The 72,089-nt window shown below is 36.8% G+C and overlaps 2 protein-coding genes and 1 long non-coding RNA gene across 4 annotated transcripts; 2 read left to right on the forward strand and 1 right to left on the reverse strand.

The window, feature by feature from the left end:
* Window positions 1–24,566: 24,566 nt before the first annotated feature.
* On the reverse strand, window positions 24,567–30,876 carry LOC145073889 (uncharacterized). 2 transcript variants are annotated; one of them, XM_079020363.1, is made up of 7 exons: window positions 30,703–30,876; window positions 29,448–29,722; window positions 29,154–29,375; window positions 26,002–29,070; window positions 25,727–25,911; window positions 25,500–25,639; window positions 24,567–24,762 (listed from the first exon to the last, which is right to left on the reverse strand). In XM_079020363.1, the coding sequence occupies exons 2-6, from the start codon at window positions 29,652–29,654 to the stop codon at window positions 25,564–25,566; spliced, it is 3,759 nt and encodes a 1,252-aa protein (XP_078876489.1). In that variant the 5' UTR covers window positions 29,655–29,722; window positions 30,703–30,876; the 3' UTR covers window positions 24,567–24,762; window positions 25,500–25,563. The 2 variants fall into 2 exon arrangements, with proteins under 2 accessions (XP_078876489.1, XP_078876488.1); XM_079020362.1 differs by having other exon boundaries at window positions 24,567–24,759; window positions 30,703–30,875.
* Window positions 30,877–50,856: 19,980 nt separating this feature from the next.
* LOC145074724 (mitochondrial uncoupling protein 2-like) lies at window positions 50,857–53,355 on the forward strand. The gene is made up of 9 exons (XM_079021058.1): window positions 50,857–51,250; window positions 51,573–51,797; window positions 51,931–52,009; window positions 52,107–52,240; window positions 52,316–52,414; window positions 52,503–52,607; window positions 52,699–52,773; window positions 52,889–52,975; window positions 53,057–53,355. Exons 1-9 carry the CDS (start codon window positions 51,170–51,172, stop codon window positions 53,084–53,086), a joined length of 915 nt encoding a protein of 304 aa, XP_078877184.1. The 5' UTR covers window positions 50,857–51,169; the 3' UTR covers window positions 53,087–53,355.
* A 4,317-nt stretch (window positions 53,356–57,672) lies between these two features.
* Window positions 57,673–59,926, forward strand: LOC145076926 (uncharacterized). The gene is made up of 2 exons (XR_013692868.1): window positions 57,673–59,236; window positions 59,775–59,926. It is a non-coding gene; the product is annotated as an uncharacterized LOC145076926 (long non-coding RNA).
* The last annotated feature ends 12,163 nt before the right edge of the window (window positions 59,927–72,089 follow it).

Consider the following 72,089-nt stretch of genomic DNA (forward strand, 5'->3'; position numbering starts at 1 on the left):
GCTTGGCAGGTTAGTATTCCTATCTATTATTTTCTATTATTCTCTTGACACTTGATGAACATCTCTGATCTCTGGCTGTGTGAAATTGGGTATTCCATTCAAGTATCATCATCATCATCATCGAGAAATTGTAGAAATATTGCATATTAATCTTCATACCTGGTCTTTTAGTAACCTTTGGTGTTTCTATTGTGAATACCCATCATCATAATAAATTGTTGAGTAACCTTTGGTGTTTCTATTGCATATTAATCTTCATACCTGGTCTTTTAGTAACCTTTGGGGTTGATTGATGATTCCAGTAATAGAGATCATTCATGGGTAGGGAAGGGTGATGACAGAGAGACAAAGATGATAGGGGAAAGCCATGAAGAAGATGAAAAAGAGAATGAGGTTGAGGAGGATCGGTGCACATGTGGAGAGAGAGAGAGAGAAGTGTGGGACCCCTTGTATATTAAATTTATTTATTTATTTAAACAAAAAGGTAATTAAAAACCTCATAAATGGTCCTTGTGTAGTGAAATGACAAAAATGCCCCTGATTTAACGGCTAAATGGTAGCGGAGTTAGCCGGAAGGACCAAATGTTAACAGTTTTGAAACCACAGGGACGATCCGTGAGGTTTTTTGAACTTAGGGACTAAACTTGATATTTTCGAAAACCACAGGGACCATTTTTGAAGTTAACATATATTTTTGTACAAATAAAAATTATAGTTTTTACTTTCTCACTATCAACTTTCAAATTTTAACTTTTGGGCAACCAATTATTTTGTTTAAGCATAGGGTTATTTACAAATTTTATACGGCTATTGACTATCAGCTATCAGCTATTTTGTTAAGCATATGGTATGTTTACAAATTTTACATTCATATACTCAAATATAACTAATTGAATATATGTTTGGTGTTATTGGTACGCGGACAATGACATCGGACTGGAACTAGTTATATAAACCAGCAGGAGAGTCCCCAGCGAGGCTAGCAAGGGAGTCCCCGGTAGGACTTGGCAAGGGAACGCCAGACAGGGCTGGCAGAAGTGCGTCAGGCCAGACTGGCGCGCTAAAGCAGTCTAGGCCATGCTAATTGACCATATATCATCAATTTTAAAAGTGAATAGTAAATCTAGTACATAAAATCAAAAATATGTCATCTAGCAATCTTCATTCTTATGAAAGTGATAAAACTCCTACCAAATTCATATTTATTAGTTATTAAAGGGAAACTCAATATGTAAACCCCCTCCCCCCCCCCCTCTCCTTTTTCTAAATTGCTTACGAGTTGTTTAATAGTTGTTGATTGAGTAATATTTGATTGAGTCACACTATGTCTGAAGTCTGACTGAAACCATGTTGTTTGATTATACATCTGATTCGTTGTCTTAACCGTTGAAAATGACCATTTTACCCTTCTGTTTTATTTTTTTGTCAAATAAACCAGGATTTCATAGATTCTAATAAACCAAGATTTCATAAATTTTAATTTTGTTGCAAGAAATTTTGATTTCATACAAAGATCATAGAAGCAAAAATTTCAAGCATAGATCACACAAACAAGAATTGTGATTTCAGTTTTCATACATCAAACAACATACATACAGATTTTATGATTTCATCAAAGAATCTAATATAAAACAAAGAAGAGTGGCATGTTATTATGTGGTTCCTCCTTTGAGCTTGGAAAAGAGTCCATGCAAGCATTCAGTGTGACCAATGCTTCATTGGTAGCCATTGAAAGACTTATATCAATGTTCATAGATTCATCAGGAATTAAACTTATATCATGACAAGAACCTTGTTGTAGCTTCTGCAGTGTCTTATCTACATCAAAAAATAACAGTGATCACAAAAACAGAGTGATAACAATACAAACACCTCGTTTAACTACACTTCAATTGCCGATGTGATTAAATAACCAAAAACCAAAAAAATGTCAACTCTTCCATAGATTTAGCTCCGTTCTTAATTTTCAAATCAAAACTACTTACATTCATGTCAACTCGCACAAAACAGAAATCACGAACGAAATCATAAAGGAGCATAAAACAAAATCCAAAACACACTCGATTAACGTCACAAATTCGCTACATGTCAATTGCAAAGAAGAAAAATATACCATAGATGAAGAGAGAATCGTCTTTGAGAAGCTCAGAAGGAGTTCTCTCCATTTCTAACACTTCCAGAGAGCTCAAAGAACACACCTATACCCTCCCCCGACATCCTCTCTCAATCTCGGCGTGTAAGAGCTTCACGGCGAAAAAGTAGAAAAAAGAGACAAAGAGAGAATGACGGTAAACATTTTTCCATGATCGGATTAGAAATTTGGAAGTGGGAAGTTCCACACCTGGAATTGATTTTTTAATCGACCTTACCTGAGGAAGACGATGGTTAAGTGAAAGCATCAATTTTCAATCAACCTTACCTGAGGAAGATTTTTCAATCGATTTTGCAATGTTGGAGGAAGCCGACAACTGCAATAAACCAGTGGCAAAAGTGAGTAGGACGGCGGCAACGCTTGATCGAGGCAACGATGGACAGAGGTAAAAGGGGGCAGAGATGGGACGAGTCGGCGTTGACGTCTAGAGAAGGAGAGAAATGGGCTACGACTTGAAAGTGAGAGAAAGGGGATTGAGGGTATTTTTCTCGGTCAGGTAATCTTTTTCAATGACTGGGTCGGAGGTTTTTTGAGGACCGAATCAGAGATATGGACTGGGTAAGAGGTTCAAATGTTGTTATCAAACACACTGACTGGACCGGGCCAGCCAAAAAGTCTAACCAGACCCAGTCAGTACTAAATCAGGGTCTTAGTGTACCCTCCATAGTGAATATAGTAGTGTTTGTATACCTCATTATTTTATAATTTACGTGAGTTATGGAAGTTGCATATAGTATTACATTGTATTATATCATATGAAGTTTTAGTAAACCTTAGTATTGAGGATGACTTTAAGATACGCTTAAAAAAATTATATCAAGTTTTCGTATTCAAAGATATTCAATTTTTGGAAATAAAAAAGAATTATAAAAACATGAATCGGCAGATGTAGGGTTTAGGTTGTTTGACAGAATTTAAACTATTAAGAGACTCTGAAATTTTAAGATCTAAATTTTTAAGAGATTAAAGATGGTAGTGAAAAGTAACGGAGAGATGGTCGTGTGAAATAGAAATAGAATAATGAAAATGTTTTGTTAAAAAAGATTATGGTACATTCGGAACATGCTCTTTTTATATTTATATACAACTCTCTTAAAAATTAAACGGACGCTGAAAAGTTAAGAGGAAAAATTAAAAGGCTATTAAAAAACATTGGTTATTCAAAGACTATCAAACAACCCCTTAGAATCTTGTAAACTAACTTTGGTTATTCAAAAACACTAGCAATCAACAAGTCTCATGTTTATATTGGTTATGTATCTTAGATGGTGTTTGGGATTTCATTTAAAAACAACTTATTGGTTTATTAGCTTTTTGTAACACCCCTCGCATGGTCCTATTTGAATTAGCCTTTAATAAAAATTCCAAAATGATTTCAGAGTATAGTTTGCTAAAAAAACGATTTCCAAAGATGGATTCAAATATTTACAGAGTTCAAACGCATATAACGATCTCAAATAAAAATTTTAAAAACATTTACTGGTTTAATACAACAAATCATGCGAGAGTGCTACAACAGATACAAAAACAAAGGTTTAAGAGAATATTACAAACCAAATGTCTTCTAAATATCTAAAGCTTATAAGTCTCCTAAGCTTTTGACAATATCAGTCAAAGTACATTGTCATTTATGACAAATATCAAATAACTTCACAAGTGAATAAACAATACAAGGTAAATATACCTCAAATAAACGTTTCTCAGTAATCAAGTAACACCCATAAAATCAAGCCAATTTTAAACTTTTTAAATCATTCAAAAAACAATAATTATTACAAATATGTTGTCAAATGGTTTAGTGTCAGAGTATCCTATAATCAAATCATAAAAATATAAGGACATGCACGATCACACCTTCGCCTTCTTGCGATCATCAGAAGTACCTGAAACAAAATCAACAACTGTAAGTCTGAAGCTTAGTGAGTTCCCCCAAAATACCAACGTCATACAAACCATATCAATATCATATAAACAAACGTCATGTATAATGAGTCATCAGCCTAACTGGACCGCCTTGCAGGGCCATCAGTCTATCTGGACCGCTCTTCGAGCCATCGGCACGTCTGGACCACCTCTCAGGGCCTTCAGCCTTTCGGGAATGCTCGTCGGGCCTTTGGCCTGACTACTACGCCCTAACGGGGTCTACTGTCTATCCGGTCCGCCCTGGGTATGTTGGCCTTTAGCACAAAGTAGGCCCGCCTCAACCCACCCCCCAAATCAAACAATCGTGTGCACATAAATATCATACGTTAGCATATATAACAGTCAAACCGATATAACATATCACTAATCATAGCATCATCCTATATACCTTGATACCGACCTAACCGGTCATTAACATAGCATTATCCTATATACCAGGATACCGACCTACCGGGTCACTAAACATAACACCATCCTAACTACTAGGATGCAAATTAATAAGCATATCATGCAATAAACCCGAATACAAATATGAAAAAGGTCGACATTGGTGCCTTAGACCCTGTTGATATAGTGAGAAGAACTCACCTCTCAAATAGCTCAGGATGATAAATGTCAACTCCCCAAATACAACTCCAAACTCAATCACCTACATCCACCAATGATCCACTTCCATAAATACCTAAATTACTAAAATACTCCCAGAAGTCAAATTGGTCAACCCTTGGTCAAAGTCAAAGTCAACAGTCCATGTTGACCCAACTCGTCGAGTGTAGCCCACTGACTCATCGAGTCCTTCCAGAACCCGAGAAATCATGAAAACCCCAGTTGATTCGCCGAGTTTCCAGTCAACTCGTCGAGTCCATGCGGGGGAAAACCCCTAACTAACTCATCGAGTCATCTCACTGACTCGTCGAGTCCATGCATAACCAATACATGCAATCTTCACCCGACTCGTTGAGTTGGCCATGCAACTCATCGAGTCCCTTCAGTCCATTTCTCATTCAGGCGTCTTTAAGCTACCCCAAAGCTTTAATTGCAGATCTAACCTCCTAGGGCATGGTTTCCATGTAAAGCTGCAAAATTTACGTACATGCAAGGTCCTAAATGCCAAAACCAAGCTAAGGGAGAGGTTTAAGCCAAAGAGAAGGGCCAAAATTTGATAAATTCAATAACTCTATAACTATAAGGACTTAGAGGAATCCATATCTGAAGTTACAACTTCAGATTATGCCCAATACCTTAAATGATCCACAAATATGCTAATAATGGCCTTAAACCCAAGAATAAGGAGATCTAACACTAGAATGATCAAGGTAACAACTTGTTACCTTCAAATGGAAGCCAAAACGATATAGATGTTGGATCTACATGCTCCTTCCCGTTCTAAGCTTTTCAACCATCACACTTCTTCAACAATGCACCAAAAACACTCTCTTAGCCTCACAAGCACAAAGGGGTGGTAAAGAACGGCTAAGGTTTCCTTATTTGGGTGATGAGGTGATAAGGGAGGCCAAAAGATGCGGTTTAAGTCGTTTAAATAAGGTGCAGACCCTAAAAATTAGTGTTTTCCCCATTCAACTCCTACTCATCGAGTAGACCTCAAAATCCATGCAAACTGACTAATCTCTACACAAAGAGTTGGGGCCTCCATCTCGTCGAGTAGGCTTCTTTAATTACATGAAATCCCTAAAATCTCATTCCTGAAAATCGGTATATTACAAATCAAAATCCAAACAAGATCATATAGATCCAATAATACTTGTGCGAATTACAAAATGCTCGGAAACGATAATTCAATCAATAAATAAGTATGCTTAACTGGATACTTTTGCACATATATCTTTAGGATTAAACAATCCAAATGGATAATGCAATGCGTGCAACTATCCCAACCCAAGTCGATCTCAAAAGTCCAACTCACAACAATCGTCGGATATGAAGTGCTCATAACAGACAACTAACTTTTGCACTCCCATTCGACAACAAGATAAAGATGTATGTATGTGAAGAATGCACGACGATCCAAATGGATAATGCAATGACACAGTAAGTAACTACCACCCAATGCATATGACCAATGACCCATATGTCATTTATGGGTCTTACTATGACACATTAACCAGCTAACACCCAATGCACATGACCAATGACCCATGTGTAATCCATGGGTCATACCATGACACTATAAGCAACTACCACATGAACAATGACCCATATGCCATCCATTGGTCTTACCATGATACAGTAAACAACTACCACCCAATGCACATTACTAATGACCCATATGTCATTTATGGGTCTTACCATGACACAGTAAGCAACTAAGACCCAATGCATATGTAACATCCCGATTCCCAAGTATGAGAATTTTATTAAAAAGACAAATTTTCCTTGGAACTCGTCAAGTTGATGGCCTCAACTCGACGTGTTGAAAATCTTTGGGCCACGAATCTTTTGGACCAACTCGAAGAGTTGGAGAGGAAAACTCGACGAGTTGGTGGCTGAATATGAAACCATAATTTTTAGGGTGTTTCACCCTATTTAAAGGCCCTATGGCCTTTGGATGACCTCCTTATCCGCCCCCTCTGTCCAGAAAACCCTAGTTCGTGCATCCTCTCCCATTTTTGTGTGTGCGTGAGCTTGTAGAGTGATTTATGGTGTTCTTTTGAAGCAACTTAGAGTTTGAAGAGGTTTGATTGAGAGAAAGGCTATAGATCCCGAATTTTCTCTATTGTTGCAGTCATTTTGAGGTATAAAGTCGATACCTTGATCATTTATTGCTTAGATCTTCTCCTTGGAAGTTTATTGTCATTTTTGGCTCGTTTTGGAGTCATTCTTGGGATTGGGCATTTCTTAAAGTTGTCACTTCAAATATGGATGTTTTGTGGCCTTTTTGGGCTAAAAGCTTCAAGATTTATCAATTTATAGGCCCCCCTTTATGCTTTAGGCCCTTGTTAAGCCTTATTCGAGCTTTGAAGCCTCATGGTGTCATGCATGGACGTAAAGTTAGGAACTTTATGTGGTTTTCCAGCTCTTAGGTAGTAGATCTATATTCTTAAGCATTGGGATGAGTGAAAAGGGATTGAATGAGTTAAGCTAGGAAAACTCGACGAGTTGTCTTGACAACTCGGCGAGTTGGCTAAGGTTTTCCCGCTTTTCTTGATACTATAGGAACTCGACGAGTTGTCCTGACAACTCGGCGAGTTGGCGTGGGTTTTCCACATTTCTCTAAGTACTGTAATAACTCGACGAGTTGGTATGTGCACTCGACAAGTTGGGTCAACATGGAATGTTGACTTTGACTTTGGCCATGGTGGACCAAGTTTGACTTTGAGGGTATTTTGGGTATTTTGGGGTTTTGATATGAATGGTCATATGGTGATTGTAGGCTTTTGAGTCCGGAGCTGAGTTTTGGAGTTGGATTTTACCGGTTCAACACTACTTGTGAGGTGAGTTTCCTTCACTGTACTTTTGGGTCAAAGGCACCAATGTCGACCCTTTTTGGATGGTTATCCTAGTAGATATGATGTTCTATGTTGTTATGATCTATTAGATCTGTATCTTGGTAGATAGGATGTTGATATGCTTATTGATCTGTATGATTTGTGCTTGCCTATTAACTGATTATGTAGTTATGAGTTATGTACATGTCGACATATGTGTGTATGTGTGTGTGTGGGGGGGGGGGGTTGAGGCGGTCATGCTTTATGTTGTAGGCCAATAGACCCAGGGCGGTCCGGATAGACTGAAGGTCTGCGAGGTGGTCCAGTCATGCCGAAGGCTCGGTAAGCGGTCCGGATAGGTTGTAGCTCCTGCAAGGGGTCCAGTCATGTCGAAGGCTCGGGAGAGGTCCAGATAGGCTGAAGGCCCTGCGAGGCGATCCAGTCATGCTGAAGGCTCATTTATGCTTGATGTTTTATGTTATTTTATGTGATGGTATTTTGGGGAAGACTCACTAAGCTCCGGGCTTACAGTTTTTGGTTATGTTTCGGGTATTTCAGATGATCGCGGAAAGGCGAAGGCTTGATCGTGCACCTCCTCATATTTTGTGTTATGATTTCTGGGAAAAACTCTGATGTGGAACCTATTTGAAAATATTATGTAATAAATGATGGTTTTTGGATTTATGTAAAAGTTTTAAAATTTTCAAAATTTCATGGTTGCTACAAGTTGGTATTAGAACCTTGGTTTGAGTGAATTGGAGGAACACTCGTGTGAATCTAGTCTCAAACTAAGGAAAAGATTTTCAAAATGATTTTCAAACGGTTTTCAAAATACTAAAGGAGGATGCGATGTGTACAATCAGTCGGAGCCAGTAAGTAGACCCCAAAATACCATGCTATTATTTGATATTGTGATATGTTAGAACAACATGCTAGTGATAGGATAGGGATCTTCAGGAATTGCATGATAGAATTCCATGATTATATGATGCCTGATAGCTTAGGGCCTTTTCTTTTATGAAATTGACATCATTATTGTAGTTGCTTAGTGTATGCATCATGGTTATATATAACTAAGATCTTATAGCCTGAGAATGTTTGGTTTAGCCTTATTTCTTATTCTTGTTTGATGAAGGGCTTAGGATAGGATCATATATTCGAATGTCTATATGGTCCAGTGTTATTTATGGCTAGCATACACGAGTGCTGCAGGGTTGGTGGAAGTTTCATGGATGAGTCGTGAGGGGTTAGTCGGCCAATAGTGAGATGTTTAGTTTTTCCTCTAGGGGTGAGGATTGTGCAATTATTTATGATTATGAGTATTGTTAGGGTGTTGTGATGATCCTTGAGACAAACACGGGTAGGTGTGGAAGATAGTATGGGCCCGTGCTACTGAAAGCACAAGACTCGTATGCGTAACAAGGAAGTCATAACCCCTAAGGCTTCGTTGGGAGTTAGTTCCCCTTTATTTATGTAGATTATGTGATATCTTCCTGGTGTATTTTCAGTATGGTGACTACGAGGCGGGTTGAGATTGGATGTGGGCCGAGATCAGGGACTGACATTCAGATGAGATCAGATAAGTTCGATGCCAGGATCAGAAGGATCCTCCACGAGGAGGTTGTGGCCATCATACAAGATCAGATTCCGGAGATGTTCGGGTCTATCAAGACCGCGATGATGGAGTTCTTCGATGATCGCTACTATAACATCCCAAAAATACCGGCAAAAAAATTTCATTTTTAAATTATGTTAATACGTAAAAACATCATTACAAAACCTTCATAATAATACTCCATGTTTGAAAACTGGTAATAACATAGTATATTTCAGAGTACATCTCAGAAAATCCATAGTGCGGAAAACAAGAGTGTGTGTGACATGCTGCTACCGCGCCGACTCCTTTCCCTTAGCTGAAGAGATACCTGAAACCAAAACTGAAAACCGTAAGCACGAAGCTTAGTGAGTTCCCCCACTGTACCACATACCATATAATCACATAACATACATAAATTGTCAGGCATATCTGGGTGCCCGACCTACCCCTTCGGTCCTCCCGACCGGACGCTGCCTAGCATATCTGGGTGCTGGCCTCCCCTTCGGTCCTCTCGACCGGATACTGCCTAGCATATCTGGATGCTGGCCTCCCCTTCGGTCCTCTCGACCGGATACTGCCTATCATATCTGGGTGCTGGCCTCCCCTTCGGTCCTCTCGACCGGATACTGGGGAACTATTTTTCCCCTCTACTACTACCACATAACATGTATCACAATATCAGATTCTATCTATCATGGCTGGGTATGACTACTCTTTCGGCCCTATCGACCGGATATCTTGGGGGTTATCTCCCCCTACTGTCACTAGCACATAAACACAACACATGTAGTAGAAATCCCTAGATGAATGTCACAGAGACAATCATCTGCATACAACTCCTACTGGTGGGCCGACATTGTGGCCGTAGATCCACCGCTACTGGAAGTTAACTCACCTCGATGTAGCTACTGATCTGTGTGGGAATTAACTGTCTGCTGCTGCTGCTACTGCTCCGAAAATCCTCCGGCTATAATTCCCACAAAACACTCAATCAATCACTGCTAACTGTCCCTTGGGGTAAAATGACCATTTTACCCCTACCCAAGTCATAAGCCAAGGTCAGAGTCAACTTTCAGCTGACCCGACTCGCCGAGTTGGCTCTCCAACTCGCCGAGTCTCTATCCAATCCATTGTCCTATATCCCGTCTCTACTCGTCGAGTTAGGCGTTGACTCGACGAGTTCTCCTTCTAAACTGATGTCCAAGTCCTTCATCCTACTCGTCGAGTTGTATGAACAACTCGCCGAGTTCATCTTCCTCCGATGAACACTTTATGTTGTGACTCACCGAGTTGTATGAACAACTCGTCGAGTCTGATCTTGATCTAAGAAGATTGTCTTGAACTCGCCGAGTCAGGGGGAAAACCCGGGGACTCGCGTCTCGACTCGCCGAGTCCGATGAACGACTCGCCGAGTCGTTACCATGCAATTACTATATGGTCGATTCTGCTTGAATCCAGCTCATGCCATACATAGATCCATGATCCTAGGGCTTGATTAACACGTAAAGTTTCCAACTTTACGTGTAAATAGGCAACCATGAGGGTTTTAGGGTCCAAAATGCACCAAAAGGGTAGATCTAGGGCTTTCATGCAATATGGTTCCAAAAAGACAGTAGATCTGAGCTCCTAGAGCTCAACCATGCCTAGATCTAAAGGTCAATCAGCTTATTACGAACCCTCAAACATACACAAGCTTGGAAATGTTTCAAGGAGGACTTTAATGGAGCTATAAGGGACAATAACCATGAAAACAAGGGGGAAACGAGTTATACCTTAGGAAACACACTGAGATAGCTCAGAGATGCCTGACCTCCTCTTCTTCTTCTTGATCTACTCTTCTTCCCACTCCAAAACTTCAAGAGGACACACCAAAAACTTCAAACTCACAAGGAAACAAAGCTTGAACGAGATATAGGGCTCTGAGGGTGAATGGGGGCGAGATTGGGGCAGAATGAGGGTTTAAATAGGGTGCAAATCCCTGAAATTTAGGGTTTCATCCAACAGCGGTGACTCGCCGAGTCCAGAATACGGACTCGCCGAGTCGCCAACTTAAAAGTGTCCCGGGTCCCGACTCTACTCGGCGAGTCGGGCCTACAACTCGCCGAGCACAAGGCTAAAAGTCAAACACTTATACAAATTTCCACATACCAGGAATCAGGTGCTACAGCTACGCATCCATTGCTGAGACGGCTGCTGCTGCGGCCTCCGCAACCATGGCGGTTGCAGGTGTTGGGACAGGACGAGCCTTTCAGTATCGGGACTTCGATAATACGAAGCCCCTGACTTTCGATGGATTCCAGGACTTGATTGTGGCCATGAGGTGGCTATATGATGTGGAGGGGTGTTTCTTCACGTGTTCATGCCCTGCTGACCAAAAGGTTAGGTGCGCTCTGAACCTTTTGAGGTCCGGAGCGAAGGATTGGTGGAGACTTGTTACGGGATCGTACTCTGATGAGAAGAGGGTTGTGGTATCTTGGGATCAGTTCAGAGAGATGTTTCGTACTCGCTACATTCCTTAGGTTGAGCGGGAGAGGTTGACTCAAGATTTTTTAGAACTGAGACGGGGATCGGAGTCGGTGACGGAGATCACCCGAATGTTCACTGAGAGGACGATGTTTTGCCCTGAGTTTAATTCAGAGCAGAATCAAATGTCCCGTTATCTAAGCATGCTCAAGACGGACATCAAACAGTTTGTTTCTACTCAGCGGTCTAATACCTTGCTGAAGTTATAGGAGGCCGCCAGGCGGCGTGAGCTTGAGATAGAGTTTTAGTTGAGAGAGAGGCAGGCCCCGATACAGTCGCAACCGTCGCCAAAGCGGTTCAAGGTTGCCGATTCTACGTCTGTAGGTCAGTGTGGCCGCACTTGTGGGAAGTGCAGGATTATTAATAAATCTGGCCACTTTTGTAAAAACCTGAGGCCACTCATTGCTTAGTTGTAAATGACGACCCCCCCCCCCCCCCCCAAAGGAAAAAAAACATTGGTTGTATCACCAAATATACAAAAGGCTATACAAACATCATATTCATGTAGCAATTAGATGGACTAACGTCACTCAAAATACACTTTCTAAGATTATCAATACATTTGGCCACTCTTTTTAACACATGAGGCCACTCATTGCTTAATTATAAGTGAAGAAATCCCCTAAAAAACCAATGGTTATGTCACCGAATATATAAAAGGTTGCACCAACATCATATTCATGCGACAGTTAGATGGACTAACGTCACTCAAAATACAATTTTCAAGATTATTAATACATTTGGCCGCTCTTTTTAACACCCGAGGCCACTCATTGCTGAATTGTAAGTGGTGAAATCCCCCAAAAACATCAATGGTTGTGTCACCAAATACAAAAGGTTACACAAATATCATATTCATGTGGCAATTATATAGAGTAACGTCACCCAAAATACATTTTTCAAGATTATTAATACATTTGGCCACTCTTTTTAACACCTTAGGTCACTCATTGCTTAATTGTAAGTGACGAAATCCCCCAAAAAATCAATGGTTGTGTCACCAAATATACATAAGGCTACACAAACATCATATTCATGTGGCAATTAGATGGACTAACGTCACTCAAAATACACTTTTTCATGACTTTTGAAACCATTTGGTTTCTCATTTTATGCCTTTTGCCACTCTTTTTAAATGGATACGGTCACTAACTCACTAATGTGACCGTATATACTTTATGTCACTCGACCTTCGGTTACACATGTAGTGAAAACGAATGTGTGGTTGTATGTATACAGTCACTCATCTGTCGTGTGATGGAAGTCTGTTTTTGTACTAGTGATAAATGAAATACATTGAAACACGAGTGTTACAAATCTCCCCCACTTTAATCAGACTTCATCCTCGAAGCCCGCTGCTACAAATAACTCTAGGTAATGGTCCCTCATCTCTTCTTCGGGCTCCCATGTCCACTATGAACCCTTGTGGTGATGTCATTGCATTTTCACCAAGCTCACAACCTTGCTATGCATGGTCTTCGTCTTCCTGTCGAGGATCGCGATCAGTCTCTCTCTATGTAAATCAGACGCTCATCCACGTGAATGTCCTCCAAATGAACCACTACGGGATCATCCACCAAATACTTACGCAGTTGAGAGACGTGAAAAGTGGTGTGGATTTGAATGAGTTCTTCCTGCAGCTCCAAACGGTAAGCAACCCTGCCCACCCACTACAGGATCCTCCATCAAACACTTCCACAGTTGAGAGACGTGAGAACTGTTATGGATCTGACCGATTTCTTCGTGCAGCTCCAAACGGTAAGCAACCCTGCCCACCCGGGCAATAACCCTGAAAGGACCGATGTATATGGGGCCCAGCTTGCCCCGCTTCTTGAACTGGATGAAACCTTTCCAAGGGACAAAATTGGGGGATCAAAAGTAAAATGAAGAACAAGTTGGTCTAGGAGGGAAAACAATGGGGATCGAATTAGCAAAAAAATAGGGATCGAGTATAAAGGTGTTGAAAGGAAACAAATATGTTGACTTGGGACTAGGGATCGAGTCCTAGCTTCAGACCCAGTTTGAAGGGAAATCAAACGACCCATAAGCTAAGACAAACAATTTTTTTAAAAACAACTATTGACTTCTTGAATTTTTCCATCACAAAAGTTAATTCAAACACTTTTTAAAAACTTGTTTTCTCACCATTATAAGTCAATAAGCTTTTTTGCCTAAAAAACATTTTGAACCTCAAAATGAAATTTCAACCACCCTCTTAATATCTACTAGAGTCGACAGTTTCTAGCATTATTAAAAAAAATTGGATGCCTTTGAGTTGTAACAAACCGGTAAAACCAACAATAAAAAAAATTACTTCGCTAGTAATAAAACAAATGAGATAAAATCAAAATGGTTGATCATTTAAAACCTCTGCATTCACTTATTAATAAAGAAATGTTATTATATTGAAAAATAACTTTTGAAAATGACACGGATTGAAAAAAATGTTTGATGCATCAACTATAATGAAATATGGACCCGTTTTAAATCAACTTGTTACATTTATTTTAGAATAAATTAAATAAATTGTCCATGTAGTCGCAATATATAGATATCTTCCTTACAATAATCTTTAAATTCGAATTGTCCCTATAAGTTTATTTTATTATGACTTTCGTGACAAAGATAAAATGAGTAAATTACTTTTATTTGGTTTTTAAAGTGTTTTTAACAATTTTAATTAATATCTTTATTATTTAAATCAAGTGGACCCAACATCTCAAAACACTTGGTGCCCTCTCATTGTCGATAAACATAACCATAAACCTAGATCCATATTCTTCTAAAAGACTATAACCACTCCATCTTCTTAATTTATTTGTTTATGACGTTGTCATTTTGGAAATCTAACACCAACCACCACCAGAAACAAAGCTAACTAACATCTATTTAAACGTGGAGTCAGAAATTTTTATACGGGGTACAAACATTATCAATAAATATTCTATGTAGTTATCATATCTGGGTCATTAAAAAAATCATATAAAACATGTTTAAAAATAACTTTTTTTATATACATAAAACAATTTTTTTGGGGATGTCGTACCCCCAATGTCCCACGTAGCTCCGCCACTAATCTATTTCTACCTCCGTCGGAATCAACCGCCCACAAACCTTTTTTGTTGCATGCGTCAAGCTCAAATGCATCACCGCCTCCTTTGCGCCTCATAATTATTTTATTGGTTCATAGCGCAACTTTATATATGGTTCTTTTGTAATTTGTGTTAATTCTTCCAGCTCATTTTTTTTCTTTTTCTCTTTAGTTGCAAAACTATTGAATTGAAAACGAGTAAAAGAAACTATCCATATACATAAACGAAAAGGGAAACAATGGAAATAGTTACAACTTACAAGAGTGCCTACATAAAGAACATTTTAAGGATTATGGTGGAGGGATGCTAGTGATTTTATATCACTAATGTTATTTAAGTGTAATGGGGTTAATTTGTTGATCAATGTCACTTTGACAATTATTGAACAAATCGGTATGATGTGGAGTGCATGTTTGTTTAATTTTGTCTCTGTTGAAAGTATACTGCTATTTAAGGGCTCGCCCCTAAACCGACGGGGGTCCGGGGGCAGCGCCCCTGGGAGCGGGGTCCAAGGGGTGGCAGCCCCTGGATTTGTGATCCATATTCTAAACCCGAATTTAAGGTTGTTTATGACCGTTTGTGGACAGTTTTAGGACATAAAACTGTCATGTGGCAGTTTTAAGACAAGAAGTTTTTTCTGTTATATGATCATATCTGAATCTGTGGTTGGTACACTTCTTCTTCATAACATCAAAACATTCTCTCTTCTGTTTTCTCTCGATTCTGAGTCTTATCTGATTAAAGATTAGGAGTACCACCCAAATACTTTAATCTGAAAGTGAAAACCACAATTCTCAGAATTTCCAAGCTTTTTCTATACCCCAATTGTTACAAGGGAGTCTATCCCTCCCTCCCACTTAAATCAAATGTCATATAGGCGCCACACCATCATTTCTCTCTCCTCTTACTTTCAACCTTTCCACCCATAAACAGTTAGAAATCCATCCATTTTAACCTACACACTCTGGTACAATCATACAAGTATAAATTACAACTAAATAATGTATAAGCTCTAAGGGTTGTATGAGCTTAGTAACTCGTAGAACCTACACATTTTTAATGTGCCACAAGGGAGGGGATAGTGTTTTTTTAGGTCTCGACGGTACCTAAGGCAGCCAACGTGCCCTTTTTTACCACTCTGTACACTGTTAGGGTGGAAAGAGTTCATTAACATTTGTCTCCCCTCGCTTCTACTTATCCCACCCCTAAGCACTTGGAAATACCTCCGACTATCCTGAACCACATGCCATATAGGCCCTACATCATCATTTCTCTTTATTCTCAATTCCAACCCTCCCACCCATAAACACTTTGGAAATCTATCCCTTTTAACCTTCGCACTGTGGTACAACCATACAAGCATAAGTTACAACTAAGTAATACGTATAGTTTGATGGTTGAATAGGTTTAGTAACCCGCATAACCCATACATTTTTGTGGTACCATAAGGGAGGGGATTGTCTTCTTTTTGGTCTCAGCGGCACCTAAGGCATGCAACCTGTGTTTATGCACCACTTTGTGTAATTTTAGGGTGAAGGGAGTCCATTCATCCCAATCTACATGTCATATATGCATCACATCAATATTTCTCTCCTACCACTTCCACCTATCCCACCCCTAAATATTTGGAAATCCATACCTACATACCTCTTAACCAACTCACTTTGATACAATCATACAAGCACAAGTTACAACTTAGCATACATAAGCTTTGAGGGTTAGACAAGTTTAGTAACCTACATACTCCACACATTCTTGCGGTACCAAAATGGAGGAAATGGTATTCATTTAGGTAACGACAGTACCTAAGGCGGACTGGATATTTTACCACACCACTATGTGTACTAAACCAAACTAAATCCTCTGCTTCTTTAAATAAAAGGCCTCTACTCATGTTATCGTTTTTTTTTTCTTAGATTTTTAGAATATATAGAATTTAATATGGACACTTATGTGTAAGAACGAAGAGATGTCATTTTTATTTTCGAGTTATGTGGTCCCTAAGTTGCTATAGGCCAAAGAAGAACAAAGAAAAGAGAAGAGAAATACAACCAATGGAATATATGTTTAGATTGTTTTGGTGTTACTTGGTTACCAAGAATTTTAGAGAAACAAGAATTTTATGGTAGGGCAGCAGAGAAAGAGAAAAAGGTGTATGTCGTGGGAGCCGAGGGGTGAGGAATGAGAAGGTGGGGTAGGTTGGGATGGTGAGTCCAATTAACTTAAATAATAAAGATACGAATTAAAAGTTTTAAAAACTTGTTTCAAAATCTCTAAAAATCAGAGATAAGGTAGGTTAGTCATTTTATATCATACCACATGAACGTTTTTTTTTTGTAATTTAGGCTATGTTTGGCGCGCCACAGCTAGCTGAAAAGCTAGCTTATTTTTCGAGCTTTTTTATGTTGTCGTGTTTGGTAAGCCAAAAAGTAGCCGATAAGCTAGCTTTTTGAAAAGCTACTTAGACTAGCTTTTTAGGAGCTTTTTTTAAATTTTCCAAATACACCCCTTAATTAATTATAGAAACACATATTCTTACATGTCATTTTATGTAATTTTATATATTTCAGCTAGCTTTTCAGCTAGTTTTACCAAACGTTATTTTTTATCAGCTAGCTTTTCAGCTATCAGTTAGCTTTTCAGCTATTAGCTAGCTTTTCAGCCATCAACTAGCTTTTCAGCTAGTCCGCCAACCATAGCCTTACTCTTTACTTTAATATTACTAAGGCATCACATCCACCAAACGGGATTTAAAGTCAATACCGTGTGTATTGGTTCTGAGATGTCAACCGGCAGCAATATGTACAAAATAATGGATAGTCTCATAAGGTACGATTTTTAAAAATTAAAATGACATTAAGATGTAGTTTTATTGTTTAACATTATATTAATTAAATAGAATAATATACTTTGAGCTTTAGATTATAAAATCTTTCAATCATTTAGTAAAATAATAGCTAAAAACGTATATAAAAAAAATCATTTTTTTCCTATGGCGCGTGCAACGTTTGATGGGTCAAACTTCAAAGGGTATCACATCGCTTCATTAGAGATTTCTATGATTTGTGCCATGAAAAGGTAATGTTGGCTTAAGTAAACAACTACTCAATGCTAGAAACTATTTTCAAGATGACCATAGGATGTTGTTATAAACTGTATGTTTTTCATATGCGCTTATGCTTTATCATGTCATGTAAATCAGTAAATGTTAACGTTAATGACAGGAAGGTAAGAGTCATAGCATTGATAGGTGAAGCTAATGCTTCTAAGTGGATTATTATTGTTAACAAGTTAACCATTTTATATGTATGTTTGAGTAATTGTTGTAATTGAGGTAATTTTAATTTATTTAAGTTATGTAGAGATCGTTTGTAAGTCTCATACGAAATAAAAAAAGTTGGTCAGCTGTAATGATAAATCTGTTTCCTTAAAGAAAAACTAAGAAGTGCCTTCTTTTGGAAGATATGATTTTAAGTTGAGAGCTATATGTGGTGGTTTAATAAGTATTATTATTTGTAGTTGTTTCTATTGTCAATTTAGTGTTGTAGCCACTTTTGTAGAGAGCGACTGATTGTAGAATGGGGGTTCTGCTTGTAAATTGTCCACATACAAAAACATAAAGGCAATCTTGGTTTGAGTTTTGCTCATAACTTTAATGTCAAAACTCAAAATAGTTTTCTTAAATGCACGAAAGAGCAACCTGCTTTCAGTGATTTTCTAATCATAGTATCTTACTTTCATTTCTTTGCATTTATAACATAGTACTTTGGTATTCCAATTATAGCAATGCCATGTAAACTCAAAATATATGAACTATTTTATTTTATTAGTAGACCCACACTTAACTTCATCAATCAGTAACCCAGTAATGAATGCCTTCAATTGTTCTTGGGCATGTGCCTCTTGAAACCTATATATTATTATCTCCAAATATATATATATATATATATATCGAAGTATATAAGAATCAACTAAAGCTGTGAAGAATTAACAATGGAAATAAGTATGAATATCACATGAACCCAACAAGGAAAAAAGAAAGAAAAGGGTAAAAGACTAAAAGTTCCCATTTCGATGATACTCACTGACTCCATTCGAATTTAGAATTTAGAAGCCATGGATAAAATCAGAGCACTTGGATTTGATCCAGCGAATGCCGTTCCTGAAAGAAGCCTTCACCCTGCCTTCAATCGTATACACTTTGTAGTGAGCGATCCTCTTCCTCCTCTTGCTCTCCGGATCAGTCAACCCTCCCCACGGCTTCGACGACGACGTTGACGTTCTCGCCGGTGACCTAATAATACCTCCGCCGCCGTAAATCTGGTTTCCCTTCCCACTTACAATCTCCATCCTCCTGTCACTCTGGTACTGGAAGTTACTTGGCCTGTTGTAGCTCCCTTCCATTATCAATCAAGATTTCCAATCGGAGAAAGCACCAGTCTTCCGTTGGTCTCTGGGATTTCTTCCTTCGTTTTATAAAGAAAGATATTCCGGGATTGTACTCGATGTTATTGTTTTTACTCTCTTTTTTCTTTTTTAATTGCTTCCTGTTCATTAATCGATGCAAAATTCACCCGACGATCCTTAAATTAATGGTATCATGTCAGAAGAATAACATCGGATTCCCGTTTATCCTGGCCACCTTCATCACTACTCACCGTGACTACCGAGTACTGGCGCAAGTCATTTTCATTTGGCTTCTTCTAATAAAAATCTATCGCAAAAATATTATAGAAGAAAATCAAAATATACATAATTAGTTATAAATATGTCATTAGAATACATATAATATTATAATCTATCAATTAAAAACTTTTATCATAAAAATCAAACAAACTACCACAATCACATGCATATTAGGCGTACGTTCGTTTGGATGAATTTGTTTCATCTGATCCAATTAAGTAAATCCAAATAGATTTTGGTTATTAAAATATAGATCTGAATAGTCCAAATTAAATTTAAATCTGATCCGATCCAACGAAATTAAATTTGGTTGGATCGGTTTTATAATTCAGTTTTTAAGAGGTGAAGTCTTTTAAAAAATATATAACTTCAATATTAACCAACAGAAACTAAAAAATTATTTAGTTATGAATTATAAATTAAAAATAACTACCAAATATATATATATATATATATATATATTATAGTTAATATTTCATTGACAAAAACTTTTTGATAAGAAATATATATTAATGTATTATATTGGATGAAAGTTTCTAATAATTAAAAAATTAATTTAGTAAAATGATAAATTATTAAAGAGATAAAAAAAAATATTAAGTTGTTATTCGGTTTTTTTGGACTATTCAGTTCTTATTTTATAAACCAAAACCAATTTAAAATAATAATTCAGTTTTGCTTAAAACCAATCCAAATATTAAAACCAAATAGTATAATTCAAATTTGTCCAATTGAACAATTCAATTTTATCTAAATAATAAACAACCCTACTATCAAGATACTAATTTAACTAGCATTATAATATCTATGCATTATATGTTAACAATCCTAATATTATCAAGTTTGTTTTTATTAAATTTGTAATAATGAAAGTAACAGTATCAAGTTTGTTTTTAGTCATTTATCCTTTTATAATACTCACTAGGTAAATAAATGTTTTTACTTCTTGTTACAAGAATGAATTCCGACTGGATAATTTTGTTATATTAGATGTTGCTATAATAAACTGTCAGCATACATAAGTGAACGAATCATGTTATATTGGATTTCATATTCAATGTGATCAATGACACTAAACCTGGTATCACAAGTTTCAAAGACCTTACTTAGTGTGTCATAGTTCAAGCAGTTGAGATCAAGGACTAACAGAATCTCATGTGGTTTCTCGATGGAGTTATGTGCTTGGAGGAGTTAGCATCAGTGGTCATGGTGGCTAATAAAGATATAGATGCATCGATATAAAGGTGGAGGCAACATGAGCTAGAGGGGATATAAAAGGAAATAGGGGTAGGGTTTTAGCTTTCATACCACAAAAAATATAAATTTACTATGAATCTCGTATTGCATTAATTCATAATGAATATACAAAAATACAATGTACCAAATGGTAATGAAACCTAGACCCAAAGTGGGTCAGATAGTTCCTATACATTGGTATAATACACTATAAACTAACACTAAGCATCTCAAATCATTATTTTTAGGGAAAAAAATGAAATAGTCTAAATGACTAGGTGTTTCAGTCTCATTTATATCAGTCTTATTTTATTTTTTTGTCCACATGGTCCTTAAACTTTTTTTTTTGTACTGATGTGGTCTTTTTTACATGCTATAGCCGATGAAACCGGCTATATATAATTTTCTAAATAGTAAATTTCATAAATGGTCCTATGGTTATTTCGAAATTGCAATCCTAGACCATAAAATTTGTTTTGACAATTGAATCCTTATGTAAAATGGGTCACACACCGCCCCACATCCTTCTTTATCTCCCTCCCTCCATGCCTCCTACCTTCTTTTACAAGCTTGGATCCTTTATAAGAATTATTTAGGATCACGACGAAAGAAGCGAGAAGGAGACGAGTTGTTTTTTATATGTGTACGTCACAAGGAGAAAAGGCTGAAACCGACATTTATAGTTTTACTAGACATTTACCGGAACGTTGCGCAGAATACAACTAAATATTTAAAATCTTTACAAATATATATTTTTAAATATAACAATAACATTGTTTTTAACTTTGGTATAATAATTCATATATTAAGTTGATATAAAACATTGTTTATTTTAAATTATATAATAATGTAGACATTTTTTAAGACTTTACAATCTTAATCGTCTCAATAGTCTCTACCTACTAGTTACTCATGAATAAAATTAAATACAATATATAGTTTAATGATATTTATACTTGTTATAATTAATTAATTGTTTAAAAAATTATTTTAGTTAACATTTTAATTTCTATTAATGTAATTATTTAAAACATCAAATAATGTTTTTTTTAATTATTCTAAAAATAATTTTAGAAATTTTTTAGTTAATTTGAGATAGTTTAGGTTTTGCATTTATTTACAACTTTTAACTATTTACAAAATAATCTTAAGATTTTTTTTAAGCTTAACTAAAATTCTGATTTAAGTTTAACCCTTTAACATGATAATAATTATTATAAAAATAGTTTGAAGAAATTAACAACATATCAAACTAATAAGTTTAAATAAAATATGTTTAAAGTTAAAGACATAATTTTTATAGATACAAGTAAAAAATATTATTTCAGTATTAAAGTTTAGTTAATTTAGAATTATTATCTAATTTTGGCACTTGTTTATTATTACTATTAACCAATTTACATTTATTATTAAAAAGAAATTAAAAAATCATAAAAGTTTCAAATGAATATATTGAAAGAAAATCTTTTATAATATAATATAGATATAGATTAATAAGATCATGCTAACCGATAATATTAAATATGATTAAACATAAGTATCTAGTTTTTTGAACAGATTAAGTTACTTAATGACGATAAATTATTGTGTTTTCATACAAAACATGAAATAAATAAGAGAAGTGATGGGCTACAAACAAAAAAAAAACATATTCCATATGATTTGCTCTCAAAATATCTTATTACAAAGCTTTATACACAAATGATGATATTCGTCGAGGGAAGTGGACGACTTTGGTAGTAATTCCACAATTTTTGAGGGTCTGTCTGTCTTGTGTGCACCAAACCACGAACAAGATTGCTTCACACACAACCAAAACCAAAACCAAAAGCAAAAGCAAAGGCAACACACTCGTTGTTGAATTAGATTAGATATTGTTATCACAAAGTTTAATATAAAAAAAAATGTTAAAGCTGAGCTCTACTACTAACAACTACTTACAAAATCGATCCATAATATATACAAGGGCCCTTATGGTAAAAAAATGCTGTCAGATCATTTGCTAGTTGCTACATAACTTCCTTTTTCTTCTCTTTTTTGAACTTTGAATCTACTCCTTAATTCCATCTATGGTTGAACCCTCAACCTTAAAACACCTGATACCATGGTGCTAGAAGTCCTTTGGTTGCTACATAACTATTTGTATTAAAATTTAGGTACAACTGTCACAAGATCAAATCCGCATATTTTACAGTTTAAATATATAAATGCTCTCTCTAATTACAGATTTTGTTTCAGAGCATGTATAGAGTTTGAGAGGGAAGAGTGAGAGATTATGAGGTGGAATTAGCACAATTTGAGCTTCCGTCTATGCACTTGATCTCTAAAACAGTATATCCCATAAACCCAGGAGATATGAAACATTTATCATATGTGTAGAATGATGGGTCATTTATCCTCAACACAAATTAACATGAGTCACCAGTGCAAAATTCTTGTCATCAATCAAAAACTAGTGGATCCTATTGGGGAGTTGAAATAGTCTCTCTCATTAGCACAACACTCTAGTCTACATGACAAGACAATTCACAAAGCAACTATCTCTACTCTCCTGTCATCTTATCTGAAATGTCTCCAACTTCATTCTACATCCTCCTCCTCACATAACCTTATTTTTGTAAGCACACAAGCCGTCAGACTATGGCCTAATTAAGCATCTCAATTACAATGACTTGAGATGCATTACAATTACAAATCATAATAAAAAAAACTGCAGCAGTTGAGACACTTGACCAAAACTATATCCGGAATCCAATTTAAGTTGTAAATCTGTCTTAACAAAATTGGTAACTTTTTCTCTTTTCCTGCTTGTGTTGTGTTAGTCAGAGTCTCTACACTCATCAAGAAACTGAGCCCAATACAAAATCATTTAATGCAGCAGCACACTGGCCTAAAATACTAAAAATAGTGAGGGCTATGGCTGGCTATCAAGTAAAAGATGCCAAAGATGAAGAAAGAATCCACATTTGCAAACATATCAAGCCGTTTTTTCTACTACTACTTGCTTCAGCTTGCATTAACTTGTCCAAACATCCTGATCCTGCTGCTAACTGCTAACTTTTCCATCTAAATTCATTATTTTTCACCTCACTCACATATATATATATATATATATATATATATATATATATATATATATAAACTCATCGTCAACAATTAAAAACCTTCTAATGCAGCTTCCTTAGTGAAATCTGATTCTCTCCAAGTAGAAAATTATCTAAACACAGCCATGTATTGTAAACAAATCTAATGTATATATTTGAGGGCAAAGAAAACATATTTATCTTAAAATTTCTTTTTCTTATATGATAATGCATAAACATCCACAATAAGATTCATAATTGTAATATTGTCAAGGTTGCTGCAAAAAAAAAGGTATAGATTGTAACAAGGCAGGGCATATATATTATATTATATTATATTCATTGGAAAAGAGCACATCTACTCTAGTATGAGTATCCAATTGTTTGCTGTTTGCTTCCAACTAGAATCATGAATCATCAAGTAGAACATATCTGCCTAGCCTAAGGTAACATTACATTGGATGAGAATGAGATTACCAAATACCAAAAGCTTACCCTGGGCTCAAGAGACATAATATAAATTCAGTCCTAAAGGATTTCCTGGGATTCAACTTTGTGTGTGTGTAATACACTATACAAATGAATCCAAGTTCTGAATAATTCCCACATGCCTGTTATTTTGTCACTATATATGTTGACTTGACTTTAAGGGATTCCTACATATCATGATCATCTCTCCTATGTCTCCAACAAGCAAACTTTCTTCTTTCACAAAAAGCTCTACTCTCCCATTCTCACATAAAGATACACACAAGCTTAATAAAATATAGCTCGGATCACACACCAAATGCATATGAAAAAACTCTGGTAAACATAAAAAAGGACACATGTAAAAAGAAACTCTTTGAAAATTTTACCCCAAGGATTCATAGCATCCAACAAACTACTATGATAAACAACTTCGCAAAAGAAGATTACAAAATTAAAAACAAGTTTCACAATATCAGGCTGCATTTAACAAATCCTTACCAACAAAGATTGCGAGTAAGCCTCTCCACTGGACTTTCAGCCTTTTTGTTGTCTGCTTTGTGAGAAAAAAAAAAAAAAAAAAAAAAAAAAAAAAAAGCCAGGTTCAACAGGAAAGTCTATCACAAAAACATAAGACAACAATAAAAACTCAAAAGCTGACATAACTGAAAGTCTTGAGGTTTAATTTGATAATTTACCCATTTACTTACAACTACAGAGTAATCATTGATTTATTATCATCGTTCCAAAACACTGTGTAGTGTGTAACATGGCAAAAAGCAAGGGGGAGAATTGAGAAAGGAACTAGAGAAGAGCAAGGAATGTAATTTATGTACGAGTGTGGTAATCTTATTTTCCTATATCTTGCTGTCCCTTTCTCTCTGGCAAAAGATAAACTGAGATCTATTTATTCCTACATCAGTAAAAGCTAGAAAAATGAAGTCGGCATCATAGCTCAAAATGTCAAAATACAGTCACCCATTAGTCCTTAAATTCCACACACCATGTAGCTTGACACAGCTATAGCCTATACTAGTAGGTCATTGACATATTTCATTAGAATTGACTTATGTTGGAACATTTATGCAACTGAGCCATCAAAGATTTCTTCCATTTATGTAACTAAAAAGCCTAAAACTGAAGTGCTCTCATGGATTGGCAAATACAACAGGTACTTCCCAGCAACTCCAAGCCTTGAGAGCAAGTATAAGGATCATATCATACACCAAAGCTAAGGTTATGCATTACAATATTAGCAGAATATTCAAGACTAAAGAAAGATAAAGCAGCAACCTGAAACACAAAAGGAGCATAAACCATCCAAGAGATCATCTGAAGCTATTGTTTTGATCCATTCTCAATTCACACGAGCATGAACCTCTGTATTTCTCAATTTGCTTGGCTCCTCACGTGCAGAATGGTCATTCGATGCTCTAGGGCATGGAGAAAAATTAAAGATTTAAAAAACAAGAAAAACAATTCAGTTATTTATTGCATGGGAGAAGAAAATTAGTGCTTACTTATGTTTCTTAGCATTCTTTTGCTTAATGGTAATAACCATATCCATAGCCATCCTCTGGTGCTCACGCGTTTGACCATGCATATCCAGACCTTCCACACTTTCACAGTCAATTTTGCAAATTCGACACCACCCCATGCTATATGTCTTTCTCTTCCTTAACCCATCAAATGAATCAGGCCCACCCTGAAAATAAAAATTACTGGGGTAACAAAATATTTACATCATCATATCCGTGCTACATAAAGATATGGGATATTGAGATATAAGGCTTACTGAAAAAAATCCAGCATCACTTGGGAATCCTTTGCGAGAATAACTACTTCTAAAACCAGGCTCTCCTAGATGTGGATGAGCTGACTTGGCACCAAAAGGCGGTTTATGGGAGAATCCCCCAGGCCCATTTGGTTCCCCATAATCTTGGAAAGAGCCACGATTCCTCAGCCCAAAAGGTTCACCACCCCTTGGGCCATCAAACTCCCCTCTATGCATGTGACCAGGAGGGCCAAATCTTTCACCAGCTGAATGTCTTTCCATCTCTCTGCCATCAACATCAAAGCTGTGTAATGAACGTCGACCAAAACCATGCATTGGTCTGTGAAAATCAGGCCCAAACCTTCCCCCCCTATTATCATCATGATGAAGTGGTCTTCCACCAGAGTCGTTGGGATGATAAGGAGGCAAGTATCCTCCACCGCCAGGAGCATCAAATCCGTATCCATGGGGATCTTTATCAAAAAACCTTGATGGTCCATCCATTCCATAACCACCTAATGGCCTTGATGAGCGACTCCCATACTTGGGAGAATCCTCCAAGTGAGGAAACAGTCTGCCTTGCTCATGATGACCCATGGGAAAAGTATCAGGAGTTCTAAATTTTTCATCACGGGAGTCGAGAAGACCTACTGGTGGGGCCCCATTTATCCTCATTGAATTAGATTCACCACCAAAAGGATAAGGCCCCCTGTCTACATTTCCAGGTATATGAGAATCCAGTCGTCTACTGTTGAAATGAGATGGCCTCTGGTCATGGTATATATCAGATTCCATTGGACCAAGATGACGAGGGGCGTTTTGGCCATCAGGACCATGCGGCAGTGATGGTCCCAATGGCTCACCTTGAGACATCCTATTAAGCCTGCCATTGTATTGTGGTTCATATCCCCTGCTGCTACTATTGTTAGGTGGTCCACCCAATGGAAAATCAGGATGGAAAGAACCAGGTGGCTGGAAATGCTCCCCTGGATGAGGTCCATGAGGCAAATAACCATGCCCAGGAGGCCTTAAATGGCTTGGGGGATGCCCTGGTGTTTGTGCAGGTCTCTGTTGCTGCCCAGATGGCGGATAAGGCACCTGAGGATGTGGAGATCTTCCCTGTTCGGTAAGAGGAGCAGGGTTGCTTGGAAACCCACCTGACATGTCACCAATCTGGCCTTGAGGGGGAGTTTGGGATTGACTAAAGCTTCTCTCATGATGCCCCTGTTGGATACAACTTCCAGGAGGAACAGCAAGTGACCCATTATCGACTTCAGAAGAACTCTGTGCTTCCCCTTGTTTCATGGAGTCTCTGGTCGCAACTCCCCCGTCCTCTGCTTTGTTGTGATCTGAGACACCATCCTTGCTCTCTTCTTTCACTCTTTGTACAATGCCAGAATCACCTGGAACCCCTTGGGCCTGATGCAACTCAGAAACAGCATCCTTTTCATCTTTCCTGTGGTCATCATCACCACCATTTCCAGTTTTCAATTCATCGTTGATGCCTGTTTCAGGTTTTACTTCATTGAAATTAGCTCTAAATTCATCAGACTTCTTTAGTGAGGGTGATTTATCTTCATGTTGTTCCACCCTTCTTTCAAATGTCTGATCACCTTTCCTGTCCGCCAATGCACCACCCAAAGGTGGTGCATATTGGTTATGTTGCTGCTCCGGATACACATGTGGTTGGTTTGTCATGTTTACCAAAGGCTGGCTTGGACCATACTGTGGTGGTCTGGGATGAGGTGGAATACCTGGTACACCAGAAGATTGGGGTTGAGTGAACTGCTGTGACTGGCCTCCCTGATTCAACATAGGAGGTCTTCCCATATAGCTTTGAGGTGGCAATGCAGTACCCTGCGATGGTTGAACAAATCCATGACTAGGTTGCTGCATAGGCTGTGGTTGCACCTGAGCGAAAGGACCAGCATGGTGTAGTTGTCCTGGAAATGCTTGTGGTTGCTGCACATATTGCTGAGGTGTTGGTTGCTGAACCTGATGCACAATAGGACGCGGATGAGCTGGTAGACCTGGTTGATTATGAGGATGGATGTGCTGCTGTGTGGGTGGAGCTTGTGAAGACAACATATGAGGAGGTTGAGTAGGACGCATATGAGGAGGTGGTTGTGGAAACTGAGTAGGTGGTAAAGACCCAGTTGGTGGTTGCACTTGCATAGGTGGAGGATGCTGGATTGGTTGGTGTGGTTGTGAGGGATAAGAGGGATGACCAGCCACAGATTGAACTGGAGGATGCTGAGGATTCATAGGTTGGGACTGAGGTGGAGGAAGAGGAAGTGGTTGAAAAGGTGGATGTGCTTGAGGAGGCTGAGAATAGTGCATCTGTGAATGAGGTTGCTGATATTGAGGCACTTGCATTTGTGGTTGTGGTTGTGATTGGGCGTGACTTTGAGCAGGATGTGGCTGAACTTGTTGGTATGACTGTGGAGGCATGTGCCCATGAGCAAGGGGCTGATTCTGTGACTGAATCTGACCTCCTGGATGAACTTGCTGTTGTGGATTCACTTGAGCCTGGTTTTGACTTGAGCCAACCACTGCAGCCTGAGAATAGAGAGGTTGAGGCTGTACATTAGATGGAATTTGTGGCTGAGCTTGAGAGTGCATCTGAAATTGTGGTGGACCTTGGGCCTGTGGCTGGGGTTGGATTTGTGGCTGAGGTTGTATAGGGGCTTGAATCTGAGGCTGAGATTGGGGTTGTGGCTGGACTGGAGGCTGGTTTTGTGGCTGCTGTTGATACGGGTAGTATTGTTGATAAGTCTGCTGCTGGTATGGATCATAACCAGGGTATTGTTGATAATATTGCTGATACTGTTGTTGTTGTTGTTGTTGTTGTTGATACCATTGTTCGGGTGCTGGCACAGCAGTTGCAGGTGCAACTTGGGGTAGAGGATTAGTTGGTGGAGTCTGATTCAGGTTCTGAGCATTGGAAGGAGCAGTAGCAGTCTGAGGCTGAGCTGCCACTTGATGTGGCTGGGAAGCTGGTGCTGCTGTTTGATTAGCAATTTTGCTTTGATCAACTGATACAGCAGCATCCTGTGCAGTGTCAGACCCTTGTGGTTGACTATTTGTACCCTGTGGTGATCACGTTAACACAGGTTATGAAAACAAAAGAGAGAAACCTTTTCTTGAAGGCTAAAAAGAGAACGTCTCATTACATTGACATTACAGGTCTGAGCATGTTCCTGTACTTGACGATGCACAATTTGAAGCCCACATCGGTTGCATACAACTGGAGAATTGCCAAAGGCACATCCTGAGCAGTGAGAAGTGCACTCAGATAAAGGACCTTGCCATACACAGCCACTCCTATGATAGAGGCAATGTACATTGGTTTTCCCAATGGTTTCTGCCAATGCCTTGTTAGATTCCATGAGTGGCTGAAACAAGGATCAACATAAAATGTTATGATCATAACTCAATTAAGGCAAGAAGAATAACAAGAAGTTTACCTTTGAACCAGCTTCAGTTACCAAGTATCCATCATAAGGGCAAGCCTGAGTACTGCCTACAACATATGTCAGACAAGGCTTGCAGTATAGGTGAGTGCATTGTGTCTGGAGTGCTTCATGCGGATACACGAGTGTTCGACAAACAGGACAAAAGTATTCGCCAGCAAGAGATTGGATGTTTAATATGCACTCATTGTCAAAACCCATGTTGCATCAGAATACTCTCAAGGGCATTCACAGTATATCAACACTAACCTGAAAATGAGCAGTATTTCCTGCACATAGAAAACCAACCAGTTAGATCGCTATACAGACGTAGGACTGCTTTAGTTACCCTGCCTAAACCATTCAAAGCAAAACCATAACAATTAAGGAAGCATCCCACATTATATTTCTGCAAACTCTTTAGCTTTTGTGGAACAAGGTCAACTAATTTCGACAGAAAGTAAGAAATTGCATATTGAACGACATCAATACATGGACAGGATAACACTTCATCAAGTTCTAGACCCCTACCCCATCTTAAATGACACAAACCAACACAGGTATTGGCATGAAACACAAATATAACACCAAATTAACCCTAGAACATCATCAATTGTGAACCAAAATTAACAGACATAATATGCTTGTTTAATAATGCTTCTAATTCTTGGTAGAGTTATCAAATAACTTCCTTGCTTGGCTCAGCATCAAAGAGAACTGGTAACAAATCTTGATCCTCAAGAAAACAAAGTCAAATAAAATCAAAACAAGGCTTTGATATACATGAAAATAAAAACCCTGGCCACTCTGTGCAGCACACTAACATAAACCGAACCTAATGTATAAAGGTTATCATACTTTCACAATGTATTAAGCTTTGGTTTTTAGAATTGCATTTCATTCGGAGGGACCAACGCTTCACGCAACCATCAACATACTTGGGTACATTTGGTCGAAGGAAATCATATACGGGTAAATGTCAATTTTATCTTCAATAGCTAAGACAGAAAATGAAATGATCGAAGGAATAAAACCATCGGATTTAAGCAGTAAGGAAGTAAAACACTGATCATGATGGACGATCAGCGAGTGAACGGCTTCCAAAGCTTTCTGATAAATAAAAGCTTAACATAACCACCGCCAAACGAAGTACAACGAGGGCGGAACAAAGTGATATTTCCATCAAACTCAATTATACCGTATGAATAAAAGGAAAAAAACGATAGTACGAAAACCAAACCCTAGGGTTTTGGCAACCAGAGAATCAAACCTTGATGACAATGAGGACGACCAGCTACGATCCTGACTGGCCTCGTTTATGAAATTCTGGGAGAGATTGATGTGCGACGGTGTCAACGTGATCAGTGAGAACCGAAGAAAGGGTATATTGGTTATTTGGTGGCAGTGGGCGTTACTACTATAGATGCCCTAGCCCCCCTGAGTGCCAGATAAGTAGAGGGAGGAGGATGGTTTTGTAAATATATGGAAGTATGGGGTGATTTATGTAAGTCCTCGTCGGCGATGCCGTCATGCGCCTTGCCACCGGTCCGGACTGTGTGTTCGTTTTTTAGAAAAAAAAATAAAAAAAATAAAAACAGATTCATTGCCTTGTTTAGAAAATAAGATCTTTTGTCACTAATTCTTATACGAGAGAATTACAAATTCAGTCTAATATATTAATTAATTTTTGGAAAATAGCCAAAAAAAAAAAAAAAAAAAAACTCAAAATTACAATTTTAGCCCCTAAAATCGTAGATGGAATAAAAGTCATCTGCGATTTTACAAGTCCAACTGCGAATGCACAGGTGCCTAAAGCACATTTGTGTTTTAGGCACGTGTACATTCGCAGATGGAATGGTCCATCTGCGAGTTTTCTGTTTCCATTTGCAATTTCGTGGGTTTTGTATGAAAACGTTTTTTTTTCTTCATTTTTCAGTTTCTAAGTTGAAGAAACTCTCTCTATCTCTCATTTCCTTTGACGATTTCTTTAATAATATGAACGATTTCTTCAATAATCCCATAAATATGGTAAGATCTCAACTCATTTTATGTTTTAATCATCATTTATCTAGTATATGTTTTTTTATTTATGATTTATTCTATTAGATTTTGTAAAAAAAATGAAACTATATTATGTGTTATTTAGTAATTATGTTGTATTTGATAATTAAAATATTATTTATTAGTAGCCTTAAAGTTTTGATGTTATTTGGCTACTGGTTGTATAAATGTACAAGTATAAATTGTGTAAAATGTGCATTCGGTTGTTGTACATTTAGTAAAATGCCTACAATATGTTGTTGTTTTTTACTTGTCGTTTGTTTATTTGTCGTTTATGCTGAAAAATGGTTACAATATGTTTTTGGTTAGTGTATGTATGAATGTACGAGTATAGACTATGTAAAATGTGCATTGAGTTGTTGTACATTAAGTAAAATGGATACAATATATTCTTGTTTTTTACTTGTCGTTTATATTGAAAATGGTTACAATATGTTTTTGTTTTTCAGCAAGAATATTGAAATTATTGTTTGAATGTTGTTTAATGCATTGTTTATGTTTGTAATTTGAATGTTGGATTATTTATTTATTCCATTTAATATCCCGATATTTTTAAAGAAAATAGTTGTTAAGTTTTCTAATTTTTTGTTGTTTTTTCAGCATGATTATAAAAATTTTAATGTTAAATCTGTTGTCGACTTAAAATAATCGGGGCGTAACATTTGTGAAAGTATTGGAGATGCTACATGGTGCACGACGCGATAGTTTTAGACAAACTGTGTTTGGTTACTTGTTATACGTCCCTCATTTACAATGGATGGATTGTTGTTCCATATAATGTTTCTTCATTAGATACGGCCGGACGTCATTTTATCCCCAGAGGGCATAAAACAATTATATTTTAGAGTGGGGGATACGAAAATGGTTTATGGCCCGGAAGAGTTTTGTTTGATAATCGGGTTTAATTTTGGCGTGTATCCCAAAATGATTGGCAAAAAAGTCTCGAAAAACAAAAGTTACTAGTAAAAAAAGATGTTTATTGCGTGAACGGCTATTTCCGAACCATACAAATAGTTCGGTGAAAATTTGTGACTTGAAAAGTTTTATTTAAAATCATTCATTCTTAGAAGCTACCGACAATGATGCAGTTAGATCATGTCTTATATACGTTTTGTGTGAAAGATTTTTGGGAAAATAAATAAATGACCGGGTGCCGCAAGACTAGTCTTTTTTTTTGCCGATAATTTGGATGTGTGGAACATATATTTTTTGTTTACTTTGAAAGTTTCATATTATTAATGTTAATGTATATTATAATTAATATTTTTTTGGTAGATTTGCTTGGGGTAGCTATCTTTGGGAGTTTACCTATGACGACCTTGAAGATACGTAGAACAAGATAGATAGATATTTTTCACTGCATGAGCGTCGTCAAACTTTTAAATACTCCATTTCAGGATTTACGGCGTCATTTAGGGTATACAAATTTATTATTATTTTAAATAAGATGTTATTGTTATGTTAGTTACTTTAATTTTTATTACTATAATTGTGAAAATTATAGATATGGGTATATATGAGATTCTTCAAGTTGTTCGTGCTTGTGGATTTGCATTAAGAAAAAACCGAGACACGCCTTGGATGAAACGATGGAGTGGTACGAAAAAATTGAAATGGGTTGATGTGAACAATATTTTTGAAATGATAAAGGTTTGTAAATATTATTTTAATTTTCAAAAAAAATATATTACACTTTTATATGCATTTTTAATATGTTAAATTGTTTTAGGAGGGACGACGACCAAGTAATAACATGTCACCGAGTGATGATGAGACGACGTCTTCTTATTATATGTTATTTCAAGAGTATGCATATGGTGAACGGAATCCAGTTCCATCCCCAATACGAGAGCATTTTAGGAGACAAGACACATCTTCGTCTAGTATGTCTTCTAGTGGTCGCTTTCACGATAGAGGTGGACCTAGCGGGAAACCAAGTTTAGAAGAGATGTTGAAACGGCTACATGCACTGGAGCAACAGGTGTTTATGAACCGAAAACCTACTGAGGCGTTTGTAGAAAAAGTGGATAATGAAAACATATGGAACAACATCAGCTTTGAGGAACATGCAATATTTCAAACAAATTTTGGTGAAACGGTTAGTTACACCCTAGATTTTTTATATAATTTGTTAACATATTTGTAAATTTTTGTTAATATTTTATAGTTGGAAATGTAGGTTGTAGCAGATGAGTCGATGAATAAAAATAAAACCAATGAAAATGTTTTTGGTGATATTGAAGACGAAAAGGTTATTATATATATTACAAATACGATTTTAGTTGTTAAATGTTAAGGCGCATTTCGTTAATAATTATAATGTTTTAATTTTAATGTAGGAGTTGGACGAGAGGATAGACAAAGCGGGGCATAGTACAAATAAATTTGATGATGATGTGTACAAATAAATTCGATGATGATGTGTTCGCTTTTGATGATAATGAACCTGAACAGGTTGATATACTTACATTTATCTTTTGTTTCTTAATAGATTCATACATTTTTTTTATTAATGATTATATCTTATTAATTTAAGTGTCAGAGGAAGATGTAATAATTACAGGGACTGTAAATCATTTTGATGATCATGTATAGGTGTCCTCCTTACACCGAGGTGTTCATTTAATTTGAAAACTTATATTATTATAATTATACATTTTATGTGAATTATTTGAAATATAATGATTTACACTTTCAATATCGTTTTAGTTGCACACGACACAAAAGCAAAAGCGAAGACCAAAGAAGAAGGTTGATGCCAAGTCAACAACCCCCGTTCCTCCTCCAGCATTCGTTGTTCATGACTTCTCGGTTTTGCGTATGTAACCTTCTGTAGCAGGCAGTGAGGTTGTGTTACAAAATTATTTTTTTCATGCATGTAAACTGGAGCACCGTTTCTACAATTTAGATTTAAATATAGAGTTTTGGAGTGCATTGTTTGGGCATACACGCAACAGATGGTTGGATGAAGCAGAACTATATTTTATTTTTTTTATTCTAATTGCTTTTTATTTATTAATTAATAACAAAAGTATCATAACTTTCGCAGCATGTGACGATTAGGATTAGATTGTTGATGGAGAGACGATTTGACAGTGATCGGTATGCAGTGATGCCTCCTAATTTTTTTGTTTGCCATTAATTGGAGGAAGGTTTGGATTGGAGGGCGTTTATGTCTGGTATTGCTACATACTATAAAGCATATAAAGTTCACCGTAAAAGATTTCATTGTATTCAATGTTATATATAATACAAAGAGTACAAAGATAACATAACAAAATATGCTAAAATACAGAGACTAGATAAATACAATAAATAACTATGATTTATCGCTAATACCCCCGGCAAGCGCAGAGGTGGGGGACCAACACACAGCTTGGCTCGAATTTTCTCAAATAGAGGCCTTGGAAGACTTTTGGTGAAGATGTTCGCTATCTGTAAAGAGGTTGGCACAAAACGCGTGTATAGCCATCCAGAAGCAATGAGCTCACGAACGAAGTGATAGTCAATACCAATATGCTTAGCTCTTTTGTGTGAAATTGGATTATGACTGAGAAATAAAGCACTTTTATTGTCACATAACAACGTAGGTCGATCAGGAGGAAGAGCAAAGAGTTCATGTAGTAAATGAGTTATCCATACTATTTCAGCAGTTGTGTTTGCCATGGCCCGATACTCATACTCACAACTAGACCTGTAGACAGTAGGTTGTTTCTTAGCACTTCAGGAAACAAGATTACCACCAATAAATATTGAATAGCCATAGGTAGACCTACAAGTCTCAATACACCTAGCCCAATCCACGTCCGAACAGCCAAGAATTAAAGATGATCGTGGGTGAGTAAAGTACAACTCGTAAGTTAGAGTGCCCTTAACATATCGTAGAATTCGTTTAACTGCTTGAAAGTGATCAATAGTTAGAGCATGCAAGAACTGACTGACTTGATTAATAGCAAAGGACAAGTCTGGACGAGTGATGGTGAGGTATTGTAGGGCACCAACTAATGAGCGATATGTAGTAGGATCCGAAAATGGAGAGCCAATGGAGACAAGTGCCTCGGAAGTGGCTAAAGGCGTAGAAACAGGCTTAGAGTCAAGCAGGTTGTCTCTAAGTAAAATATCATAGGAATACTCGACTTGTGTCAAAAATAAACCATCATCTGTGTAGGAGACTTCAAGACCCAAACAATAATTCAATGTTCCAAGATCCTTAACATCAAATTCAGAGTGTAATTTGGAAATGAATTTGTGAATGAGAGAAGCATCATTATATGTGAGTATAATGTCATCAACATATACAAACAGGTACAAAATATATGAGTCACGTTTAAAAACAAAAAGTGAGGTATCTTCTTGATTGCGAACAAAGCCAAGGCTGACAAGAAAGGAGCTGAGACGCTGAAACCATGCACGTGGCGCTTGTTTAAGACCATAGAGGGCTTTGTGAAGTTGACAAACATGATTAGGAAACCGTGTGTCAGATAATCATGGGGGTTGTTCCATGAAGACTGTTTCCGTAAGCCTCCCATTTAGAAAGGCATTGTTAACATCTAATTGGTGCAAGGGCCAGCGATGCATGACAGCCAAAGAAAGAACAATGCGGACAGTTACGGACTTAACCACAAGACTGAAAGTATAGGTATAATCAAGACCAAAAATCTGACTAACACCTTGTGCAACTAAACGTTCTTTGTAACGTTGTGATGTGCCAGTAGAGTTATACTTAATGCTATATACCCATTCTGATCCAACTACATTTGACTTGAGTGGACGAGGAACCAAAGACCAAGTGTTATTAGAGCGTAATGCATGCGTTTCATCTTCCGTAGTGGATAGCCAGTGTGGATTTTTAGAGGCAGACTTAAAACCACGAGGCTCTTTAGCAGCAAAAAGTAATTAATGCAATGGTGAGTGCTGGAGATAAGCAATATCAACGAAATGCTTAGTTTTGAAAATACCTTCCCGGGATCGAGTCACCATAGGATGTGTGGAAGATGAAGGTCTGAAAGGCACCGTGACTAGAGGCTGGTCTGCATTAGCAGGATGTACACGTGGTACTTCATTCTCTATCAAGAATGAAGGTTGTGACGGTATGGCTACAACAAGTGGAACAATATTCAAAGGAGTGGGGGTCGCTGATGGAGAGCATAAGACACATGGAGATACCGAAGCAGAAGAAAGCGTAGCCGATGATGGCTGTGAAGTTGGTTCCTCGGGAGGTGGATCTGGAAAAAAGTGACGAGGTAATGTCATCAAACCGAGAAAATACCAAGGTGGCCTTATCGGATTGAGAAGTGAGGCCACTAAATGGAAATTGGGTTTCATCAACCACATCATGGCGTGTGGTATAAATTCAACCAGATGTCGTATCCAGACATCGATATCCTTTATATTGAGAACTGTAATGTAACATCCAAAATTTCAAAACAATTAAAACTTTTCAAAATCACCCATTTTATTAACGTTGTTACAAAAAGGTTTTCAATACATTATTAAACAGAGTAATTTCCCAGGTTCATATCATAAAACACCAACGCGAGAAACGGTACGATCACGCCTTTGCCTTGTCACAGACTCTTGAGAACCTGAAACATAAAACCACAACTGTAAGCCCGAAAGCTTAGTGAGATACCCCCAGAATACCAACCACATATACGCCTTTCCAGGCCCTGACCTTCCGGTCCATGTGTCTCAGGGGACTTCCGTCCCTGCTGGGTAAACCTTCCGGTCCTACCCACGCCGACCTTCCGGTCCATCACACAACATAATCGCCTTCCGGCCCATAACATATTGCCTTCCGTCCCATAAGCATAAAATGCATATATAAAATAACAAACAATCATATAGCAGTTCATAGACAATAATCGATCAACAGATCACATATCATAGCATTACTCTAACAAGATACCGGTCTAGCCGGTCACTATCATAACATTACTCTATGAATCAGTCAACATACTAAAAGCATACATACGCCTTTCCAGGCCATGACCTTTCGGTCCACATAGTAATGCCTTCCGGCCCATAACATATAATGCCTTCCGGCCCATAACATATAATGCCTTCCGGCCTGTAACACATAATGACTACTACCCGGATTTCCATCCGATAAAAGGGTTGACATTGGTGCCATAAACCCTAGCGATATAGTGAGGATAACTCACCTCGAAACTGCCGACTGAACAGATAGCTCAAGCTGCTCCGATCACTGATACGATCTCCACCCCTGGATAGCCACCAATGCACCGAACTCAAACGATAAACAACAATTACCAAAATACCCATGGAACCACTGGTAAATCCTTGGTCAAAGACAAGGTCAAAGTCAACCCCTGACTGACCCTACTCGCCGAGTCAACCCTATGACTCGCCGAGTCCCCATACTCAGAACTTCACTTAACCCGCGACCTAACTCGCCGAGTCACCCCAAGACTCGCCGAGTTCAACGACTCTGAGTCCACTCGCCCTTGACTCACCGATTCCTTAAGATTCCCTTTCTACACGTCGAGTATCCCCTTTTTACTCGACGAGTTCCTCCTGGAAGAATCGCGGGGCCACCCCGACTCAACTCGCCGAGTTTGAAGAACAACTCGACGAGTCCCAGTTATTCTTCAAGCTACTCGCCGAGTCTGTTCATCAGACTCGTCGAGTCCATGCCATGCAGTCGATCAAACTGCTTCCTGAGATAAGTATTGTCCCGAAATACACAAGCATGGGACCTTCTGAACCTCTAAGGTCCTAATACAGGGTCACAATCGTTTGGGGAACTAGGGTAGCATTCAATCTAATCACAAAAGGGTTCCACAAACCCTAATTCCATAAACACATCAACATAGCAGGGTATACTCGAATTCTTACCTGGATGATGTATTCTCTGTGTCCCCAATCCTCAGAATGTGACTCCCTTGCTGCTCCTTAAGCCAATCCCTTCTCTTCCTTGCACAACCACTCTTCTATAACCACCAATGGTCTATAATCCTTGCTCCAGATGCACACAACGATTTAGGGTTCTTCTCAGAAGGCTAAACTGAACAATGACGGCCAATGAGTGCCTCTTATACGTCCCAAACCTGAACGGTTAGGGTTTTCGCCAAACAGCGCAGACTCGCCGAGTCCCTATCTGGACTCGTCGAGTCCAGTCGCGAACCCGCGACCCGGTCTGCGATCCTACTCGGCGAGTCTAGGCTCCAACTCGTCGAGTCCCCTCTTAAAACACCCCCAAATCATAATTATACCAACATTTGAAATTCCGGGCTGTTACATGTAACCGATAAAAACACATGGAGCACTTCGAGGTTCCAATTTATTTGATGCATAAGGATGTAAATAATGAAAGACAATGCACCCAAAAGCTCGAAACGCATTATAGTTTGGAGATGAATGATATAGAAGCTCAAATGGGTTATTATAGACAAGAATCTTATAAGGCAGTCAATTAATAATGTATGTTGTTGAGCCGAAAGCATCAACCCATAAAGTTGTTGAGCTTGTGCATTAAATAACATAGCGAGACCCGTTTTAGTAAGATACCTATGTTTCCGTTATGCTCTGCCATTCTATTGAGGAGTATATGCACACGAGAGCTGTTGATGAGTCCCATTAGTGGCAATAAGTGAGAGGAACCGATTATTAACAAACTCAGTCCCACCATCACTCTGAAAAACTTTTATTTTGCAGGAGAACTGAGTTTGTACAAAGGCTAAAAATGTGGTAAGAGCATTGAAGAAATCAGGCTTTAACTTTAGAGGATAAAACCACACAAATCTTGAGAAGCCATCAATAGAAATGCAATAATATCTATAACCATCGGTAGATTTTGTGGGTCCAGATCCTCAAAGATCATAATGAAATAAATCTAGTACTTGTAGTGATCGTTTGGGATTGATTGGAAATGGTAGTTGTTTACTTTTAGACAATTGACATGAAGAACAAACATGAAGTGTAGGTAATAAAGATGAAATAGACAAAACACCCGATTTATTAAGTAACTAGGCGAATGCCCGCGCGTTGCGCAGAAGCATCTATATAGCTGAAATCTTTACAAATATATGTTTTTTTAAATATAACAATAATGTCGTTAAATTTGATATAATAATTCGTATACTAAGTTGATATAGTATGTTGATTATTTTGAATTATATAATAATATATACATCTATTAAAACTGCATAATCTCAATCTTTTGAATGACCTCTACCTGGAGGTTACTCATGAATAAAATTAAATATAATATATGGTTTAATATTATTTATAGTTGTTATTATTGTTAATTCATTTTTAAAATTTATTTGCTTAACGTTTTAATTTCTATCAGTGTAATTATTTAAAACATCAAACAATTTTTTTTTTGATTTTAAAGGTAACAATCAAATCATGTATATAGAGTTATTTTTAACTATTGTTATTGTAAGTTATTTTAAGCTGCTTATTTCAAAAATTTTAACAATTATAAAAATATATTTTGGAAATATTTTAGTGAATTGATATACAATTTAGTTTTTGCATTTAACACTATAATTTATCACTTTTCACTATTCACAATATATTCTTTGAGTTTTTTTTAAGTGGAACTGAAATTTATATTGAAGTTGACCTTGTAATATTATATTTAAATTAACAATTTAAGTATTTTGTCCATATAGTTCAAAAGTTGTAGCTTTAAACTGATAATGGTTTACATACAACAACATATTAAATCTAATAAATTATGTATAATATGTTAAAAGTTAAAGACATAACTTTATACGTAGAAGTAAAAATATTATTATAATATTCAAATTTAGTTTTTTTTTATTACACTTTAGGTTTGATACTTATTTATCCTTGTTAACTAATTTATAATCATTATTAGAAAGACACGTCAATTTATCACTTTTAACTATTTACAAAATATTCTTTGGGTTATTTAAGTTGAACTAAATTTTATATTTAAGTTGATCATGTAAGGTTACATTTAAATTAAAATTTTAAATATTTTATACAAATTGATCAAAAGTTGTAGCTTTAAAATGATAATGGTTTTCATACAACATATTAGACCTAATAAATTAAGTATAATATGTTAAAAGTTAAAAACAAACTTTATAAGTAGAAGAAAATATATTTTTTTAATATTGAAATTTAATTTATATATGATTATACTTTAGTTTTGATATTTATTTAACCTTATTAACCAACTTATAATAATTATTAGAAAGAAATTGAAAAGTCATTGGAGTTTCAAATGAATGTGGTGAAAGGAAAAAATGCATGAGAGTTTCAAATGAATGTGGTTCAAGAAAAAATGCAATTTTTATAAGTATATAATGATGAAATAATGTCAAATGAAACATGCTCTAAGCGATTGTGCCACAATTCATATGATGCACTTATTTTGGAAGATTTTAAAGTAGAAAGAAAAACTTGATGTCCTTGCTTCAACACATATAATCCATTCTCACATTTTCCTCTTGCCAGTATTTCCTTTGTTACCCGATTCTGAATTACAAAAAATGGATTAGAAAATAAAACATCAAAAGGAGCATCATGAGTCAGCTTGCTAATGTTTAGGAGATTTGTGGTTATATTAGGGATAACAATCACATCAGATAACTTTGATGGCTGGAGATAGAGTTTTTGTGTCAATATGGGAAATAGAAGAAGAGTTGCTATTTGAAAATATGACCTGATCAGTACCAGCATAAGGAGTGGTGGATATCACACCCCCAAACCAAGGATGGCGGAAACGTCTGGGGGTGGAGGACTTCATGTATAGTATCACAACAACATGTATAATAGTGCTCAAAGTAAATACAACCATCATAAATATAATTAAAAAAAAGTTACACCAATGTATATGTTTACATGTTTCAAAATCAATTACATTATGATGACAAAATAGATTGTTTGACGATTTAACGTCTCATCCTCAAAGCGCTGATGTTTCCCTGTTTCACTGATTTCCTGAGAATACAAGTAGTTTTGAAAAAGTGTCAACAATTAAGTTGGTGAGTTCATAAGAGTTTTGTTTTAAGAAGAAACCGTTTTCCTTGTAAAAGCGATAAAGTTTGATTTCCAGAAAATCCAATATTTTCCTCATTATGTATGAAATGAATGCTTCTATGTTACGCGATAATAAATCCTAGAAAGACCCCTAGATTCCTTCTATAATCACTCAGCGTATATAAATTATATAAAAATTAAGTTAAATAAACCGTTGAATATAATGGGTCTGCCCCACGTCCACAACCAAACAAGGAACAGGAGATAAGGCGGGCCACCAATTCTAAGTCGCTTGTGACTAGATTCTTATATAACTCTAGCATATACACTTAACAATTATAGCTGAAGTCTAAAAATTCTAGATGAAGTATAGTTTTAATATCATAATAACTATTTTATGTGAACCTGATACTTTATATCAGTATCCCTTTTTGTATAAAAACCTGGTACTTTGTATTTGTACCCCTCTTTGTATAAAACCGGTACTTTGTATTTGTACCCCTTTTCGTATGAAAATCTGGTACTTTGTATTTGTACCACTTTTTCGTATAAAACCGGTACTTTGTATTTGTACCCTTTTTCGTAAGAAAACCGGTACTTTGTATTTGTACCCATTTTCGTATGAAAACCGGTACTTTGTATTTGTACCCCTTTTCGTATGAAAACCTTTTGTAATGTAAATGATCATAAACTACACCTATTATAGTTTATCAAAATGTTTGAAATGTACATGCAACCTAACTATACCTATTATAGTTTAGTATGTTTGTTTGTGGTGTATAAGAACCCTTTTCTATGTAAGTCAAATGTATAGCACAATATAGCTATGTTTATCTTGCTTTGTTTTGTACTAATGGTAATGATGGAGGATTCTTACAAATTTAGTGAGTGTTTTCTATTATATAATTATACCACTACAAGAAATACATGTAAAATATGAAGTCATCAAAGATTTAACACTTTGCTCAACATGTTACAAAGTGTGTTGAAAGTGATAAGCTGTTAACTAGTTTTTAACTTTTCTACACTATTTTAGAAAGATCATAGAAAAATCATACGAGGTCGAAAACTGAATCCGTAAATTCTGAGAGTTCCTAAAATGTGTCTAGTTTACTCATAATTTTTATCATGATTTTTAGTGACCTCCAACTTGGGTGAAAAAGTTCATAATCACAGACTGGTCCGGATTGGTGTTTGAAATGATAGACACTTTTGTAAAAATCACCATAAATTGTAGAAAAAATGTATGGAGATGTGCAAGTAATCATTTTAAAGCTAAGAACTGGAACTACTTACACCTAAAACAGTTTTGAAAACAAAAATGTTTAAGTTGTCCAAAACAGTCCGTGAATGGAGCCCAACTTTTCTGATGAAAGCTGTTAGAAAATTTTAGTTATGTTCTTGGTGTTTTAACTTGTATTCCCCCCCTAAAAACTTGAGAAAACATAAAAATGTAGGGGTATGAACTCACCTTATGTGATTTCAGAATATGAGTGTTGGAGATGAGAAGTGTTCAACTCAAGAACACTTGAAGATTGCTTGAAGATTCAAGAATCTAGCATAATTTATGATGGAAATTTGTGTAAGAATCAATGATTTGAGTACAAGGAAATGTATTAATCATGAGAAAGGTGATAAATCTTACCAAAAATGAGAGAAAACTTGATGATCAGCCCTTGAATCTCGAATTTGAGGGAGAGAATTTGAGAGAAAAGTGGGTTTGATCTTTGGTAGAAATGAGAGAAGTGAGTGAGAATGAGGCGAGAGAGAGAGTTGTTCCAGCTCTAAAACGTGGGAGAGGCTGAAAATTGAGTGGGAGAGGACTATGAAGTGACTAGGGATGGTGGGGATGTGTGTGGGTTAGTCATGGAGTGGGTGTGGTGGTTGCTTGTGTCATAAATCAAAGATAAGTCAACACTCCACCTTAAATATTCACCCACTAGATTTTATTCTTAAATAAATATTTTCATAAAAAATGATTAAATTATGAATATTTAGGGTCTTATATGTTAAAATATGATTTCTGGAGAAAATCCCGCATTAAAATAATTAAAAACGGGCTTAAAACGGAGAAATGATCGAAAACCAGGTGAAAAATGGTGAAATCTGGAGTCTAGGACCGGAGTCTCGGTCATCAGCAGCATTAGAGCCGGGAGGAGCCTTGGTCGCTGAAGTGGGTCCGAAGGAGGCTTAGCCGCAGACGAAGATAGGGGTTGCGGTCCGAAGTGAAGCTCGCTGCGGGGCTTGGTTCCGGGTTCGATGGCTCCAGCTTCGTGGCTGCGGTCTTGACGGCTACGGCTGTGGGCTTCGGCTCGGTGGCTGCGGCTAGATAGGAGCCTCAGACTCGGTTTGGGTGACCTCGGATCCAAGAAGACTTGGCCCTTATGAGTAGGCTTCGGTCCTAAAGGGTTATTTTCCTTGGTTTTTCCCTTCTTTGAGTGATTTCTCATCAAACCAAGTATCGGGATGCCCCAATTGCTTATAAAAATTTCAAGAGAGGTTTCGGGAGAGATTTTACAATCTTGGAGAGATTTCTCATACAAAGAGAGATTTGGGAGAGATTTCACATATGGAGAGAGATTTGGGAGAGAATCCACATTCTTGGAGAGATTTCTCATATAAAGAGAGATTTGGGAGAGATTTCACATATGGGGAGAGATTTGGGAGAGATTTCACAATCTTGGAGAGATTCTCGATAAAGAGAGATAGACTGAAAACGATTGAGAGAGGTTTTGTGTGTGACATTTGTGAGTGTCCCGCTTCGCAATGCAAGGTCCGTAAGCCCCATTAAGGCATGTTAAGGATCTTACACACTCCCAATGAGTATGCAACATTGTTTTATCGGTTTGGTTCGTTACTTACTATGGTTTTAGGTTAAGGAAATCTTGATGTACGAACTTTTCAATTTATGATCTTTCATTAGAATAGCGAGTGGTATAGTAATTACCCAACATAAACCCTAGCATACGAGGGTTAACAGAGGTGACCAGTCTGACTTGTTGACTTTATTTGACTTTGACTTGACCAGAATTTGACGGTTGTCACAGTGGAGTCAAGATTCTCGGAATTGGATGTCATGTGTGATGTTGCCCCGTAATCGACATACCAATCAGGAGAATTGTTGGTGACATGACATTAAGCTTGAAAATCTTGAGCAAGATTGGTGGTGGAAGTCGACCCTTTATTTGCAAAGGTGCTCAATTGGGGACAAGAGTTTTCATAGTGGTCATTTGCCCTACACAACCGAAAATGAGGAGGGCGACGCCCCCTTCCCCGACCATCATTGTGAGCACCCTTTTCTCGTCTTAAGTATCCGCCACCAGATGAGTTACCACGAGAGGAAGCAGTAGAGGATGGGATTGGCGAGTGGCGTTGAAAGCAACAGTGGGAACAGTAGTTTCATGGATCATTTTTAGAAATAATTCATGAGATCCAGCTTGGGATGTGAGGGTACGAAAGCTTGGAGCTGGTTTGAGAGCACGATAAGTAGTGGAGAAGGTTTCAAACGAAGCTCCAAGCCCACATAAAAATCAATGGTTTTTATCTGTATCATCAAAAGGGTTGCCAATAGTGACTAGCTGATCATAAATGGATTTGAATTTTGCACCAAACTCTGAAACAATTGATGATCCTTTTTGAAGTCGACGCAGGCTGTCACGAAGAACGTGCATACATTCTTGAGAATCTTGTCGATAGGCAACTTGAAGAGCATTCCATACTTCGTGAGTTGTGGTAAGACCTAGGGTTTCGGCCATTGCAGCTTCGTTGAGAGAAGCTTAAATGATGAGAAAACCTTTTTGATATGCTTCGAGCTAGGAGGCGTACGCAGGGTTTGGGGCAGTGTTAGGTGCATTTTGTGTACCTTTTTGCACACCCTTTAGTCCCATTTCATGCATCTATTTAGCATAATTGTCCTTCATTTGTCTTGCATTTCATCATATTTCATGTTAGTATCTAGAACAACCTTATTTGCACATTTTCATGTTTTTTCAGGTAAATCGGAGGTTGGAACACGCTTTGGGAAGTGTCGGGAAGCATTGGTGAAGATTTCGGGATGATCGGGCGAAGAACGAAAAAGTTGGAAAAATCAAGTTTGGATTCAGAGTCAGAGGGGTACACGGGCCGTGTTGGATTTACACTGCAAAACCAACACGGGCCGTGTTGACCAAAAAGAGGAGCTGTTGACCATGTTGAACACGGGCCGTGTCAGATTTACTCTATGTTCAACACGGGCCGTGTTCGACACAGAAACCAACTTTTGGCAGTTTTTCCTATCTTTCATATTACAGGTTAAGGGTCATTTTTTCACACACACAATGATAGCTTCATTTTATTTACTTCTTTTTATAGTTTATTTTAGTACATTTCATTCGCATTTTAGTTAACTTCCATGCATATTTTCCCTTTTGTTATTTTTATGACCATTTCGGGGTACTTTCTAGTTTCTTGAGCATTATTGCAGATTTTCTTGGAAACTAGCGAAGCGGCACTCTTGGGAGGCGATTGGGCTTGAAAGGAATTGGGGATTTCGTGCTTGATGGCTATGAAGGTGACTCATGGGGTGGACCTATCAATTGCTTGAAGACTTGGAAGAATTGAGCTTTAAATTTGAAAAACGTGGGAGAATTCTTGAGTGTGCAAGATCAATATTTGGGAGTTTGCGGAAGTTTAGAGTGATGTGGATAGACAAATTGGGCTTTAATTGAAGATATATTGGAGAAAAATGGGCTAGGAGTTGATTGGATTCGAACTGGGCCAATGGATTAGCTGTGGGAGCCCAAAACTTGAAGAAGCCCAAAATTACCCGTCAGAGCCCGTGGCCCGCGTAAGATTCCCCGCGGCCCGCGTGGGTTTCTGACTAGGGCAATTTCGGGATTTTGCTAAGAGCTCTATTTTGGGAAGTTTGGTGTGCCTCTTTAGCCTTATCTTAAAGGTCCGATTTTGAGACTTTCTCTCTGGAGTTTGGAGCACTTTTGGAGGCCAAGAACACTTGAAGAATATCTTCTTTTCATCTCTTGAATCTTGTCAAATGTTTGGTACAATCTTATCTAACTTTGTTCATTTGAGTTTAGCCATGCTTGGCTAAACAAATCTTGGTTGACTTTTTGTTGAATCTTTTGAACTTTTGTTGGATGTTGAAGAATCCATGAACTTGTTCTTAAATCTTTATGAAATTGTTTTGTGTTTTATCATATTATCACTACTAGTATGTTTTTATTCATGAGTTTAAATATGTTTGTGGTGATTAGCTGGCTAATTTCTTGATTAAGTAAATGATCCTCAAATTAGCAAGCAACAAATGATTTTTGTGTTGTTTTTGCTTCACACAATCATAAAAACATTTCCTCCAACATGGTGGTGAAAGCATTTGACCCCTCTTGGATTTGGTAACTTTTTGGTTCTTAATGCTAGTTGACTTTCACTAATTAGATGCTATTTGGAATTAGTGACTTTGACTAAGGAAATTGTTATGAGCTTCTCTAGCCATTTCAACAATTAAGAAAAGTCTAGGTAATCTCAAGCTCCTTGGATTTCTATAGCCAAATTAAGGACTTAAATCAAAGTATTGCACCATTGGATTCTAATGATATGTTCATCAAAATTCAAAGTGAGGAAACTTTAAGTCAACCATCTCTCCCTTATTGATTTTACATCAAACTCTTATTTTTGTTGCCTTTGTCTATTTAAATCATAGTTAATTCTAGTTTGTTTCAAGTATTTCAAAACACCAAAACCCCCCATTTTATTTTTATCGTCATTTTACAAGTATTTTTACAAAGAGATTTTTCATAGAGTTATAAATTGAACCAATCTTCGTGGATTCGATCCCTTTACCACTATACACTATTTTAGTGTGTAATATTTAGGGTTATTATTTGTGTTGGCCTCGACAACCACCACACAACATATCAGAGCACATTTGGAGGAGGATTTTCAAAGGTTTTTGCAAGGGTTTGATTAGCAATCATTTGGAAACATTATTTCTAGTATTTGTAAGTTGTAATTGCACTTTAATTCCATCTTTTATTCTTGTGATCTTGTTTTAGCCATGTGTGGCTAGAACCCTAGTTTCTCCAATTTCATGTTTTGACTTCTTGGTAGTGACTTTAATCATATGACATGATGTTTGTTCTTAATTCCTATCCAATGAATTTGATTTTGCTTCAATCGAATGTTTGATTCTAATTGTGATTCTTATTGTCCAGTTGAATTAGGGTTAGGTCATTCAAGTTATCTCTTTTACAAAATCCGTAATTGTTTTGTGAAATTGAACAAGTAACAAGCATTAAATTGATCTCTATTGAATGAATTTAGTGTAAATATTATTCATACACTTTTACACTCCCGAGCTTATGAGGAGTATTGGGTGTTGTTGGGAACATTCACATAAAGCTTCATGCAATCTTATAATCTAATTCTAAGAGCTTGTTTAGATTAGATTAATAAGGTTAGGGTTAATCAAAGAGCTTATGTTGGTTAATTAATGTGGTGAATGGGAAGTGTTAGAGCTTATTAGCACTTTCAAGTACCAACTTAGATAGAATTGAACGAATATTGTGTCATCTTTGAGTCACATTGCTAAGTTGTCATACATGAAGTTGGAGTCCTTACAAAATCTGAATCTAATTCACTCATTTAGCTGATTGCACGTGTTTTTAATTTGTTTGTTTAGTCATTGCACTCTAAAACCCCCCTTTTTACTGTTGGTGACCATAGTACCTTGTGCAAAAAGGTATAGACTAATTATCCGAAGTTATGATTTTCCGAAGTTTCGTCTTAGCAGTATGCAGCCCGAATACTCGATTTAAGATCGAGCGGTTTTTAGCCGAAACAATCTAAACGAGAATCGAAGATCTCGTTAATATTAGTGAAACGATAAAAAGATAGACGAAAATGGACGTCAGATGAAAAAGTTATGAATTTATAATGGAGTTCTCCTGTCCCGGCCTACTAAAAATAAATAATAAAAATAAATTCAAGATTAGCCGACGGAGTCTAAATGAAAGTTGTAGAACGTAGTCTCACCTACGCGGGAATATAAAGAACGTCGAAAACGGAGTTTGTATGAGGAATATATGAATTTTTGAAGTTTATTAAATAATTAAAATATTAAATTTTAATTATAAATTCCGATATTATCCAAAGGGGGGAGTCAGCGATCTTATCTGGGTTACGCCCAACGTAAATCGAGGATCCAGCCCCTTATAAAAGGGAGTCGAGGCTGCCGGGTTTCTTTGCTCAATTCCTTTTCTCTCTCTCCCGTTTTACCTCGTTTTCGTGCAAGAATTATCCCGAAGCCCCCGGTATCATTCCCGAGTCTAGAAGCAAATCCCGAATCCCCGAAGATCCCGAGAAGTAAAACTCCCGAGCCGAAGCTCTGCCCGCGAGGAGCTCGGTTTTTGTGAAGATCTTCCAGATCTACCGAAGAATACTACTTCTACAAGCCAGAGTGTTGTCCGATCATCTTCTGATCAAGTGAGTGTGTAGTCACTTTCTTCTAACGCATAATTATGAAGTATTTTATATGAAATACGTGTTATGTGTATATTTTGTGGTTATATGTGTGAATGTATATTCACTTTCTTTTATCTCGTAGGTATAATTTATTCTCTATGAAATACGTGTTATGTGTATGTGTCTCATCTGTTGTTTGGAATATGTATTGAATGAGAATGCTATACAGGTTTTAAACTATGTATAAAAATATATATTTTTATCTACTAATATGTTGGGTAGAACATGGGTAGATAGTTGATGTGTGATAAACATATGAGAGGCCTCGATGTTGTTTTGATTCAGTCATCTAGCGGAGTTTAGATGACGACCACAGACTTTTCTAGACAGTCATGTGGAACGCTAGCAGACTCGCCACCTGTAGGTGTTAATGAACTTGGGTGTTCATTTGCTGAACTCCATCCCCCTCATGGTTGCCTTATTTGACATATATTGCTGGGAAACCCCCGAATGCATGTGTTGTCGCCCCGCTGAAATATTCTAAGACTAGGTCCCTTGTGTTAGTTGTTTTAGGGACGTAAAGTGAGAATAACGGGAACGGGTAATTGGGTTATTTTTGGTTGATGAAAATAAATTTAATTACTTATTGTGGGTTGAAAACCCTATATGCTCACCAGGATCCTAAGTCTGACCCACTCAGTTTCTTTGTATTACAGTTAGTGGCCCCAGAGCATAAGTTGGATGACTTGTCAAATTATTTTTGGATTATAGACCTGTTGTTGTAAATAACAGTTGTAAGGTCTGTATTGAAATGTTTATGTTTTTGGTCTGTTTATCGGAACATGGCATCCCGAGTATTGTAATATAATGAAAAATACATTTTCTTTAAGAAATGCTTTGGTAAATCTTATTTTTATCATATTTTGTTTTGCGACCAAATTTCGCAACTCTTTTAATCAATTGATTACTCTGAAATCATTTTAAAAGCATAAATTAAACCGGTCTTTTCTGGCCGTGATTTTGGGGATGTCACACTTTACCAGACCTTTTTCCGAGTTCATGCATACGTTTTTTGGCCAAATATGGTTCAACTAATCAGGTTCGGCCTCGACCAAAGAGGTTCCGCATCAACCAAAGAGGTTCGGCCTCAACCTTTCAGTCGCCCAATCAGGTTCGACCTCGACTAAAGAGGTTTGGCTTCAGTCAAAGAGGTTTGGCCTCAACCTTTCAGGGTGCTCCTTCACAAGACAAAAGGTCGAGCTTTGTGGTCTATCCTAATGAATAGTTGTCAAATATACACCTCATCCCAAGACAAAAGTATCAAAATTTATACCTTATTCCCAAAGGTAAAGACTTTACACTATATATACATCTCACAAACATACACCTCAAGGTAAGTTAACGCTCACTCTCTCTCTCTCTCTCTAATATTAATCGAACTCAAATTACGCTCATTGACTAATTTAACCATCAAATGGTTCTCCCGGGATCCGTTCTCGAAGAACTCCTGATTAGTTGTGTTGTATTTCAGGTACGAAGTTTCAAATCTTATTTGCATCGTCGGGTTGAAGACCTTCATAGAGACCCGAAAAATCTGAGATTCAACAATACAAAAACAACATAATCCACAAAAAAACACCCAAAAACAAACCAAACATTCATTTTTGCATTATTTAATAAAAGTGTTCGAAAAATAAATCAAAACTTGATTAAATAAATAAGTAATCAAAACATTTTTTTTGAAATTTATTTTTACAAATCATACTATTTTTATATTATCTAAGATTTATTATTTTATTACTTAAAAAAAGCAAACAAATGATACAATTATACTCTTTTTAGCCATAATTTTCCTTTTTAGTGGACCTTTATTAATATATATATTTTGATGCATACGAAAAGTAGCAAATCAGAAGCGTGAGATCCATCGTCTCCTCGCATTGTGGATCGGGATATTGACACGAGACTATCTGCATTATAAAATTCTCCCAAAAAAAGCAAAAACGAGAAATCACAAATTCAATATCCCCAGTAAAAATGGAGAAGCAGAACAAGTATCAATGACCTACAAATACAGCGCAATTAAAATACTTGGTACTTGAATTGAAGTACACTTCTACAGTTCCTGAACGTCGACAACCACCACCGCTCCTATTTCACGCCACAATAAATGAAAGAAGGGAGATTCACTTGTCAATCGATCAATACACTCATCAGCGTTCAATTTCATCTTTCCATTTATGGCGGATCTCAGCCATCGCACTGAGATCTCCTTTGCCGAAACCTTCATCTGCAGCGCATTCGCTGCTTGTTTTGCAGAGGTTTATCCTCATTACCTTACTTTTTTCCATCTACACAACCACATACATCCTCACTTTCATAATTTTAATCACATTGCAATATAAATTATTTTGTTACTACTAGATTTAGGAAATCCACTCTCGGAACTTGCAGTGTTAGGGTTTAAATTTCGGTAATTCTGCAAGGAGCAGCGTAATTTTTGAATGTGTATCAATTTCCCTGGATGATATGTATGTCTATGTGTTTATGATGCTGCTGCTTGATAAATGTAATAGGAAAATAAGTATCATCGTTTTTTTTTGAAGATGAGTTACAATTATGGGTGTTGTTGGTTTTATGCAGTTATGTACAATCCCTCTAGACACTGCTAAAGTTCGACTTCAACTCCAGAAGAGATCAGTATCAGGAGAAGAAAGTGGTGGTGGTGGAGCTAAGTACAAGGGTCTTTTAGGTACAGTTGCTACTATAGCCAGGGAAGAAGGTTTACTTGCACTTTGGAAAGGTATTATACCTGGATTACATCGCCAATTTATATATGGAGGCTTAAGGATCAGTCTGTATGTGCCTGTAAGTTTCAAGTATTTAGGTTATTTGGTGATTCATGGAAACTCGGCATATAAGCTGCTTCATCTATGAGGACTGATCCAGTATGGTTCAAAACACCGGCTTCTGTATTACATCTGAGCTTTTCGTTATACAGGTTAAGGCTTTTTGTGCTGGTGGTAATCTTCTTGGAGAAGTTTCCTTGTTTCAGAAGATAGTTGCTGCTTTGATTACAGGTGAATGATTTGCAAATTACAATGTCTTCTTCCTCTATACTTTGTCTTCAGGTTAATTGGATTGATTGATTTCGTATCTCCATTATTCATGAAACAGGTGCTATAGCAATCACATTGGCTAATCCAACTGATCTGGTGAAAGTCCGATTACAAGCTGAAGGTAAACTGCCAGCTGGCGCACCCCGTCGCTACACTGGTGCCCTAAATGCCTACTACACAATAATCAAAGAAGTCAGTTCCTTAAATCTCCTTACATCTCAGATCACCATTTTCTTTTTTCCTTTAATTATAATACACCATAAACAGGAAGGAGTAGTTGCACTTTGGACTGGTTTGGGCCCAAATATTGCCAGGAATGCCATTATTAATGCTGCAGAACTTGCTAGCTATGATCAAGTCAAACAGGTCTGATTTATCTTACAAAATAACAATAATAATTATTATTTTATTTATTAATTATAACATTTACTCGATTGGTTCTATCATGCTGTAGACTGTTTTGAAAATTCCAGGGTTCACAGACAATATATTCACCCATCTATTAGCCGGTTTAGGTGCAGGGTTTTTTGCTGTTTTGATTGGTTCACCTGTTGATGTGGTAAAGTAAACTCTCATTAATTGGCTTTCTTTTCAAAAACATAAAAAAGTTTTTTAACTTGAAATTGATATGCATCTTATTATTGTTACAGGTGAAATCTAGAATGATGGGAGATTCAATCTACAAAAGCACTCTTGATTGTATGGTTAAAACCTTAAACGTTGAGGTATCATTATTTGATAATTATTAGTTCATAAGTTTTTTTTTACTACTTGATTCTTTTATAATATTTATATTATTATTTTGATATCTGATTGAACGATTGATTAATTATTATTCAGGGAGCCCTGGCATTCTATAAGGGATTCCTCCCAAATTTTGGTCGGCTAGGATCGTGGAATGTTATAATGTTTTTGACACTTGAGCAAGTAAGCTTCTGTTCTTTTTTTTTTTTTTTATATGTAAAAATATATATTCAAATTGATTTTTATGTTTTGATCAAATGACAGGTAAAGAAATTATTCATATGGGAAGTTTGAAGTTTATCACATCAATGTATATTTAACAAAAAAAATATATACAAAATTTGAAGTTATGAACATACAGATACAGATGAGCTTCTGCTTCTGCTTCTGTGTGTGTTTTTGAAATATGACCAATCTTGGTTACTTTTGGTCATCTTTCAATTGTTGATGTTTGTATCATTCTTATGGTGTCATAATTATGTCGTTATGACAATATTGTTTAATTTTTATCAGATAATTTAACATAAGTCAATAATAATGATTGAGATGATTAACATTTAACATTTAATATGCCTTCTTGTTGCCTAGGTTGGTCATTTAAGTCAATTTTTTAAATACACCACTATGAGCCAAATATAAACTTACGTTTTTTCAATTTTAAGAATCTGTAAGTATAAAACTCAAATCGCTTCCGTTATGAATATGAAAAAAAAAACTTTTCTAAAGGAAATAGGAGTTTGATAAGTGTTCTAGTCAATAACGTTTTTGTCACAACCGAACAAGAATATAATAAAAAACTATAAAACCTAGAACCAAACCAAGAGGGTGTTTGGCTAAGCTTTATTAAAAGTGTTTATCACTTTTTAACTTATTAGTTTATAACAGTATTAGAAAGAAGTTTTTAAAAAATTGTTTGGATTAGTTTATCCGGTGTCAATACGCTATAAATTGATAAACCTTTTTTAGTGTTTGACAAAATGACTAAAAAAAAAGGTTTCTTAGATATGTTGGACAGCTATAAGTATAAGTAGTTTTGATAAGTTAGAGGTTAATAACTTATCAAAAATGACTTATCTTCAGTTTCACACCGTTATAAACTATTTTTAAAAATTAATCTATCTAAACATTTATTTTAACTTATACTCATGTGGAACCGGTAATAATAAAAAAAAACTTCTTTTTTAAACTTAGCTAAACTCAATGACGGAAAGAATTAGTTGGTAGGAGGTAACACTCAATTAATTCACAGAAATAGTATTTTTTTTTATATACATAATACAACTGTGAGTAAATATGATAGCTCCTAGTTTAAGATCCAAAATCCAATTACATTCACAATAAAAGTCCAACAGTGAACCCATTAAAGAATGAAACAGTAGCCCATTAAACAAATGTAAAGAGGGCATATGCTTGTTTCTTGTAATTGTAGTAATTGATATTCATATAAGGGAAAAAAGAAATGCACATTTTTTTTGGTTCGTCTGATGCTCTGATGATCTGATCGGCGCTTACTTGCTGTACCCTTCTTCACTTGCTGTCTTGTTCATTCACGGAAATCATGAAACAAATAATATTAATTTTTCAACTTTAATGTTTTATAATTTAGTTTAATTTATTTGTTCAAATTGAAACCTAATTAGCCAATTAATTGTTCACTTGTATTACAATTGTGAATTTAAATCTTTTATTATTTTTGTAGGGTTTAATTTGATTTTTTTAATAGAACATTGGATGTTGGTAATAGTGAAGAAAGTGGTGGAGGAAAAAACCCCAACCGCAACCATTGGAAGATGTTTTTCTGCAATGAAGATGGGTGATGATTTTTTGAATGATGTTTTGAGTTGTAGTGCAGGAAAAGAATAACTTATGTTTAGTTGATCTAGGGGTTGTTTGTTTTTTTTTTGAAGATCTGCACAACCATTTTTGTCTGCGCCGGGCAGACATATGCCCTCGCAGAATGTTTGTTTTTTGGAAGTGTGCAGATCAAAAAAACGTCTGCACGAGGTCTTCCTGACGCAGACATGGACCACTATCTTCAAAGGTCTTCTGACCCCATTTTAACCTAAACAAAAAAAACATGGCCCACCGTGCAAGTTTTTTTTTTTTTTTTTTTTTTTTTTTGAAAATGCATTTTTAATGTTTATGATATGAAATTAAGTTTGAAAAATCAATTTATTTCAACAACTATAGACGTTAAAAACAAACAGTTTTCTTATTGCAGATTGCAGACATTTGGTCCACCTCTTCTGCCGCAGAGGCTTGCAGATGTGGTCCACAAACTGCAAACATTTTGGCTTAAAAAAAAACAAACACCTCTAAGCTACCCCTTACAAAAAATTTTGATTCCGTCAGTGACCAAACACCCTCCAAATATAAGTAATCTTGGTCTGGTCTTAGGTTTAGTTGATCTAGACCAAGCTACAAACTAAAATATTAAGAAATATGGTCATATTTATTTACCACTTAACATATATAATATTCCAATAACTTGGTGTAAACTTTTTTTTTTACTAATATTGATGTTTGTAACTTAGATGTCTAAGTACTTTTTTGCTCTAAATTATTCATACTTGTCTAAATGTATTTATCATTTAAACCTCTTATCTTTAAATATCATTAAAAAAGAAATCTTATGACATCATTTTAAACAATTTGGGTCATTGATTGTATTTCAATCCTATGTTTTACTCAATCAGATCAAATTGTTGAAATCATCTTTCCCAAATTGAAAGTATTTAATTCCAATAAATGCTTTCCAATTGTCAAAAAATTAACTTAGATCTGTTGAAATGAAATGTATTTAATTCCAATAAAATTTTATCATATTTTAAATATTGAATTTCCGGTTATAAAGGTTTTAACATGGTCAACTTTAAAAACATATTAATAACAAACCATTTCAATTAAGACATTAATATCAACCATTAATATAAATCCGTTTATATTAGTAAACCATTAATATAAAACTCATTTTTATTAGGAAACCATTAATACCAAAAAATCATATTCAAATTATCAGATACATATATAATTCATCATTGAATCCATGACTCACACTTATTCTCAATCGTTGTTTGTTTTTCAAAACTTATCCAACAACATCATTCTCATTGTTGATAACTTACATCATCATTCTCCGCTTCAAACATTCGTTGTTGTGCACTAGAAGGTTAGTACCTTCTTTCGCTTTCTATATTTTTTTCGATTATTTTTTTTGTTTCTATATCAAATATATGTATTTATATATTTCGATTTTCTTTGTCACAAATTACATGAAATTGTTTAACTATTTTTTCTGGAACTTTTCAAATAAACAGAAAAAAATATTACATACATTTAACAAAACATAAATTAACTACCTTTTGAATTGACACTAATTACGAAAATGTTATTTTTATATATTAGAGATGATTATGATTTATTTTAATTATTATGTCATAAGAATCCAGTTAGTTTTGGTATGATTAATATTTTGGTATGATCTTATTACACTTTTAGGTTGATTTAATAGGAAATAATATATAATCTATTTATGTGTCATTTAAAATTAAGTATAGAAACAATTTTGTTGACATCTATAATAACTTTCATACCTCTTTATAAATTATACATCTTTATAGATAAATACATTGTATACATCACTTTTATTTCATATAAAAGTTTTTTCTAATTCTAACTGTTTTCTCTTTCATTTTACACCCATGACACAAAAAATTGCGATGAGATCGTCTTTAATAAGGTTACTGACGTCGTTGCATCCAAGGAAACCTGGAACATTCGTGTTCAGGTACTCTTGCTTTGGAAACAAACTTACAAAAACAACCCTAACATATTCAACAACTTGAAAATGATTTTATTTGACGAGTATGTATAATTTTTTCTTTTTATTATGTTGATTTCAATTTATAAAATTTTAAACTTAACCAATTTCTTTTACTTACATGGCACTAAAATTCAAGCAACAATAAAAAAAATCTTATTAGTTCGTTTGAAGCCCTATTTGTTGAAGGATCTATAAACGAAATTAATAGTTTTGGTATGGCCAGAAATGAAGGAGATTACATGTTGGTTAGTCATAAGCATAAGATTAATTTCTACAAAACAACCAATGTTCGTGTATCAAATGATTAATACCATAAAACATGTTGTTTGCATGAAAATGACATGTTCATGTACACTTCTATATACATGTTTATTTTAGCATTACTTAAAACATTTCAAATCCATTAATCACAAAATTCACCTTTTGTCATATAGGAAATAATTCGTTGATCATTATCAGATGGTCCATTTATGATCTTCTCACTAACAAATTGGTCAAATGTGATTAGAGTTTTTTCACACGTTTTTTTTATCACATCTCTTCATATTTTTAAGTTTTATTTTTTCGTCTTTAAATTCCATTTTGTAGTTACATACCTTCATTGATATTTTTTGTATAACATACCAACGTACTTTGTTTTATCTTTATATACTAATTTCAAAATAATTTTACCCAATGTCATCCATAATTTCACTGTAACGTCCTGTTTATTTAAATAAATTAATAAATGTAAGTCCCGGACTGATTTGCGAAGAATTTTAGATGTTAAGGGTTAAAAGTGTAAATTCCAGATTAGTTTTGTAAGTATTTAGGAAGGCAGGGAGTAAATGGTAAATTATGTGACTTCATTTGAAGAGATTATGGAAGATAGGGGGTTGTTTGGTAATTTTCATACCTAAGTTGTAATGGATTCTAATATCCAGGGTTTAAATTGTAAATATTGGATTAGATAGGAAAAGATCCCAAGGGGAGGGACCAGAGTTGTAATTAGGCGAAAGATTGAAAGTGGTCGGGAATATAACCCGCCACCCTCACCATGTCAAACCCTAAACCTAAAGGTTCCAGCCGCCATGAGTGAAGTAGCCGCCGTCACCTTGTGACTCCCTAGCTGCCATCTCCCTTCTCCTCGTTCTCGTCCGATCCGACCAGGTTGTCATCCACTGTCGGCGACGCTGCGAGCAACAAGGACCACTGGGACCAGACTTTTAAGCTGTGATTGGCTTGTGCGGGCTGTGAACGATCGGAATAACGCTGGGCGTGGTGACTCTCCGTGTTGCTGTACCAGCTCGTCGTTCTTCTCCGTTCTTCTCCGTTTGTAGCTATCGGGCGTTCGCCTTGCTGCCGCCGCCGTCGCTTAGTTCTTCTCCCACCGTTCCAGTCATCATCCACCAACCCGAAGAGGCTGAGAGGAGAATCGTGACACCGCTGCTGTTGTTTTCCCCGTCAGAGTTGCGCGCATGTGCCTTGCCTCCACCTTCGCTGCCGTCGGCAGCCCTTGGGTTGACGTTTGCGTTTTTCTGGCGACGCCTGCCGTCTTGGCGGTGACTATATGGGTGTGTAGTTGAGTTTTCTTGTGGTTGTTGTGTTGTGAGACTTATTTGAGCGATTTTGGACGGAAAACCCACCGCCACCACCTCAAGGTGGTGGCTGCCGCCGCTTCTGCCACCGTCGGCCACCACTTGGGTGGTTGTGTGTGTGGTTAATTGAGATTTAGCCTTGTAAAAATGTAATTTGAATTTGGAATAATGAAAATGAACCAAACCACCATGGTGAGGTGGTGGCTGCCACCGTGTGCCGCCTTTGACCACCATTACCCGAGGTGGTGGTGGGTGGTGCTCCACTAGCAAACCCTAATGGGCTTAGAGATTAGTTTTGGGCCTATCGGGCCATGTTTAGGTGGAAAACCCTAAATTGTGAGTATTTGGGCCTTGGACGTATTGGACCACTTTTGGGCCATTGAGATTGGATTGTGTATTAAGTCCAATTTCTCCATATCATTTATCTAGTAGAGTAAAGGACTTAATGAATTAAGTTTTTAATGGGTTAAGTAAGAAACATTTAACCCTAATCGTCATTTTATGTGAAACCCTAGTTTCACTTGGGCCTTGAGTTGGGCCTTTCGATTGGGTTTTGGTAATTGGTTTACTAATGGGTCATCCAAGAATAATCAAATGGACTACAATAATTAGTTGGGCTTTAGAGTAAGACCCGTATGAAGGATTGAGCCAAATTTGGAAAATTAGGCCATAGATGGGCCTAGATGATTGTATGATATTGGGCCTTTAGAGTGAGACATGCTGGACTGGACTGAACAATTGGGCATTAAGGGAAGTCCTTGTAGAGGTTTGGGCCCAACTTGGAAAATTGGGCCAAAGGTTGGGCTTTGAGCCGTATTTGGATTTTGGGCCTTTGGATTGGGCCTTGGGATTGTGTCAAGCTAAGACAGGGGTAAAGTAGTCTTTTACCCAATTATGGACTTATGGTTATGAGTCGGAACCCAATTATTACTTGGGTGTTATTTTGATGTTGACAGATCGGGAATCTGTCATCTAGCAGTTGGGGTCGAGTCTGCGGGACTTCAGCATTGTGGGATTGAGTCTACGGGACTTCAGCAGTGTGAGGTGAGTTTCCTTCCAGTAGAAACGGGTCTACGGCCACAATACCGACCCGTTTAGTTAGCAGTAGTTCCCGACTACTGTCTGATGCAGTAGTTCAGTACGCTTGATGTCTTTGTGATACAGACATGGTATGAGTTATGTGTTCCGGACTATGGTCCGATGCAGTATGCAGTATATGTGTTCATATTATATGCTATGATTATGTTATGTTATGTTCAATTAGTTCTGAACCTCGGTCCGATGCAGTAGTTAGAGTGTTTGATGTCTTTGTGATTCAAGCATGTTTTGTGTTATGTGTTCCGGACTCCGGTCCGATGCAGTATGCAGTGTATGTGTTCATGCTAGTTGATACGTTTATGCTATGTTATGGTCAGTTAGTTTCGGACTTCGGTCCGATGCAGAGGGCAAGGCCCTGGTTAGTTCCGGACTTCGGTTTGATGCAGTTTCCGGATTTCGGTCCGATGCAGAGGGCAAGGCCCTGGTTAGTTCCGGACTTCGGTCCGATGCAGATTCGTGCTTACAGTTTCAGTTTTGGTTTCAGGTACCCAGTTTTCAAAAGAGGAGCTCAAGAAGATTGCAGTGCACACACCATTTGTTCAGTCTGGGATGTTTATATTCTGATATACTTGACAGTTGTTATAATATTTTGAGATACATTGCTTATGATTTTTTTTATATGAGGTTTATTGACTATGGTTTTTTTATTATTAAAGTAAACGAAAATTTCAGATTGTGTTTTTGGGATGTTACATTCACCCAGTTTAAATTTGTATTTTCTTTATATAAATTTTTTTAATGATCCCGGTTTTTTCCCTCCAAAAGTATATCAACCATTTATGTCTTAGATAATGTTGCTCCATTATAAGTATTACTTTTCAAAGATATAACCGTTTAATGAGGAATTTAATTTAATGAAGTAAGTAATTGTTAATTTAAACGAGATATATATATTCTGTAATTATTACACATGTTTATTAAAAAAATTTAATGTCAAGGTGTAAACATTAAGCATTTTTAATGTGCAATTTTAGAATACATACAAACAATTTTAGAATACATACAAACAATAATAATTGAATAGACTGAAAAAATAAATTATTAAGACAGTTAATCTTGAAAATAACATAGTTATTAAAAATTATAAAGTAAGATAAAAATAATAAGATATTATGAGATTTGTAAAAAGTACAATTAGTAAAACCGTTACGGTTATTAGAAAAAAAAAGACCGTTAAGATTAGTAAAAATGCAATATATAAACTAAGTTATCATAATAGTAATGAAATGTCATTTTTTGATATTTTATATAATTGAAAGATATACCAAATTACATCGATGATATACTAAAATTATTCAAATTTGTGCCGAGACTAATGCAAAGTTCTTGTGAACACAAAATAAACAAAAACAAACATAAAAGCTAGCACTTATATTCATTATAAATTAAAAAAAACAATCATTATTTAGAAAAGAAATTCCATTGATGATATACCAAAATTAAATTCATATAACATTTAACATTCCATAAATTATACTCTATGGCCATAATTTTTTTATGATTATTATGCAATATTTGTAGACATTTGTATGTTTTTTATGTGTTCCCCGCGTTTAACGCGAGTTATAATCTAGTTTTTACTATTCTATAAACTATTATGTAATATTTATTATGATCATTAAATGAATGGAAACCAAATCATCGATTTCATAAAAAAGTGAAATTAAGCTTAGGTTGTCACATGATATGTCTAGAACTAAATGTAACATCCAAAAATACGACCCAAAAATTTTTGTTTTAATAATAATAAAAGTCATATACTGATCGTCACAACATAAAAACCATGTGCCAAATATCTCAACCCATAATAAAATGTCATGAACATTTATGCCAAATCAAACTATGAATCAAAACAAACTCACAGGGATAAGACTGAAGCTGTGGTGTGTGCGATGCCATCATCCCGAGCTCTTCCCTTTACTTGCGGAAGTACCTGAAACCAAAACTGAAACCGTAAACACAAAGCTTAGTGAGCTCTCCCAAACTACCTCATACCAAACAAACATATAAACAACTACTGGGCCCCCGCCCACTGTATCAGACCGAAGCCCAAAAACTGCATCGGACCGAAGTACGGAACTAACCAGGGCCCTGCCCTCTGCATCAGACATAAGTCCGGAACTAACTGCCTCGGACCGAAGTCCGGAACTAGCTGTATCGGACCGAAGTCTGGAACTAACTGCATCAGGCCTAAGCCCGAAACTTACTGCATCAGACCGAAATCTGGAACTACTGAACATAACATAGCATACACATATCAACTAACATAACAACATGGACTGCATACTGAGTCGGGCCATACCCGAAACACATAACACACAAAACCTGTCTGAGCCAAGAAGGCATCAAACATTCTAACTACTGCATCGGACCGAAGTCCGGAAACTACTACTAATTAATCGGGCCGGCATTGTGGCCTTAGACCCGTTACTACTGGAAGGAAACTCACCTCGTAGCCTAGCTGCTGAAAGAACTGCTCCAGAATCTGTCTGCTACGGCTCCGGCTTCACCCCGGCTACAATTTTCATAAGGACCCTCAATCAAATACTGATAATAATACTGAGGGTAAAAAGACTATCTTACCCTTGGTCAAAGTCAACCTATCGATCAAAGTCAACCTTCAGTTGACCTGACTCGTCGAGTTGGGTCACCAACTCGTCGAGTTCTTACTCTCACTTTCTTGCTTCAGCCCGTTACTACCCGTCGAGTTTGGCATAGACTCGACGAGTTCCTCTTCGAAACTAACACTCAGTAAATCTGCATCCGACTCGCCGAGTTGTATGAACAACTCGTCGAGTTCTCCTTCAACATATGAACACTCTGACTGTGACACGCCGAGTTGTATGAACAACTCGTCGAGTCTGTTCTTGAGGCATGAAGATTGCTTAGGACTCGGCGAGTCAGGGCATTGACTCGCCGAGTTCTTCCATGAATGAGTCTACCCTCCAGCTCACTGCGTCCATCTCTCACTCACTGGTTCCACTCGGCATAACTCGAAAAGGGGAAAACAGGGGACTCGCGACTCGACTCGCCGAGTCTGAAGAACGACTCGCCGAGTCGTATGCATGTAAACACTATATACTTGATTCTGCTTGAAACCAGTCCATTCCATTCGTAGATCTGGGTTCTTGGGGCTTGATTAACACGTAAAGTTTCCAACTTTACGTGTAAATAACATCAAATGAAGGTTTTAGGGTTCAAAGCACACTACAAAAGTAGATCTAGAGCTTTCATGCAAAATGGCTCCATAAAGGTACTAGATCTAAGCTTCTGGAACTTAAACCTAGCTAGATCCGAAGGCTAATCATCTCAATGAGTCCTCTATGCTACTGCTAATCCAAGAAATGGTTCAAGAATAGCTTTAATGGCTTTAAAAAGGGGATTTACGCATAGAAATAGAAAAGGGCCAAGATATACCTTACTATCTTCTGAAATTCCTCAAGGATCTTGGATCTCCTTCTTCTCCTCTTGATCTACCTTCCTTTTTCTCTCAAGATCTTCAAAGAAACACACCAAATCACACAAAAATGCAAAGAGGGCTCTAGGGTTTCGAAAATGATGCTCTGAGGGGTGATGGGGCTGACTAGAGGCCCCAAAATTTGTTTAAATAGGGTGCAAACCCTTGAAATTAGGGTTTCGCCCAGACTGGAGGACTCGCCGAGTCCGGAATATGGACTCATCGAGTCGCCAACTTAAACATGCTCGAAATCCCGACTCTACTCGACGAGTCCGGCTACTGACTCATCGAGTTCCACCTAAAACTTGAAGAAAATGAATATATAAATATCATACCATAATTGGGGTGTTACACTAAAAGTCAATTACATTCTAATATTTGTTTACACCAGAGTGTGTTAGTACGGTACTACCTATGGTTTGCCACATCGCAATGTACCTTCACCCCCATCGAGGTACCAACATCATCAAAAAGAGTCTTATTAATACATTTTACAAACATGACTAAAGTAGCGTCATGCTATGCTAAACGCTTATCATGTGACCTGAACTGCTCGCGACATTCACGAAGGTCGTTATGCAATTCTCGGACCTCGTTTTGTAACTCACTAATAATTCGGTCCTTATTAATTGATGGTACAGTGGGGGGTTGTGGTGGTGGCGGCGGGTGAGATGAAACTTCTATATGTGCCTTCTTTGAGGAGACTCATGGCAGGGGAGTGTATAAGTGATGGTGTTATGGAAGGTGCCCTCTGAACTTCCAGGTAAATCAAGACAATCAATCCACGCCGAGCTAACTATACACCATTCCACATTTGTGATAGTGATTTGTTTTCTCTTCAAATCTAAATTGTCAACCTCCTTTCACGCATATATCAAGCGAGATAATTTATTTGCGCTAGGTTCATCAATTCATCAATTATGCTTTCTTGTATAGTATTGTTTTGTCGAGGTAAGTTTACTCGATTCCTTTAAAGGGCACTTTAACTATTTTTAAAGTTTTATATTGACTTGAATATTTACTATTCAACTTTCATAGACGCGTGGTTGCGCCGCCACATAGATACATGGAATCTTTACTATTCAACTTTCATATACACATGCGTCGTCTCCCTAAGATTTTTCCAGAAAAATCTTATTGTCAAACTCCATGAGTCTTTAACTGATCAACCTAGAAATTTGGTGCTACACCCTAGAGGTTAATGCCCTTTAAATACTCACAAAAGCCTATATAAGCGTTCAGTCCATGGGCTAGGCGCCATGAACCCTCGACGTAATTCCATTGATTTTTAATCTTTAGCTTTTTACGATTAAACCCCTCAGACTTTGGTCTTCACTCCTACCTTTCCTTGGACTTCAAAACCACCAATCAAAGCTCAGAAAAAACATAGTCGGGGACTCGAATGTTACAATTTAAGAAACTCCAATATATGAAATCCTCCAATAGAGAATTTGGCAAATGCAACCGCCAAATACCCAAATCAAGAATTAGGTGTTACAATTCTTGAGGCACACAACTTACGCCATAAATTTCAAAATGTATCTACATTATATACAATGATGGTTTGCAAATTTATAATTAAAAGTATGATTTTATCGAATATCTAAACATACAAAATGTGGATTGAATATTCATAACAATGTATACATTAGTTTTCACTAGTCATTATAAACTTACATACAAAACTTCTGTCTTTGTTATCAATTTTTTTTTTTTGCAAATCTGTAATTAGTCACTTCGATTGAAATTATCAATAGTATTTTTTTTTCAACCATGAGTTCTACGGGTATTTGCTTAATTAGGCTTAATAAATAGATAATCTCTATACAAAATATAATCAAAGATTGTATTTTGAATTCAAATTTGTTCCTGGTTTTATGTGATTATATTGAATATTTGTTGAGGGTGTTTACAAAAAATAAGAAACCTGATTAATCTACTCAAATAAATAAAAATATTTTTTTATCACATAGTCATACTCTTATTTATTTTTCCATATGTCATTTCATGGTTATTTTAGATTAAATTTTTTTCCATGTCATTTTATGGTTTTTACCATTTTATTAAATTCCACAAAGTATTTAAATGTAATAAGTAATAATAAATGAATAACAACTTCGTTAATGCATATTTCCTTTTAATTTTGAAATTTGTAAATTAAAGATAAATTATTTTTTGTTTCTTTTTTTAAGTTATTTGTCTGACTTTAAAAAATAAATGAGCACTTTAATTTCAATAATTTAATATTTTTCTCATTTTCCATATAAATTGAAACTCTTAAATGTTTACACTTTCGTATGTAACTTTTTCTTCTTAACAAAATCATATAATATACGGTCTTATAACTAGTACAAAATATAATAATCACGGAAAAGCAAGTTTTTTTCGAACATAAAAGTGACAAGTGTAGATGGAAAGTAGATATTATTAATTATTATTATGATAATATAATACTAGGTTATAACCCGTGGAAAACACGGTTATAAAATTAAATAAATTTTGATAGTTAAGAATCTTAAATATTAACCAGTTATTTAAAAAAAATTATTAAATAAGATAGTTATGTAATTGTAATGTCACTTTATGATGATCGATTCAAATAAATATGTGGAATCTTTTTTTAAGATACGTGAGACACTAGTTATGTGTAAATTAACGAAAAAAATGATGATATAATATTGATCTAGTACATCCAAATAAATAAGAAAGTTATCTTATTGATTTACCTTTTATATTGACAAAACTGCAAATTTGGTCCTTGTGTTTTGCAAAAATCTTTGGACGGGGTCCAAAAAAGTTTCCGGTTTATACAAAATGTCCAAAATCAAGGTTTTTCTGGATTTTTAGTCCTAAACGTAACAGTTTTTTTTTTTTTTTTTTTTTTTTTTTTTTTTTTTTTTTTTAATTTTTGGTCCATGGAACACCTAAATTGACTGTTTTACCCTTATTGTATTTTTTTATATTTTTATTTTGTAAATATTAATGCAAAAAAGGAATTAAGTTGGCTCACCGCATCTCTCTCTTTACCCGCCCCACCGGAGCCCTCCCCCTTCTCTCTCTTCCTGCTCATCCTCTTCCTCCTCGTCCTCTCCCTCCCTCTCTCTCTCTCTCTCCCTCTTTCTTTCTTTCTCGTTGTGTGTGTGTGTGCGCAAATGGAGGGGCTAGATGTATTTAATGGCTCAAACTTAGGTGGATCAGGGATTCTCGTGGCTTTGGTTATTTCTTGATCGGGCAAAGGAACAAAAAACGATCGAACAACCGCATCAAGAAGAAAGCGTGAAGGCAAACGCGATTTGGATCTAGTGGCTGCTGATCTTTGGTCAAGACCTCCACTGGTTCTCTCGGTGGTGTTGGTCGAAGGTGGTGGTGGCAACGAGTGGTGGTGGATGGCTTACGATCGAACAAAAAATGATTGAACGACCGCATCAAGAGGAAAGAAGTAGTGGTGGTCAGCATAACAATAACAACATGTGGTGGCAGCGAGTGGTGGTGGATGGCTTATGATGGCAGCTTTGCTTCCTCTTCTTTCTATCGTCCAGAAGCACATGACGAGGAAAGGAAAGGGGGGAAGCAACAACTGTTTGACGAGAGAGGAAGGGTTTGGGTGGAGGGTTGATCGATGAAAACAGTGGGTGCTTGGCTGATTCAGTCGACGGAAAAAGGGGTGTGGTCTAGTCGTCATTCACATGTTTTCTTCTTATTCTTAATCTTCTTTTTTTGTTTTGTAAGAACCCGATGAATGGGAAAAAGGTTTTTGGGTTTAATGTTTGACAGCCTCGTTGTCTCGTCGGATGCTGCTCCATCTCTAGAGAAGCTTCTTGATAGAAATCAAGAAGAAAACGAAGGGGGAAGTTGAAGATGTTGTACAATTGCAAACATGGAGAAAGCATCTCTTGTTCCCGTCTTCATTTGATTTGGAATGAAAGGAGCATGATTGAAATAAGGGAAGGACGAATGGAAGGAAAAAATCAGGGTGGATCGATTGTTATTCACAGGAAGAGGGGGGATGCCATGGTTGTATGCTAGTTAGGGTGGAAACAACAACTTCGGTTGTTTGCTGATGCTGCTTTTTTTATTATTATCAGATAAGTAATGAGAGAGAGAGAGAGAGAGAGATAGAGAGAGAGAGGTATCGGTAGGGGTGGAGTGGTGGTCTATCCTTTTTTTTATTTTTCTTTCATAAAGTGTTAAAATAAATAAGAAAAGAAAATACAAAACTAAAAGTAAAAGGGTAAATAGGTAATTTAAATTTTTTTTTGGACCAAAAACCTAGAAAAACCTTGATTTTGGACCTTCTGTGCAAGCTGGAAACTTTTTAGACCCATCCAAAGATTTTTGCAAACCACAAGTTTGAATTCTCATAACTTAGTCACTATAAATAGTTATATATTATTAATTCTCATTGTCTTTATGAATAGTGATGTTTTTCTTTTTTGATTTTTTGCCACAAATATTTTATATTTTGGCAGATTTAGTCCTTACAACAAAGGTTTTCCATTTTGACAGATTTAGTCTCTACAAACAAATGTTTTATATTTTGGCAAATTTAGTCCCTGTAATATACTCCATGTAAAAGAAGTTTTACATTTTGAAAGATTTAGTACCTGTAATTATTTAGTTTACAGAAAAGCTCCATTTATCTTAGCTCTTATGAGCAATAACATTTTGATGATTAGAATTTAGACACAAATGTTTCAAGAGTTGACACTTTTGATCCCCTACTTTCCTTCAATCACTATTCACACACTAACTTTTTCATTATTTAGAATTTAATCATAAAGGTTTTAAGAGTTTGTAAGTTTTGGTCCGTCATTTACCAAATGCGACCCCTATAGTTTTTGCCACGTTAGTTTGTAGACTTGGCAATTTTGGTCCCATACTCTAATCAAAACATTATACACAGACAAAATAGAACCAACAAACGAGAAAAAAACCAAAGAAACCCTGAAACATGTTAACATAAAATATACTATTAAATCACATAGCCTGTAACACCTTGTTTATAATCGTTCCCACTGCGAGATGGTGAGTAAGGAGTGGGTATTAGCTGAGTTAGAACCTTTGAAGAATCGAGTTTGGGCATCATTTGGAGGTGGATGATGAAGTTTGGATGATCCAATTACCCGGTTTGTGTTTTGGAGCCCAAGGGTATCGGTAAAGGTGTTGGTTCGGGGCCTTTTATGAATTTTGGATTTTTGTTCGGTTGAGTTTCAGGATAAATAAAGTTGATAGAAGTTTAGAGATTCTTTTTGCCTTTCCGTGGATATAAAGAACGTCAAAATCGGATTTATAACGAAGAAGTTATGGCCATTTGAAGTTAGAGGGGTTTTGGGCCAACCGAGTACGCATGGCGTTCAAAAGGAAAATGGGCGCGGGTGCATATGGGAACGCCATGTGTACCCCAAGGGAACGTTCTGCGTTCATTTGGGCAAACTAAACCCTAAATTTCGGGTCTTGAACACTATTTAAACACCTTAACTCACCTCCAACCTTTATTCTCCCAGCCTCCACTGTACCTTAAGCCTCTTTTCGAAACCCTAACCCTAATTGTGAGTATGTGAGGTTGGAAGACCATCCTTGAGTGTATATTGGAGTTCTTGAAGAAGAGTGATCACTTTGAGGTCTCATTGATCAAGGATGAGCTTTTAGATCCAGGTTCTCCAGCCCATTTGCAAGCCTCAGAAGGTATAAAGTTTCTAACTTGCTACCTTATAGCTTAAGATCTATATTAGGTCTTGTTTTGTGCTTCATATGGTCATATGGGTACTGTTTGGGAGTTTGATCTACTACAAGAGCCTAAGATTGAAGATCCTCACGTTTTTGAGTTGTTAAAGTCATAAAAATGGTAACTTGATGGCTAAGGACCAACCATGCAAAGGTTTCGGGTCTTGGTTTATGGATTGGAAGCTTTAATGGATGTTTGGGGTCCTTTTTTGGACCATGCAAAGTCACCAAGTCCGTGACTTTATGATTCTAGAGGTCCTAGATGGCTTGGATCCATGGTTGGATAGCATGGCTTTAAGCATTAAGTGCTTAATAAGCCTTTTTCGAGCCAGCACGCGGACACGACGCTTAGGGTTGAGGAATGCCCTGCATTCCGAGTTGGGTCCGCGACTTGAGTCGGTGACGAATGCCCAATGCTCCACCAGGTTACATCGTGCGTTCGAGGCATTGGTGGGATTTCAGATCTTTTTGCCTTGGAATCGGTTTTTCGGGTTTGGGCTTTTGTGATTGGGCCATTTTCTTGAACTTTACTAATATTGGACTTAGTGGATCATCATTTGGGCCTTAATGGACTATGTATTATTTTGGGCCTAGGGTTAGGCCCATTAGAGGGGTTAGGCCTAATTTAGAAAATTGGTCCATTGGTATGCTTGGTAAGTCTACCTAGTATTGGGCTTTTCATGAATGGATTTGGGTCTAGGTCATGGACCAAATTCGATCAGGGGTAAAATAATAATTTTACCCTAAGAAGGATTATTGGGCCTTGTGGAAGTCTTTATCTTTTGGGCCAAGGTTTGGGTAGAGTTCATTATGGGACAAGAGTATGTGAGGGGTAGAATGGTCTTTTACCCCAGTGAGGACTTATGGTTAAGTTAAGAAAGTCCTGGACTTATCTAATTTGTATGATGATCAGTAGCTCGGGGAGTCGAGATATGAGCAGTTCGGGGATCTACCAGCTAGCAGCCAGAGGTTATCCGTTGGATTCTGCATTCAACTTTGCGAGGTGAGTTTTCTCATGTAGGAACGGGTCGAAGGCACCAATGTTGGCCCATTTATGTATGTTAGTATGTTCCGAACTAAGGCCCGATGCCAGACAATGCCCGATGTAGGTTATTATGTTTCCGGATTCCAATCCGATGCCGGGAGGTGCCTAAGGAATGTTTGTATGTTTGATGTCTTCGTGATTCTTGCATGTGCTTGTTTTATATGTTTCCGGACTTCGGTCCGATGCCGGGGAAAGCCTGAGGAATGTTTGTATGCTTCTGGATTTCAGTCCGATGCCGGGCGGGGCCCAAGGAATGTTTATATGTATGTTTCCGAACTACGGTTCGATGTTGGGTGGTACCCGATGATGGAATGCATGTTTAGTTACAATTGTTGTCTTCGTGATACTTGTATGTGCTTGGTAGGGAGGTGAGTGTGGGCGGGGTCCCGTATCTCATCACTAGCTGAGTGTGGACGGGGTTCCATATCTCATTATTAGCATAGTAGGGGCGGGCCCATGATAGGCGAGGCCTTAGGACTAGAATATATAGTACTGTGTATGATTCTTTATGTGCTAATATGATTATATGTTATTGTCTGTATGTGTACATGCCGTATTAGTAATTTCATCGTTGAATATAGATGTGGAGGCTTTTGTATCAAAATCCTATACTAAAGCCTCTTTCCTTAGTAGATATGAGTATAACATCCACCCACTCAATGACACTTCTGAGTGGCCACATGTTGAAGGACTTCATACTATTTTGCCTCCATTAAGGAGGAGGTTACCTGGCATGCTATGTGTCAAAAGGAAAAGAGACCGGGTAGAAAGAGAGCTAAATGGGCATACAAAACATATTGTGTCAAGGGCAGACATTCCTCTAAGATGTACCATTTGCCACCAAACTGGCCGCAACAAAGCCACGTGCCCAAGTAAGCTAACTCCAGCTCCAAGCACAGCAGGTCCAAGTCAATAAACTCCAACTCCAAGAACTACTACTCCTGATGTAAATGAAGTTCCTCTGAAGAAAGCTCATGTGAAGAAGGCTCATGTGAAGAGAAGTCCTATGAAGAAGGTTCCTTTTTAATGATGCTCAGTGTTGTAAAAATCGCCGAGTTGGCCGATTACACCTTCAAGTACTCGCTACTCGGCCCCTTACCGAGGCGAGTTACAGAATCTCGAGTACTCCCCGATCGACCCCTTACTGAACTGAGTAGTGTTGTAAAACTCAGTCAAATCGGTGATTAGTATGTATAATATACTTAATGATTTATTATTTAACACACACATATGATTATTACTACATATATATCTTAAATTTTCAGTAATTATTCACGAAGTGACACAATTATGTGTTTTTTTAGTTTTTGTGCATTCACGTGTATCTAATTTTGTTAAATATTTCAATCAACTTATGCTTTTAACTTATGATTTTGACATATATAATTTCCCTAAATATATTTCTCCATGAATTACCAAATCCGAGTACTCCCCGAGTACTCCTGAGTACACCCGAGTACTCGCTACTTGGTAGTCGGCCGAACAGGTACCGAGTAACAAGTTCTACAACCTTGATGATGCTGGTAGGGTGAGAAACTTTTCAGAAAGAATCACAGAAATTGGTCTTCAGAAAAATGTTAATGTCAAGGATGGAACTGGATACAACCAAGAGGAAAGGAGCTTGGGAGTGCAAGTTGGGGCTTAAAGATCCAAGAGATTTGTTCCATTTCCAGTTCATTCAAGGTAAAAATCTCTTGTCTTGGTCTTCTATGGGATTATTCATCTTTGGAGTTGGGATTTTGGGGGTTTTCTAAGCCATTTTCGGATTATGAAGGGATTAAATGGAGTTTGACTTCAGATCTGGGCCTTAGGAGGGGTCTCATGGCATAAAGGTGCCAACTTTATGGCCATGAGAGCCCCATGCCTCTTGTAGGCCACTTCTTATGGCTTTTTGATCCAAAAACCCATTGCATGTGCGTCAAGTTCGGGACTTTACGTGTAAAATGGACATTTGGAGGCCAGATCTATGGTTTTGGTGTGTTAAGACCCCTTTAGATCGACTGTTTGGTGATGGTCAAGAGTGAACTCGACGAGTCGTTCTTGGGACTCGACGAGTCGAAGCGTAATGACCATCAAATCCTTCTGTCGAAGGACCAAATGAGAACAATGAAGGTCCCTTAGTTATCCAAGCTCATTAGAGGGCGTGGGAGTCATGGGACTTGACGAGTGCTTAGAGCAGGCTCAGCGAGTCCAAGGGAATCTCCCAAGGACTCGACGAGTTGTTCATACAACTCGGCGAGTCGTAGACCGAACACATTCTGATGAGGGAGATGAACTCGCCGAGTTTAAGGAAGAACTCAGTGAGTCGGATGAAGGTGGTCCCGATGGTTTGAATGAAGGATAACCCGCCGAGTTCTTGTTAGACTCGACGAGTGGAGTTAGGGTTGGATCGAGTTAGTGGAGTATGGACTCGACGAGTTGGTAGACTAACTCGGCGAGTCAGGTCAACTGGGTGTTGACTTTGACTAATGTTGACTTTGCCTGGTTTTGGTATGACCCCGGTTAGGGTTGCATACTCAAATGAATAACTTTGTAATATTGTTGTGTAGGGATCGAGGAGTCAAGGGTAGTCG

Source organism: Lactuca serriola, chromosome 9, assembly GCF_051521515.1.
Source record: "Lactuca serriola cultivar US96UC23 chromosome 9, Lser_US96UC23_V15, whole genome shotgun sequence".
Classification (NCBI taxonomy): domain Eukaryota; kingdom Viridiplantae; phylum Streptophyta; class Magnoliopsida; order Asterales; family Asteraceae; genus Lactuca; species Lactuca serriola.

Excerpts from the sequence above, each read along its gene's own strand:
- LOC145073889 (XM_079020363.1), bottom strand. The coding sequence starts at position 29,654 with ATGGGTTTTGACAATGAGTGCATATTAAACATCCAATCTCTTGCTGGC. Across the intron at positions 25,912-26,001 it reads GTGATGCTGGATTTTTTTCA|GGTGGGCCTGATTCATTTGA; the intron begins GTAAGCCTTATA and ends TTTTATTTTCAG. Across the intron at positions 25,640-25,726 it reads AAGAATGCTAAGAAACATAA|AGCATCGAATGACCATTCTG; the intron begins GTAAGCACTAAT and ends TCCATGCCCTAG.
- LOC145074724 (XM_079021058.1), top strand. The coding sequence starts at position 51,170 with ATGGCGGATCTCAGCCATCGCACTGAGATCTCCTTTGCCGAAACCTTC. Across the intron at positions 52,241-52,315 it reads ACTACACAATAATCAAAGAA|GAAGGAGTAGTTGCACTTTG; the intron begins GTCAGTTCCTTA and ends CACCATAAACAG. Across the intron at positions 52,415-52,502 it reads GCTATGATCAAGTCAAACAG|ACTGTTTTGAAAATTCCAGG; the intron begins GTCTGATTTATC and ends ATCATGCTGTAG.